Below are 68,226 nucleotides of genomic sequence, written 5' to 3' on the forward strand. Positions count from 1 at the left end.
TCGCCGAAACGCAGCGCAACCGCGGGTTTCTGAACAGGCCGAAATAAGGACGGACGTAAAGACCTAGGATGCCGGCTTAATGCTGATGTTTGCACACAAACTCCGCTCTGCAGAACCCGTATTAACAGCACACTAACACGGGAGCCTGGTCCCCGAGCAGGGAGGTCTGTAAGCCAGGACCGCGAGGCGCCTGCCCAGGAAACGAAGTGCTCTGTCATCTCAAAGACACCTGAGGACGGGGATAGCGGCTTTGCAGCCGCCGGGTGCAGGTACCTGCACTCGTGTCCTCTCGTCCAGTTCCTCCCCATAAAGCAAGCGAAAAGCCAGGGAGGAATCGTAAACCCCTCGTGGGCGCAATTTGTTCCTTCTGTACTCAGATACGAGGGGAGAATGGGAAAATCTGCTGTTTTCCCTGCCTTAGGGATCCCCTCCAGCCAGCGAGGGTCGAAGTGCGAATTCTGCTCGCTGGCCTCTAATTGAAAGCGGCTGCAAGGGCGAGAGCCCGAAAACCGGAGCGAGAGGAGCTGGCTGCAGCGGAGGGACGTTTCCAGTTTAATCGTGTAGTTGAGCTGAGTTTACTGCAAAAGCTGCTGCCGCTTTGTCTCGTTTCTCTCCGCCCTCCCCAGCTGCGGCACCCCAGGGCACCGGGCTGAGCGGCCGGGCGGGCGGCCGGGACGGCAAACGCCGAGGCCGGGTCTCCCCTCGGCGCCCCGCGGCCGGGCACGAGGCAGCGCCCGGGGCCTCGGAGCAGAGAGCCGCCGTGGCCTTGGTGTTGCACGCCTCCACCGCGGCTTTTCGGCCAGCGCCCGGGGCTGCTTCACGGCTCGGCCGGGGACCAGAGCTGGTCCCCAAAGGGACGGCCAGGACCTTCAAGCCGTCCCCTCCCCGATCCCCCGGCGGAGCCAGCGGCCGGCGGGCTCCAGACCCCGTCCTTTGCCTACGAGGGCGACGGCACTGCCAGCCCCGAGCCCCTGCCACGCACAGGGGCTTTTAGGAGAGCGCCGGGGCCGCGGGGCGCTGCGTCCCCATGCGAAATGCTCTGCTCCGAGACAGAAGGCCCCGTCCATGGTCGACGCCGAGAAAACTATCCCACCGGGATGGCAAGCAGAAGGGAGGAAGGAAGGAAAAGCCATTTTTCTATTCTGGTATTTAATTATGAAAGGTTGGGGGGGTTTCAAAGCCCCCCCCTTCAGGCTTAATGTAAAACAGGAATGTGGCAATACCACCTATTAATATCCTGAGCAGCCGGGGATGTGGCGTTAGCGCCTCGGCGGTTAATTACGCATCCTTCACAGAAATGAGTCTCCACTAACCGTGGCAGCTGGAAATTAGGCGGTGCAGAAAGACGCCGGCGTGTGCTGGCCCCCGCTGCCCCCCAGCCCGGACCTCCCGGCCGAGCGTGGCCAGGGCTCCCCATCCCATCCCATCCCATCCCGGTCCATCCCATCCCGTCCCGTCCCGTCCCGTCGCGGTGCGGCGCGGCGGGCCCTGGCCCGGGGCTGGTCGGAGCAGGCAGTGCCAAGGCGGAAGGCTGCAGCCCTGGTGCCGGGAGGCAGATCGGTGCAGAGGCACGCAGGCGTGAGGACACGCTGCCCGTGGCAGGGGGACACGAGACCCATCGCAGGGGGACACAGGACCCATCGCCGGGGACGTGGTGCCCGTTGCAGGGGCCGGCTGCAAGATGACGCAGCGAGGCCAAGCACAGAGCCGGGGGAGCAAAGGGGCTGCCCGCAGGAAGCCGGGCCCCAGGGAAGAGGTCGTTTCCAGATCCCAGGGCATTTACCTTCCGTCTCCGAGGGTCTCTCAGCTCTCCTCGTAAATCACAGGCCAGAACGGGCCGCGGGGTCCTGGGGCTGTCCGGCCCCGCAGGTCGGCAGGCTGCTCGCTGGTGCCAGGTGTGAGCGAGGATGAGTGCACACCTCGTCCTCCAAAGGGAACCAGCCTTGCTGATCCCGATCCTTCATCGCCACGTGCACGAGCATCATGAAATATTGAAAATCAATGGGACCCTGTGAGGGAAGCAGCACAGAGCACGTTGCATAAAAACAGCCTTAAGGAGCAGAGAAAAAAATATTGGCTAAAAATAAAATCAATCTCTTGCAAAGCTGTAAGATTTGCTTTTCACCCCTCCCCTTTGCACTGCAATCTTTTCTGTTATTTTCTTTAATTACAGCCGGTTTAGATTGCTGCTGTTTGGAGAAGCATAGCTGGCGTTAGCCATAAACTGGGCTTCTGGATGATACAAGAGAAAAGAATAAACCCCAAGGACTGAACATCTGTCCACGAGGAGCACGCGTAATGTTATAATTAATATCAATGACTAATACTTAATACAGAATGAAACTTTTGCTTCACAGGTCACCTAATAAGCCCAGCCCTGCTGCAAGTCTCAGGCAGCGTTGTTTTGCACCGAGTCTGCGTCCGGACCTCACAAGCCCGGTCTCCGTCTCTGCAAAGCCCTGAGCCCCAGGGAGCGCCCGGTCCTCGGGCTGCCCGGGCACCCGCCGCGCGCAGGGGAGGCCGGGGAGGGCTCCGCAGGTCCCCGCTCCTCTCCCCCTCCACTCACTTCTCCAGCTCGGCTTTCTGCCCTCCTAACACGTCGCGGCTTTTTAAACAGGTCACGTCAGGAAGGGGGCTGCAGAGGGGACACGCTGACGAGCCCACCACGCGCTCTGGCACGCGCAGATTAAAAACTTGGCTAGAAACGGACCCTGCGCAGGCCAGGGGCCCGATGCTTTCCAGGCCAGACCAGGCTGGGGGGCTCTGCTGCGCAGCCCCCGCCGGCTGCCCTCCCCGGCCACGGGCCACTCCGTCCGCCCCAGCAGCAGCCAACACCTCGGAACTATCACTCCTACAGGTCTGATTATTTTTTTCTGCCCTTGTGATTTCCTTCCTAGTGAGGAAATCACAAGGTTGTTAGTAATAGAGGGGTCTTATTTTATTATATTCTTATATCGTATTTCTTAATTTCTTAAATAATCCATTCACTTTCAATTTGACTGTAGCCATTTTTGCCCCCCCCCCCCCCCGCTATTTCTGCTGCTTTATATTTTTCATGTTTCCTTTTCTAATAGTAAAGAACCTGAAGGAAAAGAGACAGATGCTGATAATGTCACCGGCTCAGTTCCAAAAACAAACACATGCTAAAGACATATTTCATGGGTCCAAAAATAGGCCCCATTCATCACTCCCAGAGAAAGGATGCACCAGCTAATGAGAGGGCTGAAAGCCAGAGAGGCTAAATAATTGTGACATGGCTGTTTTAGAAGATACTGTCCCCAATCGCACTTGCCTGGATGCCCTGGGGGTCTTCTTGTCCTTTAACCCTCGTACTGGGGCTGGGACAACTGATTAAAGATCCAGGACAGATGAGGTTCAGAAGCTCGTGTGATAAACACGCACAAAACATACAGCACGCTCCTTTTCATGTGTCCACTCTGACATAATTTTTCACATGTTGGAAATACAGATGATTTTAGCCTGGGTCCATCTGGTTTCCCAAATAACCTGTCTGTTTGATAAATAACATAAATTAAATTAGACAAGACAAACAAATAGTTTTTTTTCTCTCCCCCTTTCAGTCTCTTGGCAAAATGGGAAAAAAAAAACGAAAAGAAAACATAATTCAGTGGCTGCCTTGAACCCCCGAGGAGCTGTGTGGTCGTGAAAGCTATGATTATAAACGTGTCTGCAATGTTAACCTTTAACACGGACCAAAGACCATCCCTTCTTCTTGCTTATGAGTTCTTTTCAAATTTCTTCGCTATAATTTAGGTTCCTGAGAGCTGGTTCTCTGAGGAAGGTAATAGTCTGTACTTAACGGCACGCCTCTCATTAAGGCTCCCATGGTGCAGTCTAGAGGCAGATCAGTGCTGAAAGACATGATCCCCTGTCCCTTCTGCAGGTAGGGGAAACTGCGGCATGGAGCCATGCAGTCATGCAGCCTGGATTACAGCTGCAGAACTAGGATTAAAAGGTTGGTTTTCTGGTGAGGCTCTGGCTCTGAGTGCTGGGCCTTGCTTCTCGTGCAAAGCCAAAAGCGAACATCACAAACCCGGACTCTGAGCTATAACTACCAGGCATATGATTAGCAGGGAAAAGCCCCAAACGAAGTGGAAGGAGCTCTTCCGTCAGGAGCGGCTCTGCCAGAAGAGCCTGTTTCTGGCAAAGGCTGAAATGCATCAGTGCCCCTTGCCCCAGGGCTGCGAGCAAGACCCTCATTCCCACCCCTTCGCCCCGCTCTGCTGTAACTACTAGTCAATCTTCTCTTGCTCGGCGGATTGGCCAGCCTGAGACAACTCCTGGCACTTCCCGCAGCAGAAGGGAGAGATTTTTCTCCCTCTTAGCACAACTGCATCATCTCAGTGCCGGGAGGGGCGAGCTGAATCAATACTTGAAAATGAGAAGTCAAAGCTGAGTTAATGTGCCAGACGGGAGGTGGGGAGGAGCCCAGCCTGCATAAGCTGGACGGAGGGAGACGGCACAGGGAGGCGGATGAGAGCAGATCACCAAGGTGGATGGGAGCATGGAGAAGGACCAGGGCCAAAACTACAACTCTTTTGTCCCTGGGGGCACCGTGGAGTCTGGCACAAGGAGCAGCAGCACCTCAGAGTATGGTTCAACCCCTCCTGAAAGTGACATTTCAGATCTTATAGGAGTTGCCCAGGGCCTCTTATTCCTGCCACCGCAAAGTGCTGCATGGAATATACTTCCCAAGCAAGGAACGTATAATGTGTAATATAGTGGCTTAACAGTAGGGTTTTGCATGCCCTGAACTCCGGGAAGGTTTTTTGGGGGGAGAGGGGGGTTGTTAAATGTTTACATGGAGCAGTAATAGCAAGAAATCTTCTCCCCCTTCCCTTTATTTCAAATTATAAGCTCTTCAGGCCTGATAGCATTTTTCTACTTAAGGCAATTAGCTCTGGAACAAGCAAAACATCTTTTTCCTGGGTAGCAGCTCTGTTCTGGGGGAAGGCAGAACAAATGCCACCTTTGTATCAGGCTACCACATCCTGCACAGAGGCCAGTAAGAGCACTACAGCAAAGACAGACCTCTAAAGGTATTCTTCCTCTACTGGACACCTCTTAAAGCTACTATCTTTGCATGCAAAAATATATGTCTAATAAGGAAGTGGCTAATTTGCATCTAATCCCTTACAATTCTGCAGAGCATGGAAAACTATAACAATTTCCCTTTGAGTCAGAGTGAATTTTAAGCTTTAATCATACTTCCTTCCCTTTTTCCTAGAGGAAGAACATTCTATTACTGCTCTCTAGTGGCAGGAGTTAACAGCAAAATTAGGAAAGGATGCTGAATTTTGCAGCTTTTGAAATTTTTTTCTTGTAAATCTGTGCTGAATTAGTATAATTTACAAATCAGTGCAAACACTTGTTTAGATAGAGAATTAACTGAAAGTAGATTACTAAATATTCAATTAAATTGCCCTTTAAGAGATTGCTGATAAAAGATTTTTCCTCCTTCATTTGCTTCCCTAAAAAAACAACAGGGAAACAAGTTTTCAAATGCCCCAAATCCAGGTATGCTAACTATTAGGCTTGCTAGAAGCAATTAAAATTAGGTTTGGATTGTCAAATCACTGTACTTTGTAAATACTCACAGGGCTGAATGCACTGTTACAGCTACTAAGTACTGATTCCACTTGTATACATCAGGATTTAGGAACTAACAAAACCAAAACTACAGAAGCAGTAAAAAGAAATGTATTCTTAGGGCCAAGAATTTTATGCAAATGTAACCCAAGTGGAAGACTTGAGCACTTGAGAATTCGCACTCCAATAAACACGGGGAGGTAGTTTTTGTTGTATTCCAATATTATTGCAGCTGATCCTACTGAAGGATTCAGTTGTTGCGACCAAAGAAAAGAAAAGAAAAACAGAAAAAAACATGGATAGATGAACATTTTGAAAAAAACACATGTACACAACTTGAGTGAAATTCTGTAAACTAATTTCAACTGCCTCCAAAATTAAAAACAGGTTTTATTGTAAAATTGCACTCCAATTTGTACCATAAGTCTTTATAAACATAATATACAGTAAAATATTTTACATGTAGCATACCAGGTGTATGCTTATGATGTTACAGAATTTACAGTTCAAGATGCTTCTCTGACAGACTGAGCAATGTAAGTATTTGAAATGAAGTCTTAGGAAGACGTTTAGTCTTACAGAACAGGCCACTGTGTTACCATAATCAAGTCTCTACTTTTACACATTCAGCATATAATCAGAGATGTTGTATATTCTAACTATGTCCTAAGTTTCTTTCACACAATCCAGAATAGTTGTGAATAATGGTTCCTTATTATCTCATTTCCTCGTTCTAGGGAAGGCCTTTCATTTCTAGCTGTTCAGAAATGGATGATTTGTCATGGAAGACTGCAGCTTGAATGAAAACAAGGGGACAGATAATTTAAGAGACTCTTCAGTTGTTCAAAACAAAACAAAAAACTCCAAAACCAAAAGCAAACAAAAGATGGGCACATCTCCTTTTCCTCTCCTACATCTGTCATTCACATTCTTCCCTCTCCACACACATTCATACACATGCCTATGAATATAAACAGTAATAAAAGCTTGGAAAGAAATCCCAATCATACTGCTTCATAAAAGACTGGGCCTTTTTCTTAAGTATATATTTCAAGTGTAAACTAGAACATCTCAAGACACCAAACTAGTAAATGCTTAATGTTAGAGAAGATAAGACATTGAAGGGAGCCATTGTTACCTCAGTAATGAAAGTGTAAACAATGTATGTCCTGCTGTATTTAACATTGCTTCTTTCTTATCCAAAATTGCAGTAATACTTCCTTCATCTGTGCTTTAAACTTATTGCAGCATCTCTGCAGGATACCTATCACACGCAGAGTATTTTCAGTAATGAACACATACTGTTGAAACATTTGAGATTGTGAGGACTGTATACAGTAGTGTAAGTTTCCTTAATGCTTGAGCAGAGACCAAGTTAGCATTTCATTCCAATCCAAGCATGGATTTTGTGCTCTCTTGTTTGCCATGGAACACTGAGAAAGACGAAGGGGAATAACCAAGACCATTGCCTGGAAATTACTGGAACTTGCTAAGTGGCAGCAGAGCAAAGAATGTATAGCAATTGTTTTCCCTCTGGATGATTGCTGATAGAGATTTGCAAACCAAACTACGACTGGCAAAGAGACAAGATATAACTTCTGGCCCTAAACAAAAATATTCAGCTCTCCAAGTACTGGAATATGCTTCGACTTTGATTCGTTTGCGCTGTGCTGTCAATCCTGGGCCGCTTGGCCAGGGATGTCATTACTGCAGTAGGGCCTCTTTTCTTCACCTATAAAACAGAAGGATACATTAGTAAATACAAAATCTCCAAACAGCTTAAATTCTGAATTATGAGAGTACATATCTGGTGTGAGAGCACATACCTGTACAACTGGACATCATTGAAAATATTTAAAATACCAATGCTGCTAACTGCTTGGCAATGCTTAACATCTGTACATTTAAATAATCCAGTAAGAACTGCACAATCAGCCAGCAGTCTACAACACAGCAGAATGTTACACAACTGACAACATATTTCCACATAAATCTTTACCTGAAGTTTTGACTTCTCCTTTGCCTCTTCATTCTTGTCTGGAGAAAGTGTGAGAAAGACAAAATTCCTTGAATTTCGAGGAGCATTTGGATTAAGTTCTGACATTGCTGCTAGTTTCTGAAGTACAGCTTTAGGTCTATTCAAGAGAGACCCATTTTTTAGCTGAAGAACAAAGAAATGCTATGTTAAGCCACATACACAACCATGACAGCTCTTTTAGTAGGCTACTCTTCACAGAAAAGACTATTTCCTATTAACATGTTACTGAGTATTTCCTCACAACCATACAAAGCACTGATGGCCAGAATCTAGGATTAGCTGACTCAGATGCGTTTTACAGATGCAGTATGGAAACAGCATTCTTCAAAACCATTACCAACCTGGACATCACTGGCAGGTCTGAATGCTTCAAATGGGTTCCTGGGCAACAATTTTGTTTCTTGCACCACTACTACAGGGCTTGCTAGCAGAGACAAAGAGGAGAATGTCAGTTCTTGAACTTCATGTGAAAGAATATAAAATTTACTTTGATAGAAAATTATATCAAACTAAAGAACTCAGAATTGACAATAGACAATAAAAGCTGCAGACAAAAATAATCCACATCAAATTATACTACTGATAGCTTAACTTTCAGTTGTTGCTACCTAGTCTCCAGTATCTTTCTCCCTCATTTGGTTGCCACTTCAACAAGAAGTAAACTTACCTTTCTTCTGTAGGGACTTAGCAGTTACTTTTTTTGCTAGTTTCATAAATTGGCTATCTTCGTCAACTTCCTCCTCCTCCTCCTCCTGCTCTTTATTTTTTTCTTTCTGTAGCAGAGAAGGTATTTTGTTAAGTTGAAAAGGCTTACATTAAGAATGAACAGTTCATTCAGTAATTCAGGTAGACCAAGCCCTTTCATTATACTGATTTATATATTCATTTTTATTTTCTTTCTATTGAAAAAGTTTATTGCAATTTGTTAGATACTTTATCATCCTCATTCTATCTATTAATGAACAACATCACATTCAGCTGACAAAACTGACCTAATGCTGAAAATTCTAGAACATGGAGTTCTGTTCCCAGTACAAGAAGCCTAGTCTAGCTTTGATAGTGACTTGTCTCAGAACATAGTTCCTTTGCCTCTCCCTTCTGAATTCTCAGTTAGTTGCTCCTTCTTTAAAATACTTGCAGAAGAGACATAAAGAGCAAAATTCATGTTGAAAACAAGGACATGTTTACGAACGGTATTTTTTCCAGAGTTTAACCTGATGACCTAACAATTTCAGATCTAGTAATGGTATTGAGAAAGATTAAGCAAGATATCTTACTGGAAACTAATCCATACCTGCTCGCGAAGCCACTGTTCTCGCTCAAATCGCTCTTTCCTCCACTTTGCCTCTGTCTCATCAAGCTCTTCATTTTCATCATCATTATCCGAATCTCTCTGAAACAAGTCAATCTGTGAAGCATCATCTAGACAAGAAGAGAAAATTATCTTTTCTAAACAATTCTGGAAAATGCATCTCAGAAGTGAATTACACACAGAATGCTTTCTCTCATATAGATGGATGACAGATGGAGCCAGAACATTTAGCAAAATAGAGACAAAAGATCCAGTGGAAATGTACCTACAGGAAGTATTGGGCAGCATCATTTGACAACATTAGAACCATTTGGCCAGCTTCAAACACAGAGAAGTACTAAGGCAGGACACTCAAGCATTCTGCAGACAGAATCTGTGTTGCTTATGTACATGTAAACCACATTCTAATTTACATATACAATGTAACTTAGTAGCCAAGAGCAAATAAGTATTAAAATTTACATTTGCCCTAGTCTACTGCTTATTCTTCACTACCATTAAAACATGGAATGTTTCTCCTCAATTTACTGGTTTCTGTGCAGAACACAAAGACAGTCTCCAGTCTGCATCATTATGAATAAGTCAGTCTTGTATCAAAGGCAGAGTCAGTGCACCAGGAATTTTCTCTAGCTCATTAAGTGTCCTCTGCCTTGTTTGGGGCAAAAAAATGACTATAGAAATAGATAGTTTCACTTATTTCCAAAGGAAACATTCAGTCCCTACGATGCAGGTTTCCACCTTTTATGCAGTGATCTTTTCCAAACTTTCACCTCCATTTACTGACTACGGATCAGAAAGGTACCTATGTTCTTCCATCTGAATCTCCTCATTCTGCCAGGGCCATCGCTGTGCAGGTCCCCATCAATGAGATACCTCTCCTGGTACAAGCGTAACTGGCGCTTGTCATCATCGAGCACTGCCTTCCTGTTAAAACAAAGGAAAGAAGTTTGGGTTAGTTCAGATTATACCTGAGAGCCATGACTTCACACATATAAACATATATCCATACTGTCACTGACATGTGTAATTTCTGGATTTGATTTTCTAATTCCACATCGGTAGGGAGTTCCTCATCAATAACCTCTTCTTCGTATTCGTTCAGGTCTTCGCCATCATATTCATCCTCACTTCCCACATCACTCCCCGACAGCTCTGCCTCATCTTCCATGAAATCCTGTAGTCTTCTATAAAAGAATGTTAAAAGAGTTCAGTTTGGCAGACCCATAATCATCACACAAATCTTCTGAATGCAAGGTCTGTATTTTGAGATAAAGTTAGCACATATAGAAGAGAAACTGATTCATCTGTGATGTTTGAAAAGCCTAACACTAGAGTTCTTGCACACTTACATACACAGCCTGCCAACGTGCAATACCCCAGATTATTGTCATCCACCAGATTTCTTGCGAGTTGTCTACCAAATGTGATGACAATAACTGTTGATTAGATGTTTCACTTACTAGACTGAAGACCTTAAGATATGAGGAATGAGAGCAACACTCCCCCACTCCCTTTTTTGGTGAAAAAAGCATTGCATTGCTTTCATCCTAGCCTTTTGCTTTCCACTTTAAGTGTTACTAGCTCCTCTATAGCCCACTAGCAACATAGTTAAACTCATGCAACCCAAAAGCACCAAAGCATAAAACCAAAAACCAGAGCCAAAACCACAGTCACATAAACAGCAGCTTGATAAGAAACAGCTGTGCTCAAGCCACTAATGCTGAGATAGGGGGAGGAATTATAGATTAAATTTCTAGTGCTATTAATATTCTATTCTTTCTGGAAATTAAGATAAAATAAACCTATTTACAGTTTTTTCTTCAAGCCCTGTCTATGTTTCAACAGTTCTTCCTCTTCATCACTAGTTTCTGCTTCTTCAGCATCACCATCCTCACTTTTTTCATCCTGTCAAAAAAAAAAAAAAATTTTTTTTCAGAAACATAGGAATTTCTCCAAGTGGATTGTTTTGTAATGTCAGCCTCCTCTGTCCTTCAGTCAATAAACATGGACTAAAATACCACAGACTTTGCAAAGGATTTGCTAAACTAAGATGTTTTGTCCAGTATATTGGAATATTAAGTAGACATTGTAAGTTATTCACACTGGTCTTAAAAATGTTTCAATAACTTGTTCTGGAAGACATGACAATTTGCGTTGATGGATGTATTAAAAAACCTGAAAAGATAAATGCATTTCTTATAGTCAGAATGCTGCAGCAATCACTTTGTTCTATCAGTTCATACCTCTTCACTATCAAAGGCATTATCATCTGTTACAAGTTGAAAATCACCAAGTTCTTCTTGCTCTTCCTCATCTTCTTCTTCCCTATGGTAAAAATTAATGAAAGAAATACATGCTTTCATTTGACCAACAATGACAGCTTTCTAACAATTCAAAGCAAGACTGCAACTGTCATGTTTGCTGGTCTCAGGCAATTATCTAAGAAAGAGTCTGAGGAGCTACGGTCTCCCAACAGCATGTAGCTTTAGATGCTTAAAATCCCTATTAGCATTAATGTTTCAAGTCCTCAGGTCCTGACTTGCAGAAACCATAGGGCAAGTACTAATTTCTGAATTTACTGCTCTCCATGATTCCCCTTGGATCCCTTCAACGTTCTCATTTGGTAAGCTTCAATATCCTTTTGTCAAGCACCAATATGCCTTTCCAGTGTAATCAGTGGAGAGAATATATTTGCTCATGGTTCTTGCAGTCTGGCAGCAGCCCAGAACCCTAAAGTCCTAACTCCTAACAGTCTTTTCCTCTGTTTGCTGAAAGTTCTTCAGCACACCTTTCACTATCGCTGAAAGACAAGGATGAATCTCCCTTCGCAGCAGCTGTTGGAATCTATATTTCCTTACGTGTCTGTCAGTATATGCTGCTGATTTAAGGAACGATTATTGAGCAATTTGCAACATTCCTCCCCTTCACCTCAAACAGACCACACTTTCTCTTGTGGCATTTTGAACTGATGTTAAACAAGAGGAAAACATATCAAGAGTGAAATGTGACAACTGCCACTATACACTCTCATAAATCTATGAAGAGTAACACTAACCTGTCTGTTGGGAAGGAGCCTGAACAAAGCGCTAGAGCTTCTGCCATTGGATCTTCTATGTCACTGTCTTTTTCAGCCTTAGAAGATGCTGAAGATGCCCATGTTGGAGAACCTGCTACAAAACGGAATAAGATGGCAACTTATTAGACAGAGATGTCTGAGCTTCTAGAACATCAGAAAGCATCTTAGAAATGACAAGTTAGCATGCGCCTATGGAGGTGACAAATTGTTAAAGCTCTCAGAACTCTCAGAAGTTCTGAATTCTGCATTAGTGCCCAGAACTAAGTATATGTTAGCATAAAGCTTATAGATCAGGTCACCAGCAAAGCCATGAACAGAATTTCAGGACATACTCTGAGATACAAATTTTCCTGAACAAAGATTGAGCAATTCTTCCATGTTCTGCTTTTTGTTGTTGTTGGTATTTGGCACGTGTTCAGTTTGACTGCTAAACTGTCCAGAACACAAATCCAATAATTCATCCATGTTGGCATCCATTGCATTCTCATCCATACTAGCCAGAGTCAGCTGATGTTTTGAGGACTGATATTTATTCCTATGTTGTCCAACATTCAAAAACCTGAAAAAAAAGTCTTTGATTAAAAAAAACCTTACAAGTATAACTTTTTGACCACTAGCAGAGCTTTTCTCCAGAAAACTTCCTATGATATGATTATTGTACAAGCAACATTATGGGGTTCTGCACTTGAATCTCATTTCAGATCCACTTTTGTCTTTTTGAATAACTGCCATTGATCTGTTTTTTTAATTAATACATCCTGAAAATGTAAGCCAGACAAACATTTAAATCACAATCTCATTCACAGTTGCTGATTTACCTGATAATGTAAATGCAAATAAGAACACTTGAAAAATATTCACGAACAAACACACATTAACAGTGACATTTTTGTTCTTTAATATTAAAAATGAGAAATAAGACTGATTAGTAAAAGAAGGTGCTCATTGACACAGTGTACTACGTAAAAGTTACAAAAGCACAGAATAACATAAGCTATTTATTCTACAACCCCTCTACATAACCTAGAAGAATTTCTCTAAACCTCAGGTGCTGATCTATATGTCAAATTTCAGTTAAAGGGCATAAAATGTCATCCTTTACACCTGTAACTTACCCATCTGCATCAAGCAGCTGGCTCTGAGTGTCATCCTCCAGAGAAAATTGAAACTGTGACTCTCCAGGCCCCGGAAATAAACTCTTGGGCTCAGGAGAGGCATTATACAGGTCCTGGGAATCTTCTATGGGAAGAGAGGGCTCAGACATCTTTCCTGAGCTCTATACAAGGGAATGTAAAAACATACAAGTTATTTGCTTTGCAACCCTAGAAATCAAAAGCAAGGATAAAACATTTAAGCTATTTTAAAGGATAAACAACACGCAGGCTTAAAAGAAGTTAAAGTATGCCCACATTGTTCTGATGTATCATTACAAGTTCACAGACATGAGATGTTGTGTAGCCCATGTGAGTATACTTTAAAAAACATACAATGAACATACTTTAGATATCAAAAGTGGGTTATAACATTTTTCTTTGAAGCTTTAGAATGTAAGCTTTTATAATGTCTTTTTTTATCCATTCCAATGTGGAGACATTTTAAACTCTAGGGAGAGCTTGCTTTTCTGAAATCTTAGTCATATAAAGGATATTATCAAGATGCCTTCTGCTATTATTTTTTTAATATATAAGACAATCAAGATTAAATATATTTATTCATTATCCACATATGACGTGAACAGGACTGAGAATCTTACCTTGGAAGCAGAGCTGATAAAGCTTGTTTTGAAAAAACCTGGGGAGGGTGACCTGAAACCTCCTGCTGCAGATAAAAAGTTCCCTCCGCGTGACATCTGTTTGTTGCAGGGCTGATATGATGGAATCATGGAGCCAATCAGCTCAAAGCTGCTGTTATGGCTATTATCTTTTGCTGGTGTTGGCAGCGAAAATGAATCATCATCTTCTAAAAAGAAAGCAAATATTTTAATATAATGCTTAACTTCTGTATTAATAGAAAGTTTTCCCAGTTTCTAAGCAAACCATAAATGAATTAAATTCTTCCTGTAATATATACAGGGGACATGAAAAACAGCTATTTGCTGTTTCTCCACAGCATCTTGTTATATTCTGGAAGACAACTATGTTCTCCCCTGGTCTCCTTTCCAGACAAAATAAATTCATTTCTTTCAAATTTACATTCTGCTCATCTACTGTGTAGTGTGTCTACATCTTACCAAAATGCAATGCCAGAACTGAAGGCAACACGTCTACTGAGACCTCTAGCACCATATCAGAGTTTTCTAGTTTGAAGTTCATATTAATGCATCCCCAAATATCTGCCTTCTTGAAAAAGCGTCATGTTCTGTCACCCAATTTCATCTGTGGTCCAGTGAAACCTTCAGATACTATTCTGCAACACCAACATCTTGCCAGAAATACATTACTTTTTGCTTATATGCTGGACTTCTTCATAAACGAGCCATATCACACTTTTCTACTGAACTTCATCTTATTGATTTCTGATTGTTCCTACATTTTTACCAATACCATTTTGAGTTTTATTCTCCCTTGCTTCTTTTAAGCCCTCCCAGTCCTTTATCAAAAAATTTATAATCATACTCTCCAACTATACAGGTGATGAAATAACAAAAATATTGAATACCAATCCCAATTAGAAACTTTTAAATGTGCCCTTTAAAAAAAAATAGTAGCCATAATAGTAGATCTACTTTACCTAACTTGGAAGGTCCTTTTTCTGTAGCTTCTTCTATTTCAAGTTTCTCATCAGGAAGAGAATATCTGCAATTTATTAAATAAAATATATTTGCCAAAATATACAAGACGAAGTTCTATTGTTTAATCAAACCTAATAGCAAAAACCACACAAAAACACATGTAGTAGATTTCAATTAAGAAACAGAAAATTCAGCTGGTAACGCCTACAGTCATTTGGTTTTCTAGCAAAATATATATGAATGCACATATAACTACTGGAACTGGACAGAAAAAATACTTATAAAAGGTACTTTAAAAGGACATGACATGCTTATATTAAAGCATGTAATACTTGCACTAAAACCAAATATCTACCATGTATATTAATTAGATTTAAAATTGCTTGGGCACCATTTCTAAAGTTTCACTCATTTACCCCATTTTGGAGGAGCTGTCTTTAAACAGCATCAATGTAGACTCCGTTGAAGGTGGTTTGGGAACAGAATCACAGTGCACAGTTTTATCCACCTTTTCTCCATCAATTGATTCTTTATCAGTTTCTTTATCACCATCTTCAATGTGTTTCTCTTCTAAATCTTCATTATCTTCCTCTGCCTCCCCAAGGAGAAATTCCACAGTCTTAAAACCAAAAAAAAAAAAATAAAAAAAAATCATATATATAGTGTTTACTGCTTTGATCTGTCTACTTCCATGCATACTTTTAAAAGAAAAGTTTTAACATATGGAGCATGAAACAGACTGACATTCCCAGTTCTCACATATGCCTATCCCACTCTGAGCAAATTGACATAGAGGTGTCACACCATTCTGATCCCTTTTAAAAAGGAAAAGCTATGGCTAACCCCATCCCAGACCAGGTAGGTGATCTCAGTTAGGTATGCACACATACCACAGAAATTGTCCCCGTCATACAATAAGCCAAGGATATATAAAGAGAGCAAGTGGCAATACAATCTTTCATATGCTTATTTTTGTTTTTAATACTATTTAGACAAAGAAAGAAAACACTAATAAATTCAGTTTTAGGTAAACAAAATCCTGAATATTCTAACTGTAACGGTTCTTCGTACTCTTCAGAACTATTTGGCGGTTTCTCCAATATTAATAACATACAAATTCTAATTTAATTATGAAAGATCAGCAGAACCAAGGAGTTGACTAGGTTATGTAAAAATGCTGCATGTAGACCTCATGATTGCTTTCTTCCTCTTCCTCAGACTCATCTGTCATCTCTTCCTCCTCCTCCTCTTCTTCCTCCTCCAACATGTCTTCATTATCTAGTTTAAACAGTGCTTGCCGCTTTTGGCGTTCCTCAGTCCTGCGGAGTTTCATGGCCTCCTGGAGTTTAGCCTTCAATGCTTGTAGCTTTTCACCTACACAGAAAAGAACAAGTTTATATATTAGATGTACTACAATGAATCCTTAAGCTTTATTGCCTTCAAACATCCAATTTAATATAACTCTGTGCACAAAAAAGGAAATAAAAAAGTACTTATTTTTAATTTTTTTTTATGAATTGATCCGGCAGCTTGAAGAACTAGAGCACCTAGCCTTGATGAGTTCCATTTAGAGAGGCAACACAATCTCATGAATTATCAAGATTCCTCATTATCCCTAAATGCCACTGGCACAGCCCTCTGAATGAGCAGGATCTGTCTTTCCATGTGTCTTTTGGGAACAACAGCTTCCAATTGCCATGGGCAGATGTGCTACAGCATATGAGATAATTAAGAGCAGCTAAAAATAATACATGCCTATAGTACCAGCCAAATAATCTGTTTCTTTTAATGTGACAGTCACACTCCACATGTATTTTGTTTGCAAATATATACACTTCTGTTAAGAACTGCAGTATAGAAATAAATAGGGATGGAGGAATTACTAAATGAGAATAGCACGCAAGGAATCTGAGAGTTACATTTAGAGGGTTGATGGACGAGAACAGTGTTTGTAAGTGTTTATATAAAATACTGGGACAGATGGAAAAGAATCCAGAGAACCAGTTGCAAAAATCTGATTTAGGGCAACCTGTTCTTCAATAGCCAGTACTATTTAAGAGGTCTCTACTTTTTTAAACAGGGAATACTCATTAAAAAAAAATATCCAAAGAAACAAATACATACTAATTCTAGACATAAAAATTCTTTCATCTGTGTTTCATGGGACAGACTGGGAGATTGGGGGGGGGGGGGGGGAACCAAAAAAAAAAAAAAAAAATCCACATGACAAAGTGTTTTCCGGTTCAACCATCATCACTTCTCTTTCCAAACCTACCTGGCTTTGTGTGGACTGTTTCATCTAGGCTTTCTGTAACTAAAACTGCTGGCACCACATCTGCTTTTAGCTCCTCTTTTCCTTCGGATGTAGTCTCCTTACGAATAATGTTCATGTTTATGGTCCGTTCAACTTTAGATTTCGATGTTTGAAGAGTGTGTTTCAAGAAACGTGCTTTCAAGGCTTCTAATTCTTTAAATGCACATTAAGTTTTAAAATGCAAATTAAACGAATTTGATAGCATTTACAAGAGCAAAAAAACTCAACAGCTTGTGTGTTAAAGTTGTAACAACAGTAGGATGAGAATACATTAAAGGAAGTTAATTAAAAAATCTAAACATTTAATATTTTAGTGTTTATAAAAGAAACAACACTATTTGATTAATAATGCAATAAGTTACTGCACTATATTTTGCTGTAACTTGCACTTAATTGATATTAGCCAGTATTAAATGGTCTTACCATTGACTGTGATTTAACCATAGTACCTCAATTCATTTACAATCTACCCTTTCAGCCACCAGGTATCTCTAAAGTTCTATCAACATATATATTTAAGACTAGACTTATAGCTGGAAAAAAAAAATCACTATTTCTTGGCAGAGATCAGTTTTCTACATACTATGAGGAAGTAGCATCCAGCCCACATATCCTCTTATATCTTCTAATACATGTAGATTTAAAAGAATTATAGAATTGCTTAATCATTTGCAATCTTTCTCTGAAAAAAGTTCAATTATTTAATATTAAAGAATAGCGCAGATGTTCAAATTCCAGTACCTAAAAGGCATTCAAAACATTCTTGCTACAGAAGTAAATTTTTGCTTGCTATCCAACCATGACTTTTAACAAAATCAGTGGTCAACACTTGGGAACACAGGCCAGTTTTGCTTCTGGATAACCACTGCATGCCCTGTTTTGGATCAGTTTGAAAAAGTACTCCTCCTGCTTTAAGTACCGATATAATTTACTACAGCAGAAATAAATTACTGATCATTAGTTACAACTGAGCATTCCTCCAAGCTTTCAAATACTATGGGGTCCAGACTTCTCTTTCAAGCATCACATGAAAGAAAATGCACATCAACATAAAGCAAAGAATCTGTACTAGTAAGAGAACACACCTGACCTGCTCTATCACCATTGCCTAAACCTTTCTCAGAGGTTTTCCAGTTAAATTCAGTTTGACTCTGCTTACTCAGGTAGATTTGAGAAGGTTACAATAATAATAATGATACCTTTATTTGAATCAGATTCATCAAGGTTTATAAAGGATTCATAGTCAGCGCAGATCCTTGGCTTGATGGACAGGTCTATCCCCAGTTCCCGAAGTTTATCCAACTTGGACTTCCTCACTTTTTCAGGCTGTGCCACCAATCCAGGTGCCACTTGTTTATCGTGTTCTTCACACGCTGCTTCTGGTGCTGTTTTGACTCTTTGCTCAAGGGCATTTCCTCCAGCTGCCAGAGGAATTTCATTCTCCTTTTGCTCACTACAGTCAGTGCTTAGGACGTTAGAATGTTGTTGTTCTTCTGACTTATTAGCAGCTGCTACAGTCCTAACTGTATGAGTATCATCATCATCCTGTCTGGGCTTTTCAGCACAGTCTTCTGTCAAGTTCTCTCCTTCATCAGAATGAAGTTTGTTCACGGTAGTATTAACATCTCTGTCAAGGCCTGTTTGTGGTTCACTAGCTGCTGATTGATCACCTTCTATCCACCCATCTTTGCAATCCATCCTTAAATTCTTTGTACCTGCAGTTTCTCCGTCTAGGGAGACCTGATACTTCGTGGACCTAACAAAGGCAGAAAGAAATATACCCTCCATTAACATGGCTATTGTGAAAGGGGAGAAGAGGTCTAGACGGAACTCAGATGGGAAGAAACCATTTTCTAATTATTGCCATTAATGCATAGGAAGAGACAAAGGACAGACGTCTGGAAAACTTTATTTTGAGGAAATATGGAAGCTAATGTGGTTTGAGTTTATATCATTTAGTTACCTTATCACAACACAGTATAAATAAATTGAGAAATTTTGTGACTACAGTAGTATTTTAGATGTGTATGCGATACTACTTCTATAGTATACCTAATGCAAAGTCTGGTTATCCTCAAAATTTATGGAAAAAAACATGGGGAAGGCTTAAGTCCTTACTTCAGCAATAACATGGCATTTCCTTGGCACACTGGTCGAGGTCTACGCTTGAAGAATTCATGAATGCTTTTGGTCTCAGGCACATGATATGGGAGAGAGAGAGATGACTCTACCAGAGAAAGGAGGTGAAAGAAAATAAGAAAAAGTAATCAAAGGCATTATATTATACATTGATTTGGTATCTGTAAAGTTCAAAGGAGCTTGAGACAAGTATTTTGGCAGCAAAGACATTTGACTAGTTACAAACAGCATAGTTTAAACTTGAATATAGCAAACACCGGTGTTTGGGAAGAGTTCCAAGAGCTACAGTCTTGAAGAACAAGTTTGCAACATGCCCAGAATTCATTAGGAAAAGAACTGCTTTGTTAGTATCAGAATGGCAGGACCAGTTTCAAATTTATTACATGCCTATCTAACTGTCTAAATATTAACTGACTTTACATAACTAGTTAAAGGCAAATTTATAGGCACAAGTGAGATACCATGCAGGATTTTTTCCTTAATTACAAAGCTACCTTTAAACAAGTCCTTGATTAAAAATACCCTGAATAATTCATGCTAGGTAAAAGCAGGATCTCGCTTCTGAGATATTTTCTTTCAATTTCTCCCCAAATATCTTAATAGTATATATTCCTCTACTTGCAAAGAATTTAAGTTTTACCTCGAATGAGTCGTTGAGTCTCACTATGTAGTTGTTTAATGGCTTCTTTACTTAACCTTGCTGCTTTCCGCTCCTTAAGAAAAGAAAAGAAAGGCCTCTGAAGTCACAGAGCAAAGTATGGGTCTACACCTATACTTTCTAAATAGTTCTTTTTTTCCCCTTTCGAATAGCAAGAAGTCAGACTAAAGCAGCCAGTTAAAAAGGAAAAGGAGAACACCAAACCAGCAGAAAATAGGACAGTTCTAAAAGGACATCACACAATAAACATTCAAGGAGAGTCACTTTAACAAACAATGAGAGCTTTAAAAAGAGGAATGCTTTAAGAATGCTTTACCTTCCTTTTTGGTTCCATTAATATGGGTTCCTCATTCTCATCATCAAATACATGTTTGTAGCCTTCACCCTCAGAAAACAGGTCTTTGTCCTACAGTGCATGAGAGCAGATTTATTTATTTCAATAGATACACAGGCACTACCAAGGGCAAACAAGTCAACAGCCAAAATAATTGCACAGAATCATCACTGGTCATCATAAACATTAAAACACAAATGCTGCACCATTTTTCTGGTAGATTTCCAAAACTTTTACTGCAGTGTTATCTTTCCAGGAAAACACGTCTTTCCTTAAGAAAGAAAAGCAGAAGACTACTTTCTCCTCTTTATTATAGCAGAAGTGCAGCATTGTCCCATCCCCCCCACCCCCAGAAGTTTGATATATGATCAGGTAAAACACTTCCCACCAATAACCTTATATTACTATTCAATGTTACCTTTTTTCTTTTAATTTTGTCTTTCACTGCTGCTCGTATTGCTTCTAGTGACTCCTCATCTTCTGGGAGGGAATAATTCTCCTCTTCCTCTTCTAAACCATTATCGAAAAGTTCTTTGTCATCAAGAAGACATCCACTGTCGTTAAAAGGATGCCTCTCACCACCATCTACCTGCTTGCCATAAGAATAAAGCATTTACATGGTTCATTTCAGAAGTTCCTCTTCAGTCTTTAAAACCAATTTAAGACTACTGGCAAAATGTCTTGATGATAAGAAGTTAAAAAAGGTTTATGCCACCTGTACTCTAGCATCTTTGTGTCCTGTAAGCTGGTCATATTCACTTCATAGCACTGCAAGTTGATGAACTAATTCACAGAGCAGTGTTTCCTACATCTATAATATGTAAGGACTTTGAAGAACTACTAAAGACCAAAACCGCTCAGATATAAAATATTTGAAGTATTAATTTATTCTAAATAGCAACAATGAACATAATTATTATCCCCCAAATTGTTTTTTGACAGTGTTTCTACTGCCACTCAATTTGAACTGATGCCATTAGTCAGCATGATCTGCTTCCATCTTGTGATGCTACAGCCTTATAATTGCACCGGGGTAAAGAGAAATCTTGATGTCATTTAACTACTGCTGATGAGCAGAATGAGAGGAAAAATCTGAAGTATAACACATCACTTTTAAGATCATAGAATTACCAGACTAACATAGACCACTATCAACTTTCCTCTCTTTAACCCCTTCTTTCTCAAGAGGACACCTATTATCATCATCCCTGCCTGACTTCACATGCACTGATGTGAAATCATCAAGTGTCAGGATCTGTACTTTCTCTGTAAATAAAACTGGTATCTTTATATAGCAGAACTATAGAACTCTGTGGACACCACGTCTGCTGTAGTAATGTAGACACAAGTGATGCTGAAACATTGTAACACAATAAGCAAGTGCGGAAATAAAATTTAACTTAGTGGGGGAAACATTTGGAATTTTCTGTCAAAAATATATACCTCTGCTCTAGGCTTCTTTTCTTTTTTTAGCTGTTTAATGGATTCAATCCTTCTTTCTTTCTCCTTTCTCCTCCTTGATTTTCCTACAGATTTTTTTGCTGTCGCTTCTTCAAAATTATGTTTATGTTTTCTGTACTTTTTCCCAGATTTTAGGGGTTTCTCCTCTCCCAATTCATTCTCAGATAAGCCAGACTTTTTGCTCATTTCAAAGTTTTCAGTTTGCAGTCGGTCACCAGTGTCACTGTCATCACTATCCAGCAGACCTTGGCGAACCCGATGAGACTTCTTGTTCCTCTGGGCAGTAATATTCTCCTTTTCCTCTCCATTTTCCATGACTTCACCCAGAGTATCATTCTTTTTAAAAGAGCCACTATCTTCTTCATCTTCACTTTCACTGTCTTGAAGTAACCTTTTGCTTTTTGCTTTTTTACTTATAAAAATCTCTTCCTCTGAATCTGACAAAATATATATATAAAAAAGGGATTAATGTTATAGAGCGGTAAACTCCATTAATAAGCAATCACTTAAACTGAAATCTACATATAAACCTGTTAAATTTCATAGATTTCAACAACTATAGCAAAACGACTTGATTTCAAGTTTTCAAAATCCATTTTTTTCCTATCATGCAATATAAAATTGACCCAAATTGATGCTATTGGTTTTTAAAATAAGACTTAAAATAAGCTAAAAATCATTCACAAATAATTAAATTCTCCAAAATAATAATAAAAACACAGTAAGTAACTAAATAAGTGCATATCATATTGCCCTTGGTAGATTAAGCAAATTATAAAAAAGAAAGAAAATAAGCAATTAAGATATTCACATCCCATTTATCTTTTTGAACCTCAGGAATTGTTCTTCTGATGTTTACAGATATCTCTCTGCCCACATCCTGAGCAACCAAAAGGGCGGTCTGCATTCATACAGGTTAACAAAACATGTGACTTTCAGAAGGTCAAAGATCACATAATCTCAACTCCCCCAAAAGTTATTTGTAAAATGAAAAATACGCTATTGAAGACAATCACCTCCAGGCACAATTTACAGAAATGTTACAGACCTCTGTCATCGAGAGATGCTATCCCCTTGCTGAAGTGACCGGGCGAGCCGGTTTCACAGCTGCCCTGTCCGCTGTCAGAATCACTATCAGGGCTTTTCTGCAAGTCTGATTTCAAATCTTCTAAGTGAAACTACAAAGCAAAATTTTTCCTTATTATGGTAAGTGGTGTTTATGCAGTAATGACTCACAGAGTTTAACTTCATTCCAAGACCTCGGCTAACGCTTACATAGGAATATATGCACACGCATTATCGTTATAAGAACTAGTTTACATTTACATGAAGGGAGATTATGCAACACCAACCTTTATTGGTATTTAAATATGTTTAATGTGAGCTTGCACAGGAAAAGGAAAAATCAATGTACTGGAAGATCTCCACTGATTATTCCAATGAAAAGATTAATGTGAAACTTTGAAATTTCATCTCCAAAGCGGCATTGTACGTAGTGCAGGTGGAGGGACCGGACATTTGTGTGTGCTCTCTAGAAAGCAGCCCTGAGACGGGGCCCAGGGGACACAGGCTGAGGGGAAAGGGCGCCGGCCCCGCACACACGGGCCCCGGGACACCTCACTCAGGGTAGTACCCCGCTCCGAGACGGCCTGGGCCCCCCGAGGCCCGCAGCCCCCGGGGTCGGCCCTCATCGGCAGCCCCCGGTGCCGCCTAGGCCGGAGCATCCCTCCCAGCGTGCCCCGCGCCAGGGACCGGTACCAGCCTTCCCGGCATGCCCGGCCCTATCCCTCCCAGAATGCACTGCGCCCGCCGCGCCGGGCACCCATCCCTCCCAGCACGCACCGCGCGCGGCAAAAGCGGAAGAAGGCGCTGCCACAGGGCACGCTAGGAAGTGTAGTCTGTCGAGGCGCGGAGTCCGGTGGAGGCGCGAAGCCGCTGGCGCGCTCCGGTAACCGAGAAGACGCTGCCGCCCCGCTCACTGGCCATCCCCGCCGGCCTCCCCGCCGCGGCCAGAGCCCCGAGCCCGCGGGAAGGCAGCGAGCCGCCGACGGCCGGCCACGCAGAGCAGCAAGGCTTACCTCAGCAGAAGCCTCCGCCATGGCTCGGCCCGCGCGACGACACCGGCACCCGCAACCCGGCGCCACACAAACGCTCCCGCCGCGCAGCCGGGTAGGAAAACTCTTCGAGTCTTCGCGCGCTGCCCAAGGCCCGCCCCGCCTCTGGCGCCAGCCAGTCGGCGCTCAGAGCTCCCCCGACAGCCCCGCCCCCTCTGCGCTTTATTGGGTGATTTCCCGGGTAGTCCCGCCCTCCCCCCGCCTCACCCAATCGTGACTCCCTTTTCAAGGCTTTGCACGCCCTATAAGCACGCCATTGGGCGGCGCCCTCCCCTGCTGTCAGAGCCGGGCGTGACTTGTCTGCCGCGGGGTGCCTAGGGGGGTGCAGTGCCGGCCGCTCTGGCTGCTGAGGCGGTGCCGGCGGCCCTCATGGCGTCGGTCGACAGCGGCTGGAGCCGCTGGGCCTAGCCGTGGGCCCGGAGCGAGGGGGCACTGGGGCGGCTGCGAGCTGGTGCCTCTCGGGCCGGCGTGGAGCTGCCCCCGCGCCTCTTGCGGGCATTTGCTAGTGGGAGTGTAAAAGCCTTCCCGCTGTCAGCCCGGTGCGTACGGATACCCGCTCACAGCTGAGTGCGTGAGTGTCTCCTGGAGCTGCACAACAGGAATTTGCTGCCTGTCCGTGAAGGCAAACGGAGGAGGTAAAAAAAAAAAAAAAAAAAAAAAAAAAAAAGTACATATTCTGCAGTATTTGGTATCGATCACAGTTCTGCGGGGGATACTGAACAGATGGACTAATCCACTATGATAGTTCCCATATCCGCAACAAATCTTAAGTAGTCCTAAATATACATACATGCGCTGAGTAATAGTGTGGAAACATTGCCGGCCATCATGGGGTTTTTGTTACAAGTCTTGTAATACTGGTGTTTCCCTTAAATATTCAACCAGTGTCAGGCAATTATGAGACTCTCAGATTTCATTTTATTTAAAAAAAAATTCTGTTGCTTCCACTTGTAGAGAAGGTCTTGAAAATATAAGCCCTGCAGGCTTAAAATGCAAACAAAATGGACTCAGCATTTATTATTTATAGAATGTTTTGACTTCTGACCTCGTGAGTCAGCTGAGAATTGTTGGCTTAGCAGAACTCAATGGTAGCAAGGGAGAAGTGGGATGTGCAAGGAAGCCATTCACTAAAATAGAAAAGCTTCTTAAAAGGCAAAGCATCGGTAACCAGTAATCAGGCTGCATGGTTAGGTGGTGCTCATGGAGCAGCTCAGCAAACAGAGCACTGACCGGACCCTTGATTTTAGTGCCCCCCATGCTGTGTCCCCTGCGACCTAAACACCTGAAATCCTGCATCGGCCAGCCCTTTCCTCTCCCAAAGCGTACCCTCAGCCTTATTTCCCTCCCGCGGCTATGCAAGACGGAGGGTGTAGTGGTTGCTTCTGCAGTGAGGGTGCTACTTCAAGGGCCTCTCCCTGGCTGTTAATTAAAAATAATAATAAAATAAAGCCTGTCAAATTTATTATCTGGGAGCCCACTCCTTTGCCAGTGCTTGTTGAAACCAGCCCATGGGATCTTCCCTGATGGGAGGGGGGAAGAGGTTGACCAAAAAAGGCACAAAAATGAGGGTACAGTGTTAGTCATAAAATGCACACCAAGAGTTTAATAACCAAACTAGCTGGTTTAATAACCAAACCAGCCAATTCCCTAGCACAGTGACTTTCCAGACAGCTTCTGAGTGACATCCCATAATTATTATTGATTTCTGTGTCAGCTCTTAGCTGCTGGGTAGACATCAATCATTAGCCCTGGCAAGCAAGCCTATCACGCTTACCAGGTCATTTTTCACTCACAAAATTTGCTAGTGGAAGCGCTGGCCCTGCTTACGGCACTGAGATGTGAACAGTGTTCAGATTTGCAGCTGTTCACGGTGACTCTTACGTATGTTGTTGTTTTTCAGGTGTTTTAAATACAACTAATTCTGTGTAGCTGGTGTAGGAAGTTACACTGGGCATAACTAAGCTAGGCAAGTTCCCGTTTCGGGGCACAGCAGAGGACTGGAGGAAGCAGGAGCGGCTGTTACCGCGGGCCGTGGGGCTGAGACAGTGTGTTTTGCAATGGAAGATACACGCAGAGTCTGAGGGATGCAGTGTCGCTATTTCCAAGTTTTAGGTGACTGGAGAGCTAATTATTAAACCTGTGAAATTCTGGAAGGCGGGGGGACTCAGGACCTGAGTAAACGCACTCTTTCGCCTTGCAGCTCAGTGCAGCCCAGAGAGGAGTTTTACTGCGTAGAGACGCCAGAAAGAAGCGGGGTTTGGGGGAGGGAGAAGGGGGCTGAGTTCCACCTGCGAGGGCGGAGCGCGGGGAAAAAAACGCTCGTTTCTCGTGGAAAAATACCCCCAAACACACGGGGTGAGGGCCTGGGGCGGCGCCGTCATGGCGGGGGCGGCGCTGCGAGGGCGGTGCTGCCATGGCGGGGGCGGCCCTGTCAGAGCGGCCCTGTCAGGGCGGGGGCGGCGCCATCATGGCGGGGGCGGCGCTGCGAGGGCGGTGCTGCCATGGCGGGGGCGGCCCTGTCAGAGCGGCGCTGTCAGGGCGGGGGCGGTGCCATCATGGCGGGGGCGGTGCCGCGAGGGCGGCGCTGCGCGGGAAGCGGCCGCCGGCGCCGCCCCTCACCTGTTGCGGCGCCGGCGCCGAAGGGGTGCGGGCGTGCGCGCCCCCGGCGGCAGGGGGCGGAGCGCGCGCGCGCGAGCCCGCGGCGCCGGGCAGCGTGGAGGTGCCTCTTCCTCCTCCTCCGGCGGCTGCTGCCCGGGCGGCGCGCGCGCACGCGGGGGAGGGGGGGGGAGGCGGCGCGTGCCGGCGGCGGCGGCGGCGCGCGCGGGCTCGGCGGCAGCGCAGCGCAGCGCAGCGGGGGGATTGTTTGCGCCGCCGCTCGGCGGAGCGCAGCGCGCAGACCGCTCCCCGCCGCCGCCGCGTCCCCGTCCCCGTCCCCCCCCCCCCCGCGCCCCGTTCCTCCTCCTCCCCCCCCGGCCCCCACCCCGGAGCCAATATTCCCGAGATCAAGCGCTACGCGGCGGCGGCGGGGCCGGCGGCGGGGCCCGGGGCGGTCGGCGGGGCCGGGGGGGACCGCAGCGAGGCCGCCGCCGCCGCCATGGAAGCGCTGGGACCCGGTGAGAGCCGCGGGCCGGGCCGGGCCGGGCCGGGCCGGGGGGAGGCGCGGGCGGGCGGCCGCGGCCTGGCGGGGCGCGGGCCCTGTCAGGCGCGGGCGGCGGGGCCGGGCCGGGCGCGGCGGAGGCCGCGGCCCGCGGGGGGCTGCCCCCCCTTCCCCCCTCCCGGCTGGCGCGGCGCCGCGGCCTGGGCGCGGAGCGGGGCCGCGCTACAGGCCGCGCCCGCGGGGCCACTGCTCGCCGGCCTCGAGGCGGCCGGGCCCGGCGCCGGCGGCTCCCGCGCCGAGGAGGAACTTCGCCGCGCGCCGAACTTGCGGCGGGTCCCGCGCGCCCCGCGGAGCGCCCGGGCGGCCGTTCGTGGGGGCTGCGGGGCGCGGGGGGTGTCGCTCCGCGGGTGCCGTCGCTCCGCGGGTGCCGCTCCTGCGCTCCGCTCGTGGAAGTCGCTTCTGGTTGGGGCAGGCAGGAGAACACGTGTGGGTTTTAACTGGGCGCAGCAGCCTGCTCGCGGCGTGTCCCTGCCGGAGCCGTGCGGCTGTCAGGGGCTGGGTTTTGACGTTAGGCTGCTGTTAAGAGTTTAAGGTTGACACTTTCTGCAAAGGTTGGGGGGTTGTTTTGTTTTCTTTTTCTTTTTAAAGTGCCCGTGGTTAAATAATGCCGTTATTCCGCATGTGGCGTTTTCCTACGTCTGCAAGATGTATTTCTCCACCAAAGTGGTCTAGTGTGTCATAACTATCGTGTCAGTGATCAGACCATTGATATAATCGAAGCACTGTTCATTTTGGTGCGATAGGAAACGTTTATTGACATGTAGATGCAATTCCAGAGGAGTATTTCAAGATAGCTAGTGGGGGGTTACTTTCAGTGTCCAGCATACGGATATGTGGTGCAGTCGGTACTGTCTGACTTCGGCTTTAGAAGTAGATCCTCTTTTAGTTTTGTAAAACTACTTCCTGTCTGAAGCAACTCAGTTGAGGGTTAATTGTACACGATCAGCACATGGTAGAAGAAATCAAGAGTAACAGCACATTTAACCCTGCCTGGGCTGATTAGGCCGCAGTCGTGATAAAATCAGTTTGACTTATAGGGAAGCCTGGCTTTTCAACTGAGAAAACGGCTTTTAGCTTGTTCTGTTTGAAGCTCTTTCTTAAACGATTCCAGGGAAGATGATGTAACTTTTATCTCCTTTCGGCAAGACTGGCCTAGGTCAGTGTTGCCATGGCCGTTTACAAAATTTGTCAATACTGAAGAAGGAAAATGGGTAAATATAGTTGTCATTTAATCTCTTGCAGGAGGTCAGTGCTCACACTACTTCAGACTAATTAGCACAGGATTAATGGATCATCTCCCTAGTATCCAAATAAGCACAGCAAACTTTGATTGCCCTTGATGATTCATGCTTGTCTGGAGAGCTGTAGTTTTTTAAAGTACTAACTGTACCCCAGAACCGGTTTAACTACGGCGTTACGAGCTTCTCATTGACTGATTGCAGTTAATTCATACGGGTGCAGAGCCAGTGGTGCGTGTCCTGTTAGACGTCTGTGGCGCAAGAGCCCCAGTGCTTGCTACAACTTAGAGAACTGGTGTGTCAAACGGGCTGCGTCTGCTTGCATGCCCTTAAAAATATTTTCGGGTTTGTATCCTCAAATCTGTAATTTTAATTGATAATGCCAGTAGCCATTGGATGGCCTGCAGAACCAATGTAGAAAAAGCTCCCTGAATTTACAGTCTTGCGTTTAGTTTAGGATCATCTTAAGTCTATTACTGCACACTGAAGTTTATCCAAACGTGAGCTTATTCCTCCTTCAGCCTGTCTCCTCTCTTCTCCTCTGATATGAGCTTTGAGCCCTTGATTTAAATGGATACTGCCAGGTTGACACAGCCTCATGATACTAAGTTTGTCCTAAATTTTATTATTGCTTTATTATTGCATTCTTATATTCTAATACTTTTTTCCTCGTCCTCTTTGCTACTCCAACAAGTGTCACTGGCAACAAGAAACTGTCTATAGCATGGAGGGGAGAAACTTTTGTTATACCAAGTACTGGCAGATATAGACAAAAAGCATGAAAGTATAGTAATTCAAATTGCTCTGTGCGCAGTGTCAGCTGAGGCTCTGATAGATTTTTTGTTTGTTTGTTAAAGGTCCGTTTAATCTCATTAACACGGTATCTCAGATCTTAACACTTTGAGGAAATTAACTAAAGATTAGAGTGACTAGCTTGCATTTGAGTACTTTCTTAAGTCTCTAATTTTTCTTTAGAACTCTTTTTCTGAAGCTGTTATTTTTGTCCAAATATATTACCTTCTCCACCTCTGTTGAGAGACTATCTACATGTCTCTATGCTTGTTCCCTTTCTATTCTTTTTAGAAGAAAGCCTAAACTTTTTCTCATTCCTTTCCTTGTGTTAGAATTTGAAATTTGCCAAAATTGTGTTCCAGTTGAAAAGTCTTTCACTGTTAATAGCAGTGATGTGTTCATGATGTAAAGGAAATGACAAAATTGTTTTTGTCTATATGGAAATGTGTTTTTAATTTAGTTTAGAATACATATATCCTTTCCTCCATTTTCAGATTATATCAATTTTCAGATAAAATTGGGGGGTTATTTCCTGAGTATGCCAAGGGTGACTGTCATTAACTTCTGAACTTTAAGTCTGTAATGAAAAAGTGCAGCTATTGGCTACTCTTACTATGGATGGTAGTAGGAATCTATATATAAATATTTATATTCCTGCTGCCACACTATATATATAAGAGGAAAAATAGTATGTAAATGGCTGTATTCCATCTCAGGGTTCTGTCAAGTTCATAAACTGCAGTCATGAATAAACATCACTGAAATTTTGAGAATGAAATTTAGGACTAACATATGCATGCCTTAGGGAATATGTTGTTGTTTTGTACCTGGAAGATTAGAGCTGTTGAAAGGCCATGAACCACTTGGAACACTTTCATTTGCAACCTCAGAAAGCTACATAAAGTTTTCCTGCCCTGTCAGAAAGCCTTTTAAACTAAAGTACACCTGAGAGGATACTGGAGTGAATGATAAATTATATCTCATGCATGTTTATCTAACTTTCATAGGGCCTCCGGCAAGCCTTTTCCAGCCGCCCCGTCGCCCTGGCCTGGGAACTGTTGGGAAACCCATCCGCCTCTTAGCCAATCATTTTCAGGTTCAGATCCCTAAGATTGATGTTTATCACTATGACGTAGATATCAAACCAGAAAAGCGCCCCCGAAGAGTGAACAGGTATGAATCGTTTAATAAAAAAATGTTTAGATTCCTCAGTTTAAGGCAGCTGTACATCCTAGAAATTTTTCATCTGCTAAAGGACAATTTATATATGTTCTGTGCTTAGGAGTTGACTAATCTTTCAGTGAGATATAATATTATCCTCCTCCTTATTTTTGTTAAGATTTTTGCAATTGGACTGCCTTATAGAAGACACTAAGAAATGTATTATAAGGAAGAAACTTGCCTTAACCAAAGCTATTTTTATTCTCTAGTCTACAAGTGAATATACCGATAATTGTTCCACAGTCTATTTATGCAAAGATGTCTATTAGCAACTGAGGGGAAGGAATTCAGCATGGAGACTGACACCAACATTTTTAGGTGTCCATACATGGATATTTTTTCAGTAGAGTCAATTTAAGCTATAGAACACTCCAGCTAACCCTGAGATAGATGCTTGTATTTGCTCCTATATTTGTACAGCTCTGCAGATTCCACTGTCTGCATTGGCTGTATCTCTGCTGACAGTAATGGGAGCTTAGACACCTGTGTGTGTGTTGAAACTTAGGTGTCTTAATCTGGAGGTGACTTTTACTCTTGGTGTCTGCTAAAAACTTGAGTATAGTCTAGTGCATTGTTGTTTCTGATACCTAGCTCCTTTAAGAAAACATGAATGTGGAATTTTAAATTGTGTAAGATCACTGCTGAATTTTCCTGTGCTCTAATCTAACTCAATAAATCCCTCTGTAGAGAGGTGGTGGATACCATGGTGAGACACTTCAAAATGCAGATATTTGGTGATCGGCAGCCTGGATACGATGGGAAAAGGAACATGTATACCGCACACCCATTACCTATTGGCCGGGATAGAGTAAGTGTTATGAGCAATTCTAAGTTTTTTATGGAAAAAAATGTTACAGCGTAGTTTGAAAAGTGTTCTTTTATTGACGTAAACCAAAGATACTGTTAAATGTATTAGTGTAGCTTTGGAAATGACAGGCAGTGTCAGTCAGGGTTTGCTAAGAAATTAGATGCTCTACTGAAGTTTCTGTGAAGTTTGTCATCTTCAGGTTTCTCATTCCCAGCTCTTTTGCCAGTGAGCTTGTCTGTGATAGTGTGAACTAATACATTGTGGTCTTTCATCTGCAAGGAAGTTTTTACACCCTGATGCAAACTTGCTTTTTCTCTGTTATAACACTTGTTCTGTTGCTAAATGATAAAGTAGTTGTAGTTGACAAATGCTGTGTTCTGGTTTGGCTGCGCTGTTGAGATATGTCCTCATGTTCCACAAGAACTTATGGCACGAGTGCTGTCAACAGCTAAATCAGCTGCGTTAGCCCTTAATGTGCTGGGCCATACTCCCCAGCATGTTCTGGCATGTTCTACCCATGTTCTGACAGACTGAAATATGTATTAAAAGGTCCTGATACAAAATGTAAATAACCCCCATTTACTCTTCTCCCCAGGGATCTGGTTATTGCTGGTACAGTGCCATGAGGAGTACATAGGATGAGTTCACATTTACCCTTTGGGTTAATGGTGTGTGAGAATAATTTCAAGTACTGTGCTAAAAATCTGAAATTTGCATTTCCCAATGATTTTTCCTTTTGACCGAAAGGAGTTTCTTGCCCTCATGTTAAGGACACAGAACGTCATCTTGCTATTAACTGGCTGACGTAAAAAAATGACTCACAGTTCTCCAGAGCTTTGATGTTACCATACTAATTACTGCTAAAAATTTACACGTAAAGGTAACTCAGTGCAGTTTCCTCAGATGAATAAATTACAAGCTTTCAAAATCCCAAGGAAACTAACCGATCGCAATATTTTAAGAGAATTATGCAAGCTAATCATCATGAATGTAGATTCAAAGGATGTCCAAGAGAAAACCATAATGTTGCTTAGTCTTGCGGTAGTCTTCAGTCCATCGCAGAGGTCTGTGCTTAATTTTATTCTGCCTGTGTAAGGTGGACATGGAGGTGACGCTTCCAGGAGAGGGGAAGGACCAGACGTTTAAAGTATCCATTCAGTGGGTGTCAGTAGTCAGCCTTCAGTTGCTGCTGGAAGCTCTGGCAGGGCATTTGAATGAAGTTCCTGAAGATTCTGTACAGGCACTTGATGTAATCACACGGCATCTTCCCTCCATGAGGTGGGTTATTTTGGTATCTTCTTTCTTGGTTTAGTCTTGTATCTGTCTTGCGTTTTCGTTAGTTATTACTTGCTGCTATTCTACTGCTTCTACTGTAGAAGGGATGAGGGATGCTGTTGTGTAACTCAATGCCTGCCTTACAAATGTGCAGTAGAGTAGGGAAACCTGATCTCAACTCAGGACTTGTATGTGCTGGTCATGTTTCCAACAGTAATTTACTATGGCCTTTCCAACTGCTCTGTCTGCAAAGCTTTTTGTATGCTTGTCATAAGTTAGCTCTAACAGTTCTAACGTGCTAGAGAAATGTGGTGTTTTAAACACTACAGGACTGAGGGTAAAAATGTGTATTAGAAAGGAATGATCAGAGTATTAATTTTTCATTTGTTCAGGTACACTCCTGTGGGTCGCTCCTTCTTCTCCCCCCCTGAAGGTTATTACCACCCTCTGGGTGGTGGCAGGGAGGTCTGGTTTGGTTTCCACCAGTCTGTCAGGCCTGCCATGTGGAACATGATGCTCAACATTGATGGTACGTAGGAACTTCTGTCTCAGGCATGTAACAGAGTTCTTGCTGCTTCCAGATTAAATGTCCTCTCTTTTATCTTAGTGTCAGCAACTGCTTTCTATCGTGCCCAGCCTATCATTGAGTTCATGTGCGAGGTCTTGGACATTCAGAACATCAATGAACAAACCAAACCTCTTACAGACTCCCAGCGTGTCAAGTTTACCAAAGAAATCAGAGGTAAAGGCCTGTTTTATAGCCCTGCAACAAACCTGTCAATATTATACTGTAGCGAAAGTTCACAGGCGTTCTGGAAGCTGGCCTGTTCCTTTTTGTTCTCATGTTTCTTGAAGGTGGCTCTTATGTCTGATTTTATTTAGGTGATTTTTGTCTTGGGTTTTCAGGTCTAAAAGTAGAGGTTACCCACTGTGGCCAGATGAAGAGAAAATACCGAGTTTGCAATGTTACTCGGCGACCAGCTAGTCATCAGACGTATGTTACAGCCCTTTTTAAACAATTTTTAAGATTGTGAGATTAGAGACTTCTTGGTATATTATTTATGCAAGAACAGTTGATTCTAGAGGTGAAGCAGCCTTGTGGCTTCAAGAGAATGCTTCATTTTAGTGAAGTAGAGGAACAGAGTGGGTTTAGACTACTGCTTTATTTCATTCAGCACAGGAAAATTAAAGCCATGTCCTGGCTTTTAAATATAGTTATCACAGGCTATAATTTTTAAGTTGTCTATGATAAATTCAGTATATTGTCTATAAAATCTTTTCATAAAGAAGAGGTCCGATAACTAAGGAAAGCAAATGTTTTAAACATTTCTGCTCTGGAATAGATTTTCCACACTTTTTCGCCTAAAAAAAAAAAATCTTGAAAAGCTTAACCAGAACAAATGTCCTTTATAGGTTTCCTCTGCAGCTGGAAAATGGGCAGGCTATGGAGTGTACAGTAGCTCAGTATTTTAAGCAGAAGTACAGTCTGCAACTAAAATATCCGCACCTTCCCTGTCTTCAAGTAGGACAGGAACAGAAACACACATACTTACCACTTGAGGTAAGAATCTAACTTTGCTGCTCTTGGGTTGTGATATGCCCCTTATTAAAGGGTATCATGACACCTCTAACTCTGTTGCTGTGTAGGTATGTAACATTGTGGCAGGCCAGAGATGTATCAAGAAGCTAACAGACAATCAGACATCGACTATGATAAAAGCAACCGCGAGATCTGCACCAGACCGACAGGAAGAAATCAGTAGACTAGTAAGTTATGGTTTGGATATATGGAAAATAGTTGAAACCTCTTCAGCCGTGTTTTTACAGAAAATCTAAGTGCTGTGTTTCTCCCCATCTAGTTAGTCTGCATTTGTCAGTTCACATGGCTCTTTTGGAAGCATTGTAGCATATGCAATGATAAGCCAAAAAACCAAGAATTGCAGAAGTTAAAAAATCTGACTTTGTTAAAATAGGAAGCCTATTCGTTATAAAAATGGTAGAGCCACCTGAAATGTTATTTTAGTTATAGAAGTACTTTCTTGTCACCAGGTGAAAAGTAACAGTATGGTTGGTGGACCTGATCCATATCTGAAGGAGTTTGGTATTGTCGTCCATAATGAAATGACGGAGTTAACGGGCAGAGTTTTACCAGCACCAATGCTGCAGTATGGAGGCAGGGTGAGTTCTTGATGTCTTGTAAAGATATGATTTAAATCCATTAAGTGCTCCATAAATCTTCTCGTAAGGCTTGCATGTGTATGAGTGCTGTTCTGCTGTAGTCAACGTGAAGCAGCATTTTATTTTTAATTTGCCTTTGATTTTTTTACCTAGAACAAGACTGTGGCTACACCAAACCAAGGTGTCTGGGACATGAGAGGGAAACAGTTCTATGCTGGCATAGAGATAAAAGTTTGGGCTGTTGCCTGTTTTGCTCCTCAAAAACAATGCAGGGAAGACTTATTAAAGTAAGTATTTTCCTATTTATTCAAGATATCTATTTCAGGGTTTATTTTCCCCCATATTTCTGAAAGGTGTTGTGCAGTATAGTGGTATAAATCATGGTTGTAATATTGTTCAGATAGGTTTGATGGATGAGTAGAAATTTATCAGAGCGTCAGTATTAGCTTGGGAACTTGCCTCAGAATTTTCAACTCAAATGTATGGAAAGTGAAACACCAGCAAAAAGACCAGGTCCAGTCTCATTTGCCAAATCCATTTATATTTCATTTACAGGAGTTTTACTGACCAGCTGCGTAAGATCTCCAAGGACGCAGGGATGCCAATCCAAGGGCAGCCCTGTTTCTGCAAATACGCCCAGGGAGCAGACAGTGTGGAGCCCATGTTCAAACACTTGAAACTGACTTACGTTGGTCTGCAGCTGATTGTGGTGATTTTGCCTGGAAAGACACCTGTGTATGGTATGGAGTGGAGATTGTAAAATGTTAAGTGGTTGTACAGCAAGTGGACATCTCGCTATGCACTTCATGAGACAGAGCAGGCACTATCTTCAGTTTAAAAGGGGTTTAAGGAGATTGGTTTGTTGTACTTGTTTGGTATACTTGTATGCAGCCAAAGAATGGGCTTTTTGTCACTCAAACTCTAAGGACAAGAGTACACCATTTAGAAAAAATAAGAAACAGCAGAGGGAACCAATGACTGTTCAGGTAATTGAACCACTATCTTATTCTTCTGTTATAGCTGAAGTAAAGCGGGTTGGTGATACTCTTCTAGGAATGGCCACTCAGTGTGTTCAGGTAAAGAATGTGGTGAAAACCTCACCACAAACACTGTCCAACCTTTGTCTGAAGATAAATGCAAAGCTTGGAGGAATCAACAACGTGCTTGTACCTCATCAAAGGTGAGATTGTATCTAAATCCCTCCTTGAAGGCAAGCAAAATGATGTTATTTTGAAGGGTATAATTTTAACTAACAAAAGAAAATAACAAGTGTGTTACCAAGAGTACACAGAATGTAGCCCCACTCTAAAGTGGGCAGATAAAAATGCTTCCTCATTCATAATCTGCCTAGTGAGCCAGGTACTGAAGAACATTTGTAGTGTTAAAGCTGTCCAGCAGTATGTATGAAAACAAGCTGACAAAGGCTTATTTTCCTTGTGTCTTTTTTATTATCCTTTCTATACTTGTGAGTTCAGTCTGTCTACCGTCTCCTTAAGCATACTGCTTTTTTTCCTCCAGTTGAAAGAAAAGAAGTGATATATGCTTGTAACTTTGTTTGCCTATGGTCCTTTCCTTTTTGCTTTTTATATTCTCTCTGGACTGTAAGAGCTTGAGGCAGAGACCTTGCTCCTTAAAGATTCTGGCATAATTTCAGTTCTCTAGAATGGTTTGGATATACATTTCTTTGTAATTTTCTTCTTTCCTCACCTCTCCTCCCCCCCTTTTTGTATTTATTATTACTTTTTAATAAACCTTAATCACATTAAACAGGCCCTCAGTGTTCCAGCAACCAGTGATCTTTTTGGGAGCAGATGTCACTCACCCTCCTGCTGGGGATGGAAAGAAGCCATCTATTGCTGCTGTAGTAGGCAGTATGGATGGCCATCCTAGCCGTTACTGCGCTACAGTGCGCGTGCAAACCTCCCGTCAGGAGACCTCCCAGGAATTGCTGTACAGTCAGGAGGTGATACAGGACCTGACTAACATGGTGCGAGAACTATTGATCCAGTTCTACAAATCCACCCGTTTCAAGCCTACAAGGATCATTTACTACAGAGGGGGAGTATCAGAAGGGCAGATGAAACAGGTATTGTCTAACCATTTCTCTTTGCTTGTGAATGGGGGTCAGCCCTTCAGAATCTATACATGGATTACGTTTCTTTAATGAGACAGCTTGCAGTTTCATAGAGCTTTCCTGGGGAAACACAGGGTACAGTTACAGTGTTTCTGATTGTGTTCTTTATGAAATGGCATTTGTTCATGAAAAGACTGAGAGTAGTATTGTATATACCAAATTCAGCATCTAATACTTAAATCTTCTGCTTCTAGGTAGCTTGGCCAGAACTCATAGCAATTCGGAAGGCCTGTATTAGTTTGGAAGAAGATTATAGACCAGGAATAACTTACATTGTTGTGCAGAAAAGGCATCACACCAGACTGTTCTGCGCTGACAAAACTGAAAGGGCAAGTAGTGTTGGGTATATATAAACAAGAAGATAATGGCAATGGGGAAGTAGATGGTTTGGTTAGCTGGGGTAGAATCCATCTCACACACTGGAACAGAATTAATCTGTGCAAATAGTAGCAATTTTGTGCAGACACAGGCTTTCTCTACAAGACCAAAATAGCGTTGACCAATTCCTCCGCCTTTTTTTTTTTTTTTTTCTTGCTCTAAATCAAGCAGTCAGAGCTGTCTGTTCCTAGCCCCTCTTGGGGTGAGCATACAATATATTCCTCTTTCTGTATCTGGATCTGTAGCCTGGGTTTTTATAGCCTGGGATTCCTGACACACACTAGTCATTCAGTTTGTTGCCTCTTTTGTCTCTAGATGCATCTGTGAGATTTGCCTGTGTCACAAATCCATAAGACAACTAAGGAACCTTTTATTAAGAAAGTTCTTGATCTCAGGTTTGCCTGAAAATGTAGATCTCTGAGGAGTGAGTGCAAAAAAAGGTGTGAAATAAATTCATTTTAGACCACTTGCATTTTCTGTTCCTGAATTACTAGTATAGGCTTTATCCCACTCTGCAATTGTAATGGTGCTGGCAAGAATTTTATCTCCCCTCTGGTTATGCACCAGCTGGATTTGGCAAAGTTTCTAAAAACGAACTCTCAGAGAACATTTTTCATCCCTCCTAGGTAAAGGACCTTAATATTTTTTCCACCTTTTTGAGCAGTAAATCCTGCAATAGCTTAAAGTAAAAGCCTACCTTAGGAGGTATTTTGGGGTCACCTCAAAAAAAAAAAAGTGGACTAATTATAAACTTATCTCAAATAGGTGGGTAAAAGTGGCAATGTACCAGCGGGCACTACTGTGGACAGCACGATAACACATCCTTCTGAATTTGACTTTTACCTCTGTAGTCACGCAGGAATTCAGGTAACGTTTCAGCTCTGCTGTACTCAGGCTTGGGAGCGAATCCTTACAGTTGTCCTTATGAGTAATGCTGCTTCTATTTATAGTTTGGCAGACTAAAAATTGCATCAGTTTCATGCCGGTTTGGCACTGTACTCTTCAATACACTGAGAGAAGACTTAACCTTTAGATACTACCGCTCTGTTTCTGTTGATGCGATCCAGCTGAACACTCCTCTGTTCTCCGCAGGGAACCAGCCGGCCCTCCCACTATCAGGTCTTGTGGGATGACAACTGTTTTACTGCAGATGAACTACAGCTGTTGACGTATCAGCTGTGTCACACGTATGTCCGGTGTACACGATCAGTCTCTATTCCAGCTCCTGCATACTATGCCAGGCTGGTAGCATTTAGGGCCAGATACCATCTCGTGGACAAGGATCATGACAGGTGAGGAACTGTAACTTGCTGTTGTTTTGGCAGCTAGATAACAGACTTCAGTTAAATGCTGCTTGGCCCAGTTGTTCATGGTTCTCTGTACGTGTCTTCCTTTTTGCAGTGCTGAAGGCAGCCATGTGTCAGGACAGAGCAACGGCCGTGATCCTCAGGCTCTGGCTAAGGCAGTACAGATCCACCATGATACTCAACATACGATGTATTTTGCTTGAGAGCATCTGGGAAGATGAGGCAAAACCAACAACCCATGCAGTCCTGAAATGTTTCGAATGCCTACTGCTATAGTTAGGGCCCAGTTTATTTCAGACTGCCCACTACCAGCAGCTCTGAACAGTCGCACTGAATCTGTACTTCACAGCAATGTCTGATGCACCAACACAATTGAGCCATTTGTTTCATTATTTTATGTAACAGAAATTCATAGACTGTCTTTTCTGATGCATTGGACTGAATTTTTACCTCAAAGCGCAAAAGGCTGATCATCCTGAAATTTTTAAAGGACTTGGCACGAAAGGTTTCTATTGAATATTTTGCTAGCTATGGTTTTTAAGTTATCTTCTCATCCCATTAGTTTATCATGATGACTGATTCCCTGTCTTCATGCACTGCTTAGTGAGTATGCATATTATGGCAAAATGTTTTACTCCAGTTAAATGTAATTGTTCTATTGTGTGGGGCCATAGATTTTTTAATGGAGATTTTAGACTTCACTACTGTAAATGCCTTTTAACAAACATAACTTTCACAGGTATTGCAGTTTTTTGTCAGTTTTACTAATTATCTTTTTAATCTCTGCAGACTTCGGCTGCAAAGCAATTGCACTATACTGCGAGTTCAACTAGGTGGTTCTTGTTCTGTGAATGTGTGACATAACCAGATAGTGATGCCTGTCAGTAAGTTTTAATTATAATGGTTACAAATAATACTGCCATGGTATCGTAACAAGTACTGAACCATCATTTTCCCCCTCTAAAAATGATTTAAAAAAAAATTAGCTTTTAGATATTTTGCAAACTTTTACAAAAAGTGCCCACTTTATGCTGCTGTGTGGTTTGATAAATCGAAGTGATTTTAAAACTTTTTTCTCATAGAAGGTTTAACTTTGGCAATAAATATTTGTTTTTTAAGCCCCCCCAACAGTGTAATTTTCTAGCTGAGGATTGTGCATGAGTTTAACCAACATTCTCGTGTCGTTTTCTGAACACACAATTTGGCAGTTTCTGAAACTAATTAGAAAAGACGCACTTCCATGCTTTTTTAAGAATTATTTTTAACTGTTTTATATTCACTGTTGGTGTCCTGTCTACAACTTTTTTTATAAGCTTGGAAACTGGGTGTTATATGTAGGAAAGGCTTGCCAATCTGTACAGTCTAAATGTATTGTGTGAAAGGCAACCTAAAGACTTGTACCAGCATTTTAAACTTTTTTCCCTGGGAATCTAGGTTGCACACACAACTACATTCAACAGCATGTTTAACCAGTGTAAGTCTAATATACTGATTCTGTCCCAGCCTAGAAATTAGTGGATTTTTTTTTTGTTTTTCCTAATCTGCTTGGCTTTTTTCAGCTGCAACGTGTAATAAGAGGGGCTTGGTTTCACTGAATACTTTTGGAATCCACAAACACAGTACATTACAACTAGATTCCTTTTAGTGTTAATATGAGTTAACACAGATTGAAAGCTTATTCCTAAACTGAGTATAGCTAACACCATTACTTTGATAACAAAAGTTTGAGAAGTCCAACGATTGCACTGTGGTCTCTGATACTAGTGTGGAGTTTGCTGCTAAGTTGTCTGCTGTTCCAAAGCTTAGGAACCAGCCCCCTCCAAATTTCAGCAATATGAAATGCTGTTTCCTTCAGTCTTTAAGCTTGTAAATAAATTAAAGTTTACATTTCTAAATGCTGTTTTTCAGTTGTACCAGAGTACACTGAACTTAGTCTTCAAACAGTTTTATAACCTTCTTTCAAGTAGTATGTCTCATTAAATTAAGCTTAAACTTTTTCTTTCTTTTCTGTTGAAAATGGGACTGAAGCAAGCTTTGTTCCTGGCACGTATTGTGGACAGGTTTAGATTGAAAAAAAATTCTTTTTAATTTTCTTAATTTTTTTTTAAAGAATACCTCACTTGTGTAATAAAATCAGGACATGTGGGTGGGAGACTGACCGCTGCTTCAGCTAGATGGCTGCTTTTCTCAGTACTCATTCAGGGAGAATACAAAAAACCCCCTTTTTAGAATGAACTCTGACTGACCCAACATATATGGAGAACTTTGGCACCTTTAAGAGAAATAGAGCACCCTTTTTAGATTATAGGATCAAAGATCGTTGTTTGGGTTTGTGCACTAGACAAGAATGTAACTGGTTTAATCAAGGGTGCATAAGAAATATTTAATTTTATCACCAGTTAGTTGTCCAGTGCCAAGCACTCCTAGTTCAGATTGAGTGAAGTGAGAGCCTCTCCTTTGTTTGCCTGTGATTGGACTGAATAATTTAACCTCAGACTATTCGGATTGTTAGACCTCAGCTAGCCCCGGGAAGCATGGCGAGAAATTTAACTCAATCTTGTGTTAAACATCGTTATAATGAAATACTGGTGAGGGTGCAGTGCTGTCACTTTGAGAGGAGAAGAGCATTTAAGTTTAGGACTGTCGCTTGGTGGTAACTAAGATCAAAGTTTCGGCAATACTGTTGTACGCAGGTCTGAAAGCTGAGTCTAGAGGTTGAGCTTGACGATCTGAATTAACCCCTTGGGACTGACTGAATCGTTATGCATGTGTCAATCAATGGGAAGATGTGCATTCTGTAGATGTAGTTCTTAGGGTGTTTTGTTTTTTATAAATAAAGCCTGTTGGCCACTGTTTAGCTATGTGGTGTGAAAGACTTTAAATGTAGCAACGTTTAAAGAGTTGGGGAGGGCGTGGTTGACATTTCAAAACCAGCAAAAAATAGCAGAAACCCCATTTTCAAACCAGTTCTGCTTGCTTTGTGAACAGCTGAATTCTGAACAAGCTCTGGAAATCACTAGTTAGCCTGTTCAAATGTTTGGACAGCCTGGCTTATTTATTCTTATTGTAAGTACCACAATTTAGTGTAATGCCTATAGCAGCATCCAAAGGGCATAAAAGGTTGTGATATACAGGCAAACATGCTTCATGCAGTACGTCATCTTGTTCCAGACACAAGTGTCAGAGCTTACTTATCTATATCGAAAGCTTTGCTCTTCAAATGGGTAAAGGCAGCTTTTGTTCAGATACAGTGTTTAACAAAATCCACCCCCCCAAACTACCTTTGTGGATGTGCTGTAGGAGTTTTCTTGCTCAATAGCAAGGGAGTAACTCTGCTTTCATTTTAAGAAAGCAGAGTTTGGAGGGCATTGTATCAATACTGTTTCAACTACAAGGTTTTTTCCTTGTGAATTTGAGGAAAGATCTTGTAATATCACTTACAGATTTTCTTATACCTTGCTATTGACATTTTCATATTTCTATGTCTAGAGGCTGAAACTTCAATGTAAAATGTTTGCATTTGTTCATTTTGACTTATGATGTAATTTTTGTTTCTATATTGTTAGACTTGTAATGTTTAAAATTGTATTTTATTAAATTTGGACTGGATGTACGTCTATAGCAATACGAGGTACTCTTTCTAAACTGTTATGGGTGGGTTAGCAGCCCCATGTTGCGATAAGATGCTGGTCGTGTACAATTTGCAATGTATTTTTTTTTTAGCCTGCAGGGATATTTTGTGTTCATGTGTCCAAAAATAAAAAAAAAATTGGCATTCTTGTGCCAAATGTTCTGTTTTTCCTTGTTGATGTCTAATAAATGCAATGTACAGAGTGAGCAACTGATACTGTTGCCTGTAAACAAATGTCTTTCTTAAATTATTTAACTTTTAATTAAAACTTGTACACAATGTATAACCTGTGGACCTCATTGCCACAAGATACTTATTTCTGATATGCTAGGACTTAGAAAGCAATAGAAATATACCTGAATAACATCTTTAGTGATACTCAAAGAAGGACTTAAAACTACCTATTTTCAGAGCCTGTACTAACCACATAGATGTTCATAGTGGGCTTATTTTTTTTGTAACATTTCCAGAAATTATACAGCAATGCCTTGAGAAAATATGGTGTCAGTAGACTCTAACTACCTGGAGCAGTGATTCTGTATTAGAGAGTCAGAAATTAATAAATGAACGAGCTATTTGTTTATTCATCCTCTGAATTTCAGGTGAGGGTTTGTTTTCTCTTTGTACTATCACTAAAAATATAGGGTAAGGACAAAAAAAGCTTTTGGACGAGGACAAAACATGCAAGCTATAAATGAGCTCAGGACACATGATTGCTTAAAATAACCTGCATCTTTAGCAAACCAGTACTTCCAGGTTTTAATATTTTTTGCAGTAGAAATCCTGTGGGTTTGGGAATTGAGATTATTCAGCTTCAGGCAAGCTTAAGTAGTTCAGAAGCAAAAGATAACTTTGATGCCAGTCCCTTTCCAAAATGATTCAAAGGGAAAGATCACTTGGATCAAACGAAAGAACCCTGGGGCTGCTGATGCTTTGGAGCTCCAAAAAACTTTACAGTAAATATATGCCTTAACCTGGAAGGAAACACATCAGGGAATTGTCTAACAGACTAGAAAATGGATAATTAAAAGGCTGAGGGGCATTTGGTAGGAGAGCTGCATGCTCAACAGGGTAAAGGGCTCCTGAGAGGCAACTCCTGTGTTTAGAGAGGCATAACTGAAAGCAGTAATGTGGGAGGAAGGAGAAAAGAGGGATGAGGAACTTGTTCCATGATTTGTCAGGTATTTAAAGAAACTTGACTGACAACTAACTTATCTGGTCAGCAAGATCTTAACTAATGGTGATTTGATTTATAGTGTATCTGGATCTATGTTCTGCTTCAGGACAGCAATTCTGCTCTCATATTCTATAAATCTCCTAGTGTGAAGTGTGTATGAGCTCCACGTTGTGTTCTGCTCCACCACAGGATCCGTGGATTCCACTATTTGGTGTGAGTAAGTCTCAAATACCTGGTTAAAAATGGGTTGCTTCTGGCCCAGGCTTTTCGCTCTCCTGTTTTGCTTGGTTTTAGGTGCAAGAATACCACGAGAGGGGGCTCCAAACACAGCACTCGCGGGGTTGACCCAGCAGCGAGACAACCAGGCACCCAACCCTGGTCATTTGCCAGCAAGGCTCAGAACAGAGAGCCCTTAAAAGTAAAGTAAATAAAAACTGAACACATCCCCTGCTGTTTTCTTCCCAATCTGGCAAGAAAAAAATATAAGTCTCAAAGAAACAAAACCAAAAAAGCTCAGCTGTAAAAGGTATCTCATCATAAACCCACAAGGAAACCAACTATCTCGGCTCCTGTGAGCTGACAACACTGTGGGACATCACTTACTAAAGCGTTCATTTTTTTAATAGGTGGCTTTATAAATAAAGACTGCCTGAGGAAGGCTCTTTGAGGCATCCTGCTTCCAGTCCGGCTGCTGTTGTCCCCTCCTGGGGACAATACGAAGCTCCTCTGTGTGCCTGGGGCCTCGAGGCTTCGCTGACGCCCACCTGCCCTACTTTCTGCCTTACACGCTGTGCTTTGTGAGTGCTTGGTTCCCAATGAATAATATGTTTTTAGGATGGGGAGAGAGAGGGGAAAGGAGGTGGGAAGCCTTGGGCCTTTCTCCTTGCCAAGCTAAAGAGCAGTCGGTGAGCACGCAGGGGGTATTTTGTGGTGTTCCCGATGGGCGGTAATGAGGCAGGAGCTGTAAAGCCTCGTGCTCCCATACAGTCCTTTGTCCCTGACCCTGTCCCTGGCTGCAGGGAGGGCCCACTTTGCCAATGTCATGAGATACTGGAAAGGAATTCAGGAAATGCATTCTAATTGTTGGCTTCGAATTGCTTGTTTAAAGCTGCTGCTGGAACTTTAAGATTTTGGAAAGAGGCTGGCCGACACACGGCCAAAATCGTGATGCAGGCTGGCGGCATCGCTCCACCTCGGTATTTCGGCCCGAGGCGGGCTCCCCACCGCTCCCCACCACGTTTCCGCGCTGCTCACACAGGCGCAAGCCGGCCCCCTCCACCCCCGGGCTCCCCCCGGCTCCCTCCAACCCCGGGAGCCCCTCAGCGGCCGGCGGCCGCCGCGGCCCCCTTCCCGCCTCGCGGCGGGCCCAAGATGGCGGCGCTGTGGCGGGCGGGAGCGCGCCGCGCCGTGCGACGCCGCGCCGCCAGGGGCCGCCAGGCGCGCCGCCTTTGTTGGGCGCGGGGCGGTGCGGCGCATGCGCGCTGGGGCGCAGGCGTGGAGGCGGCTGCGGCGGGCGGCGGTGCAGCACCGGCCCCGGCCCCGGCCCGGCCCCGGCCCCGGCCCGCGCCCTGCCCGGCCCTGCCCGCGGCCCCCCGGCGCGGAGCGGAGCGGCGCCCGCGTGGATGGGATGGAAGCGGGACCCTCGGGAGCAGGTAGCGCTGGGGGCGAAACGGGGGCTCTGCAATGGGGGGGCCGTGCGGCGGGGGCGAGAGTGGTGGCAGCGTGCGGCGGGGGGTCTGCAAAGCGGGGCGAGAGGTGTGCAGCGGGGCGAGGGGTCTGCAGTGGGGGGTGTAAGAGGGGCTGAGGGGTGTGCAGTGGGGGGTCTGCAATGGGGAGCAAGGGGTGTGCAGTGGGGGGTCTGCAGTGGGGAGCAAGGGGCGTGCAATGGGGGTGTGTGCAATGGGGGGTCTGCAGTGGGGCGTGAGGGGTGTGCAATGGGGAGCGAGGGGTGTGCAATGGGGGGTTTGCAGTGGGGCACGAGGGGTGTGCAATGGGGGTGTGTGCAATGGGGGGTCTGCAGTGGGGAGCAAGGAGTGTGCAATGGGGGGTTTGCAGTGGGGCACGAGGGGTGTGCAATGGCAGGTCTGCAATGGGGAGCGAGGGGTGTGCAATGGGGTGTGTGCAATGGGGAGCGAGGGGTGTGCAATGGGGGGTCTGCAGTGGGGGGTCTGCTGCAGGGAGCAAGGGGTGTGCAACGGGGGGTCTGCAGTGGGGCACGAGGGGTGTGCAATGGGGGTGTGTGCAATGGGGAGCAAGGGGTGTGCAATGGGTCTGCAATGGGGAGCAAGGAGTGTGCAATGGGGAGTTTGCAGTGGGGCACGAGGGGTGTGCAATGGGGGGTGTGCAATGGGGAGCGAGGGGTGTGCAATGGGTCTGCAATGGGGAGCAAGGGGTGTGCAATGGGGAGTTTGCAGTGGGGCACGAGGGGTGTGCAATGGGGGGTCCGCAATGGGGAGGTCCGCAATGGGGAGTGATGGGTGTGCAATGGAGATGTGCAATGGGGCTGCAGTGGTGCGGTGAGAGATGCCCCGTGGGGGCCTGTATTGGGGCAAGAGGGGGGCACTGTGGGGCTGTGCAATGGGGGGGTGAGGAGCGTGCAATGAGGAGCCCTGCAGTGGGGTCAGGGCCCCCCCAGTAATGGGGAGCTGTGCAATGGGGGGTGCGATGGGGGGATCGGGGCTGTGCAACGGGGGCGAGGAGGCTGCAGCGAGGGGCGGTGGGGGCTGTGCCATGGGGTTACGCAGAGGGAATTGCCCCACGGCGGGGGTGCAGCAGGCTGGGGAGAGGGTGGGGGGGCACCGAGCAGGGTCCCAGAGGATGGGGGAGCCGGGGTCCCCCAGGAGAGGGGGGCCAGGGGCACCCGCCAAGCCCAGCTGGAGCCCTCAGCTCGGGGAGCCGCCACGCTGCTGCTCTTCCTAGGAGGAGCAGCATCCTCGTCCCTCCTCCTCCTCCTCCTCCTCCCTTTCCCTGGGGACGTGGGGACACAGGGATGCCACGGCCAGAGAGGGACAGCGAAGGCTCCCGCTGGGGCTCGTCCCCTGCCTCCGCGTGCCCGGTGAAGCCCGGGAGCTGCTGACGATGCTCTGAGCATCGGCCGTGGCGGGCACGCAGGGTCTGCGGGAGCCGTTCCTTGAAACCGGGCCGGCGTGGCGGCCGTGCCGGCGGACACTTGCTGGCGTGAGGTTTGCAAACTTCTCGTGTAGTCTGCAGAAGGATTTTGCTGTCTGAGATGGGGCCGGGCGCCGGGGAGAGGGCGCGAGTGCCTGGCCTGCTGCGGCGTCGCGGGGAGGAGGTCGGCGCCCGCTGCGCTACGGCGGTGCCGTGGCTTTGATGTAAAACAGCTGCACGTTTAAACCCAAACTTTGGTCCTTCCTCAGTGTGATTCATTTGAAGCGTAGCGGAGATGTGTCTGTGTCTGCGCAAACCGCTGGCAGCTGGAAGGTGATGTTTGAAGGTGATTTATTGGCCTTTGGCAAGCGGTGATTTAGAGATGAGCGCGGGAACGGGAGCCAGGGCTTTGCCAGCGGCTGGCTGCGCATCCACGGCCGAGATACGGCTGCTTTGTGCCGCCAACTGTCTGGAAAAGGCAGATAATGCCGCTTACGCCCCTCGTATGGTGGTTTTGCGAGGCTTAAGTAATTCCATGAAGGTGCTTTAAAAATATTTCGGGTGGTGCCGCTGTCTTATTTAAGCTGGGGGTGCGTCTGGCGGGGCCCGGGTTGTGCTGGGAGCGTCGGTGATGCTCTGCTTGAGAGCTGCTTTTTTCCTCTGCAATATCTTACTTGAAGTGCAGTTCCCAAGGCTGGTCCTGGTGCGAAGACATTGCCTCCCCGCGGGACGGGACCGCCTGGGTCACCGTGCATGTACAGAAACCCAAAAATTGCCACCGCCGCTGAAACAGAGCGGCAGCAGCAACCCCGTCTGGTCTGTCCGAACCAGGAGCGCGTCTTCCGCCGCCGGAGGTGGTTTCGGGTGGCCTCAGCTGCCCCCCGAGCCTGGAGCTCCTCGTCCCCGAGTGCCGATGCCGGAGGCTGCGGTGCCGCTCGGGGGAGCAGCGCGGCCCGAGGCAGCGGGTTCGTCCGCCCCAGAAGCCGCTCCGCAACGCGCTTTGCTGCCCGCCGAGTCCCCGCGCCGGCGGCGTTAACGCGGTGCCTCCCGCCCGCGCGGCGCTTGCGTCCCTTCCCCTCGCCGCCACCTCCTCGGTGAGAGCATCGCCCCGTGCGCCTGCTTTAGCGATGCCGCGGCTGCGACCCCTCGGGCCGACGAGGCACGTGGAGACCCTGCGCGGGGACCTGCGGAGCGTGCGAACGCCTGGACGGGCGGCGGGGGGATTTGGGGGCTGCAGGCAGTTGCTGGGGGAGGAATATGTATCTCTGGTGGCTTTGAAAGCTAAACCCGGTTTCTCCCCGACTTGTAGTTTTCTTTATCCCTTGCAAGATTCCGAAGTGCTGCTAATCTTAACCGCCGTCTTCCTGTGCTAAACCCTGCAAAAAGCCCGAAGCCGTTCTTTCTGCGGGATCTCTTTATCTTCAGGAAACATGAAATCGCGTGTGCGTGTTTCTAGGACGGGATTATTTCAAGAAACAGAGCCAGGAGAAGCACCTTGCCTCGAGACGGAGCGTGTGTGATTTATCTCTGAACGCTTTCTGTTGTCTATCTCTAAACCCAGGAAAGAACAAAACGGAGACAAATGATTAAAATGGCAGATGTTTAAAGAAATCGGGAAGCCAAACCAGACCGAAAAGCACTGCTTTTTCTGCGGTGTGTTTTCCGATCTCACGCAGTGCCGCGTGCGGTGTTCAGTCGCTTTGGGGCTGCAGATGTGGAGTCTGTGGGGCTGCCGCGTGGGGAGGATGCCCCGTCCGTGGGGCACGGTGAAGCCTGGCGGGGGGTAGCTGCCTTCACACCGTCCTGTCTCTTTTTCGGGAACCGGAGGCCGCTTTGTCTGCTCTTCTTGCCTCTGCACTTTCTTAGCTTGTCCTTGGAGAGTCCCAGCGCGAGTGTGTGAAAACCCTCCTGGAAGCAGCTGGAGCACTGTTATCTTTTGCCCTTTCCGGGTGCTGTCAGCAGAGCGGGGACTCGCGCTCCGCGGCTGTAAATCCGGAGGAGCAGCCCGCGCGGAGCAGAGCCTGGAGCCCCGCGACGAGAGGGGCAGACCCGCCCCTAGCAGAGCCTGGAGCCCCGCGACGAGATGGAGAAGCGCTCGGCCAGCTCGTGCCTGGAGCGGCGGCTCGGCTAGCTGCTGGGGGGTCACTTTGCACCCCAAGGGCAGGAGCCGACGTCCTGGGCTGGGAAGCACGGGAAGGAGCAGCCGGGGCGGCTGACGGAGGTGCAGGTGCTGTGCTGCTTCCCCAGGATCCGTCGCAGCGGCAGCCGTTCGCTTCCCGAGCTGGCCGGCGCCTGAACAAACCTCTCCGTGTCCCGGGAGCCCGGGGTTTCGTGAGCGCCTTGCCCACGGGCTCCGTGACGTGCTGCTCCGTGCGGAGCGCGCACAGCTGCACCGCTTTCAGAAGTAAATACGGAGTAAAGCAGACTGGAGCCCATTTGGGCGCATTTCTTGGACACGGCACCCAAAGCCCAGGCCAGAAGCGATACCGGCGGCTGGGCAGGTCGGCTCCAAGACTGGCTTGGTGCACGGTGGCAGGTTTTATGCTGTGAATCGACGTTTTCGGCCGAATCCCGCTGCCTGCCGTGCGCTCGTATTCTCATTATCCTCCCTTTAGCGCTGAGCCAAGAAGCAGCTCCGGCGGCATTAACCTAGTTGTGCCTGCAGAAACTTGTGCGGCGGAGAATTAGCAGGCGGCGAGCGCGAGCGTCTGGACTGGCGGAGATTAGATAAAGTGCCTCTTTGCAGGCCGTGCTCTGCTGATCCGGGCTTTGTGGGACAGCGTCTTGCACGGCTTACGCAGAGCTGGTTGTTTTAAAGATGTGAAGCTTGGAGATGGGCAGAGCACGTGTGTGTCGAAGGTGGCTAGGTAGAACTGGGGCAAAAAGCCTTTCTTTTGGTGAAAGACCACTGCTAATGCTGGAACAGCAGGGAAACTTCTGTCCTTTTTTCTTTTAAAAAAGGAAGAAAAACCTGAGGCAGCTAGAAATCACTCTTCATTTGTGTAGTGTTTTAAGAAATAGAAAAGGCTGGTTTATAACTGACTATTTAGGAGGAGCAGGTTATAAATTTTATTATTTTGGAGCCCGTTCTGCTGCGCTGGGGGGAAAAAACCCAGGACAATCGAGAAAACAGGTGCTGGCGGCGGCGGGCGCTGCGTTGCGGTGGCGGCCCCGGAGCGAACGTGCGGGGAGTGCAGATGGGGCCGGGCAGCCCCCGCCGCCCGCCGGGGCTGCCGTGGGGGAGACGCCGCGAAACGCCGTGCCCGGGTGTTTACCGGGTGTTTTGCTCCGGTCTGCGCCCTCCGGCAAACCCGGCTGTTGCCCGCCCGGCGTGAGCTGTTCTCGGGCTGAAAAACAGATTTTTTGGTGCCGGCGCTGCCCCTCGCTTTGCCTCCGTGCCGCGGGAAGCTCTCGACTGTCTCCGGCTCATTCGGCTGGGAAGCGGCTCCGGATGTCGAACCGGAGCGCGGGGTGATGCCGGCGGGCGGGCGGCTGGCCGTGCCCCCCCGCGTCCCCCCGGTCGCCGTCTGCGTCTCGGAGGGGCCGGGCGCGCGGGGAGGGGGCCCCGCGCATCCTCCGCCGCGAGGAAACTTCCTTTTGTCTGCGGCGGCTCCCGGCGGCCCCTCTCCTGAATGCGGCGCGGCCGGAGGGCTGCAATGACATGGTAATTTCATGCCTCCCCGCCGGCGGCTCTGCCCGGGCAGCTGTTGGGCAGCGGGTCGCGTTCGCCAGCTGTTACGATAAATAACAGCAGCAAAGCGGATTCCCGGGCCGCTTTCCCCAGCGGGCTTCCACCTCGCCCGCCGCCGGCCCGTTCGCGGTCTCCCCGTGCCGGGCCCAGCTCTTGCGTGCCCGAGCCGCGGTTGCTCCGCGTGGACGGCGGCGGCGGCGGCGGGCGCATTTCAGATTTCGGATTTCGCCCTGCTCGCCGCCCGCATTGTGCCGGCAGCGGCGCGGGCGCCCGCATTTGCATGACAAAGTGGGAGTTTGTGCAGCTTTGCCATGGAGAGTCGAGGTATGCGGAGAAAACCCCTCTGTCTGCCGGCAGCTCGGGGCACTGCTGAACAAGGCTGCGGCTTCCAAAGGGAAACCCGTGCGTGGTGCTGCCGGCTGCATCCCGGCCGGGCGCCTCTCACGCGCGAGCCCCAGTGCCGGCGTCCGCACCGTGGCGTGGGGATGGCGACGGCAGGGCAAAGCCAGGCCCTTCCCCGGCACCTCTCTCCGCAGCTTGGCAGAGCGCGGTTTGGGGAAAATGAAGCCGTTTGGGGGCTTTGCAGCGAGGCAGGGGTGCGGCGCAGGGAAGGGCTGGCTGCAGCCGTGCAGCGCGTGCTCGCCGTTGGGTTTTGGGGACGGCGTCCCCGGCGTGCTCGTGGGCCTGAGCGGGTGAGCGTCGGCGAGGAGTGCCGAATACACCGTCTGCCTTTGGCTGCTGCGCCTCGGTCCCCGGCGTGCCTCGACTGGCACGATACTGCTTTTTACAGGTGCTGGGAGATGGTGGCTTTCTTCTGATCCGTAGATCTGGAAGCAATTTGGAAAGAGAAGGAAGCCGCGCACGATGCCGCGGTGCAGGGCACTGCCCGCGTCCCTGCAGAGCCGTTCCCTGGTGCCTCCGGGTGCCCGTGTCCCTGCCGCGCTGCCCCGTTAAACCGTGCTGCGTTTGCAGTATTTCGTGGCTTGCTCTTGGCTCTTGAGCCTTAAGCAACGCAGGCGTTGGCCGACTGCTCAGCGTGTGATTCATGAGCTTAATGGCAAGGGTTTGCGTTCGCAGCGCACCTGGGGATCCTCGGACGGGCAGGTTCGTAAGGCGCAGCGTTATTCGCGGCCTGGCCCGGCAGCTCGCTCCTCGCGGCAGGCTCTTTCCGCGCCGGGCTGCAGCGTTCGACAGAGGCGAAGGAGGATGCTGAGCATCCCAGGCCGGCCCCGGCCCGTGCATCCTCGTCCTTCTTGTCCGAGCACATCGAAAGACTCGTAGCGGGGAAGCCCAGCCGAGGAGCTGCTCCCCTGCCGGCAGCCTTTGCAAGGAGACCGAGTGGTTTCCCAGCGAAAACGCGGAGCGGGGACATGGAGGCTCCGGCAGCACTGGCAAATACCGATTTGATTGCTAAGCATGATTTTAAAATGCATCAGCTTGCAGCCAGGGAGCTGGCGATTGCCAAGAAACGTTAGTCATGTGGAGACATGAATTATACTGCGAGTCGCTCATCGTAAAATCAGCTTCTCACAACGATGGGGCTCTCGGGAGCTTTGCTCGCAGGGCGGTGCCGCGGCCGGGCCGGCATGCGCCACGTGGCCGTGCCCGCCCCGACGGACGCGGAGCCGCCGGGGAAGGAGCTGTTCGCGGCTCTCGGCCGTGCCGCCGTCACGGCAGACACCCAAAAAGCGGTGTTTTAATGTCCCCCGCGTCCCAGCTGCCGGGGTGGAGCAGCACTGGCGCGGAGGGCTCGCGTTCGTCTGTGCAAGCGTGGCGGCCGCTGCTGCCGCTTCCTTAGCGGCGGCTGTTTTGCAGAGATCAGCTGCGGTGCAAAACTGAGCAGCAAACCTGAAATGTAGGTTGCTCCTGCAATTTTTTTCTGCTTCTAACATTTCTCAACTCGGGACTGAGATTTGGATTTAAAAAGCAGCAGAACGGGAGCGAGGGGTGCTAAGAGCAGCATGTGTCGAGGATCCTAAATTGGAGTGGGGAGGCTGCTTGGGGGCTGGCCCGACAGTTGGCCATCCAGATGGAGCGCTCTGAATCCCTCATACGCGGCGTTCCCCGCACCCGGCCCAGCTGGCCAGGGCCTCGCTGGGCTGGGAGAAGCGAATAAAAGATGTGCACACGCTGAGAGAGGGGTTTTCGGGGGAGATTAGCGAAGTGGGGAAGGAGCGCGAAGGGGAAATGGTGCTTGGAAGAGCAGAAGTCTTGGCTGTTTTTTGACAATATTTTAAGGTATCTTTGAGCCAAGGGTGTTGCTGGTTTAGAAAGGTACTTCAGTCGTGTGGTCTTGCTTTGCTGCCCATCACTTTATTGTCTTTTTTTTTGTAGCTACCTCTCATAATCCCTAGGAGCTTTTCATCACACCGTTTTTAATTTTCTCCCTATTTTTAGCAGCAAGATCCATGGAGTTCGCCTTTCCCACTGACGGATGCTTTTTTCTGGAAAGCAGTTGAGAGCTGCGTATTGGGGAGGGGAGTGAAGATAAAAGGAAAGTTCATGTTCTGCAACTTGAGTTACCCGGCGACCTGGACTCTTGGGCAATTCAAAACATGATCATTAATAACTGATATAAAAACAGCGATCTGTTACCCTGCAAAACCTGGCAGTTAAATAATCCTGCAGCACAGAGGCGATAAAATATTTCCTGTTCGTTTTTGTGGTATCCTCCCTCCAGCAGCGAGCCTGAATTTGCTGGAGGGCGCAGGGCAAAACCCGCGCGTCTTCGGTCCCCGTTGGCGGAGCAGCCCGGTTGCCGCGTCCCCTCGGCGGGAGCAGGAGCGGGGCTGCCGGGGCCCAGGAGGGCCATGCGTCCCCCCGGGCCGGCGCGATCCCCCTGCCCGCTCCCGGCAGGCGCCGCGTCCCCTTTGTGCTGGCTCCGCTTGTAAATCAGCCGGGCGCGGGGCTCGCCGCGCTCCTCGCCCGCGGACAAAGGCCGGCTGTGCTCGGGCGAGCCGCGACCCTGCGCTCGGCTCGGGGAAGGAGAGTGGCTGAAAACCTGCCCCCGAGACAGCGTCGAGGAGCGGGAGAGCAGCGCGTTTGGCGGAAGGTGGCCAGCGGATGGGGCAGGTTGAGGCTGCGGTTTGCAAACGCGCCGTGCCGCCAAGAGCACCGCGCAGTGCAGGGCTGCTTCTTGCTGCACCGGTGCCGTGGGGCCGGGCTCAGCCGTCCCCCCTGGGGGGGGAAGGCCCCTCAGCCTGGTGCCCCTGCATCCTTGTCCCTTGCTGCTTGATTATTTCGCTCCGAGTCATTTCCAGGGCTTGCTATGAGCAGTTACTCCGGCTAGGAGGTGGTGCACGCTCTTGGGCACTGGCGGGGGCTCCCGTTTGTCCCTCTGCAAACCCCCGTCCCCGTCCCAGTGCCGTGCAAACCCCCGGCCCCATCCCAGGGCCGTGCAAACCCCCGGCCCCGCCGCCCTCCCCCGGGGGCAGCAGCCCTGCAGAGAGGAGGGGGCCCCGCCGGCCCGGTCCCTGTGTCTCGCCGCTGCGCAGCCGTGCCGAAACAGGGTCGAGCCTCCGCTGCAGTGTTCCTGGAGGGCTCTGAGCATGGACACGAGGTTGCGCTTGCTTCTCAGACCAAGGGCTGGAGAGTTTCTTGCTGTTCTGCTGAGTGTTTGCATACACGACATTTCTGGTGTGAAAGAAGCTGAACCGCAGCTTGGAGGCAGCGTGCTGGTGCTTTCGGAGCCCTGTTAACGTGGAATTAGGTACAAGCTGTCCTCTGGCGTCGGGAGAACTGAGTGTAGCCTGCTGTCCCTGGCACCTGGTCCGGGAATTGAGTTACGTGTGCGGCCCTGTCCGCCGGTGTCGGAGGTGTGCTTGTGCCTCCCGAGGTCTGCGCTGGTGTCGCGTGTGGCCCTGGGCGAGTTATTTCCCCGAAAGCAGCAGAGAGATTATTGATGTGCTGGTGGATAGCTGGACATCAGTGCAGCTGGCGAAGGGCACGGCCGAAGCGGAGCGCCTGGCACTGCCGTTCGGCAGCTCGACCAGTTGTGGCACTTGCAGGAAAGGCGCCCGGGGAAGCTCCTTCCCTCTCCAGCTGTGCCGGCCCTAAATCTGCGATCGCAGCTTCACGCCAGGCGTGCGAGCGGGAAGCCGCTCGGTTCGTGTGACGTGGTACTGGGAGGCGCTGGGGCCTCCGCGATGCCGCCGTGGCCGCTGAGCTGCTCCCGGGCCTCCTGACCCTCCCGCCTTCTCCCCCGCAGCTGCAGGCGCATACCTGCCCCCCCTGCAGCAGGTGTTTCAAGCGCCGCGTCGGCCCGGGATAGGAACCGTTGGGAAGCCCATCAAGCTCCTAGCCAACTACTTTGAAGTGGACATTCCCAAGATTGATGTGTATCACTATGAAGTGGATATCAAGCCCGACAAATGTCCACGCAGAGTCAACAGGTAAGGCAAGTATTAGAGGTTTTGGCACTCTCTCCCTGCTCCCAGCTTCCTCGTGGAGATGCAATAAGTGCCTTTCTCCCTCTTCACTGGTGGAAACCGTTGGGATGAGAGTGTCTCGGGTTGCCCTTGCCCTCTCCATGCTGGGGCTGCAAAGCAGCGCTCAGAGGTTTCGCCTCTGCCCGGGATCCGTCTGCAAAACCCCGCCGTGACCAGTGGCTTTCCCGAAGCCCCTCGGGAGCATCACTCGGATGTGGGCACCTTCCCCTTTCTGGGGCAAAGTGATCTGAGCCGCTGCACCAGCAGCAGGCAAAAACCTCCCCGCGAGATGCAGGAGCCGTGTCTCCCTGCCCTCCGTGCCGTCGGTGTTTGAGGCGGTGCTGGTGCCCTGCTGGGGAGGCCGTCTGGCTGCCCGGCCTCGCTCGCGCCTGCCGCGCACCTGAGACGTGCCAGGTGCAGCCAGCGCTTTCCCAGCGCCGCGTGCTCGAGCCGCTCTGTGCCGGGGTTGTGGCACTTCCCAGCCTCCGCAGATGGCTGAGCCTCGTAAGCTGTGTTTGTGCAGCAGCATTTGTTCCTGTCCCCGATAGCTTAGGAGATCCTGAACCTTAGCACAGTCCCCTGCTTCTTCAAAGCAGCTGTGCTATTTTGGCCGCATTCCCGCATTTAAAAATAGCACGTCCCAGGCCTCAGGCCGGTGCGAGCTTTTCTATTTTTTGTTTGCCTTTTTGACGCCCCGCTCGCTCGCCGTCCCCTGCTGCCCCCGTGGCCTGGGGCGCTCGGAGCCTCGAGGGCCCGCGAGCAGATGCCGGAGCCGCCGCTTGCGATGCTCTCGGCGGCCGGCGTCGGCGGAGAGGCGAGTCGCTCCTTCGCAGCCAGCCCCGGAGCGTGCGAGCACGCGTTCCTGCGTACTGTGCGAGCTCGTCCCGCCGAAGCTGCTCTAGCAAGCTGTGGGGCGAGGCGTGTGGCTGTCCACGTGCCCACGGCACTGCCGCGAGCCCAGCGGTGCCCGGGGTTGAGGAGCCGGCGGGCCGCGAGAGGGATCAGTAAAGAAACTGGCCAAACAAACTCTGCTTTTCTCTCCCCTGTCCGCCCTCGTGCGCATAGGGAAGTCGTGGAGTACATGGTGCAGCACTTCAAACCGCAGATCTTCGGCGACCGGAAGCCGGTCTACGATGGGAAGAAGAACATCTACACTGTCACGGCCTTGCCCATTGGGAACGAGCGGGTGAGAGCGGGGCGGGAGGCCCCGGGCGGGCTGCCGGTGCCCCGCTGCCTCCCAGCAGCAGCCCGCGTGGGAAGGGCAGGTGAAAAATGTCCTGCCTCGCCTCGTTCAAGTCCTTCAGAGCTGCCGTGGTGATTTCCCCTTCCCTTCTGCCCCCAGGTCGACTTTGAGGTGACGATCCCAGGGGAAGGCAAGGACAGGATATTTAAGGTCTCCATCAAGTGGATGGCGATCGTGAGCTGGCGCATGCTCCACGAGGCCTTGGTGAGCGGGCAGATCCCCGTCCCCTTGGAGTCTGTCCAGGCGCTGGACGTCGCCATGAGGCACCTGGCTTCCATGAGGTACCTGCGCGAAGGGGGAGCCCGGCGGGTGGGCGCTGGGGGTGGGCAGGGGCAGCGCCGCGTCCGCCGTGAGCGCGGAGCGTGCCGAGACGGGCCGTGCCGAGACGGGGCCCCTTGTCCTGGGCCAGGCTCTCGCGGTGTCTTTGGTGCCGACCGCTGTCGTCTAGCGTCTCGGTACCCTGCCTGGCACGAGGAGCTGGTGCGAGCGTCGTAGACGCTCCCACCGTACAGATAAACGCGGTGCCTGCGGGGTGGCCGGGTCGCGGGGCTGCCGGGGCAGCGACGGCTCCCGGGGGCTGGGGTGCTCCGGGGTCCCAGCCCCATGCCCGTGCTTTGACGTGCTGTCTGCTCTGGGTTGCAGGTACACTCCCGTGGGTCGCTCCTTCTTCTCCCCCCCGGAAGGTTATTACCACCCCCTGGGAGGCGGCAGGGAGGTCTGGTTCGGTTTCCACCAGTCGGTCAGGCCTGCCATGTGGAAGATGATGCTCAACATCGACGGTGAGTTGTTTTTTGTGCTGGCAGGAACGCTTTGCTCTCCGGCATACCCATGTCGCTGGGCATTGTGATCCTGACACCCAGTACTGATTACGGTGACGGGGGGGTCTCGGCCCTAAGGAAGGATTTTCAGGTGTTGTAGATCTTGCTGCCAAATTAAGGGATGTTTCTCTATCGGCTTCAACGGAGGCCGGGGCAGGGCTGTGCCGAAGCCGCTCGGGGTGCCAGGCTGCGGCCGGCTGCTGCTCCGGGATCGGCGGAGCTTTGCCGAGCTGCCCGCATCCTGGGCAGCGACGGCGAGGTGCCCGTCTTGAGCCAGCGCAAGCTGGGGGTTTGCAGGGCTGGGTGCGTTTGGGGAGGCTGGATCCGGCCTGCTCTGGGGCCAGGTCTCCTGCCCGTTCGAGGAGAGCAGAGACGCATCTTGGCGTCTGTCCCGCAGTGTCGGCCACGGCCTTCTACAAAGCACAGCCCGTCATCGAGTTCATGTGCGAGGTGCTGGATATCCGGAACATAGACGAGCAGCCGAAGCCGCTGACGGACTCGCAGAGAGTGCGCTTCACCAAGGAGATCAAAGGTACGGCCTCGGCGGACGGGCCCGCGGCGCGATGGCGGGGAGAGCTGCGGCGTGGCGCCCCGCAAAGTAAAACTGCCCTTCACAGGGCGTTTTTAAATATGCCTGCTCCGCAAATGGTTAATTATTTAAGGAAAGGGTTTGCAGTGTCGCAGGGAAGCTCAGGGCAGCTCTGGTGCTCACCTGTGACTCTGCTGTGTCTCTCTCTCTCTCTCGCACCAGGTTTGAAAGTCGAGGTTACCCACTGCGGGCAGATGAAGAGGAAATACCGCGTGTGCAACGTTACCAGGCGACCGGCCAGCCACCAGACGTAAGGCGGGTGGGAAGATGCCCTTGGAAAAATCCGAGCTGTTCTCCTTTCCAGCAGCTGCCGTTGGCGTTAGCGAGGGCTGGAGGGGAAACGCTGGCCCGTGGCAGCGAAGGGGACGCGGTGCCCGTGCCGTGCGCTGTGCCGGCTGCGCGGGAGGCAGGGGAGGGAGAGGATGCTTTGTCTGGCGGGCTGCGGAGGGCGGGAGTTAACGTGCCAGGAATTGTCCTAGTTTTTACCTCTGAGTTCGGTTTTCTTCTTGCTTAAAATAGACGCTGCCAAAGCAGAAGCTTTGTCAAGGGATAAAGTAATCCCCTCGCCTTTAAATTATTTGCATGTGCCCGTGAGCAGGCTGGGCCTGGCAGCCCCCACGCCATGGAGCAAGGAGGCAGGGCAGCGCGCGGGGCGCCCGGCGGGCAGGAGGGAATAATCCCTGCTCCCAGTCCTTCCCCAAAACCAAACGACTCCGCAGGTACCGCGGTGCTGTCAGGCTGCCTGGCCCCCTCCCCGGGGGCCCCCACGCTTCCCCCTCGCTTTAGCATCCGTTGTTGCTGCCCCTTGGGCTTGGGAAGCGCAGAGGAACGTGACGCCTCACCAGGGTATTCGGGGGTGGCTTGCCTTGCTAATTTAGGCTCCACAAAGAATATCAGGTCAATTCTTGGTGTTCACAGGGCTCTTTATGGAGCCGGGGAACAGCTGGTGCCGGGTGAGCTTGGGTATCACGCGCTCCTGCTGTTGCCCGCGCAGCACCGTTCAGCCCTGCCCCTGGGAAATTTGGCTTTTTTTCCGTGCTTTGGAAGTGTGAGATGCACCTCCTCCTCCCCCCGGTGCTCTCCCGACCCTGGCTCTTTTAAATGCTCAGTAGCCACTGCCCTATCGCAGGAGGAGGCTGGTTAATCTCGCCTTGAGCTCAGCTTGGCTCGCAAAGAGGGGCCCCGAGCACAGAGGTCCTGAGCGCCAGGGTGGCTGTAGCCGTGTACCTGGCAGTGGCATGCGTGGCACGTCCTGTGATAAACATTTGCCCTGATTAACTGGATTAGTGAGGGAGAGCTTTATTTAGGGACCTCAGTCCCACACAGGGATCAGAGTATTTCTGGTTTGATTTCTGAAAATACCACTGTTCTGCTTTTATTTTCTCCTCGGGTAGCTGAGAGTGGGAGCCCGCCGGTGCCCTCTGTTCCCAGCCAGAGTAAGTGGTGCTTCGGTGTGGAGGTGCCTGTTCTGAGGAGGTGCATCCTTCGTGTCTTGCCTCTGCCAGGTTTCCCCTGCAGCTGGAGAGCGGGCAGACGGTGGAGTGTACAGTGGCCCAGTACTTTAAGCAGAAATACAACCTGCAGCTGAAATACCCTCACCTACCCTGTCTCCAGGTTGGCCAGGAGCAGAAGCACACGTACCTGCCCTTGGAGGTGAGTGCCAGCTCCGCGCCGCTGGGGCCCAGCTCGCGGGCGCTGCGACGAGCGCAGGCAGCGGTCTCCGGCCTTTGCTGGCAGCTGCATGGCAATGTCCTGCAGCCGACGTGTCGTGGCACCAGCTGCCTCCGTTGACCTGGAGAGCACCGTTTCTCAGAAGCGAGGGACGTGCCATAAACAAGCCATTTTCCTAGTTCCTACGGGAAGAGCTTCCAATGTGAAGCAGACGTGAATGTTAAACCCAGGGTCTGTGGCTGAGTGCTGAGCTGAACAGCCCATCTCTATCAGCCAGCGCAGCTGCAGGCTCGTCCCCTCTGCGTGGGGGCTAGCTGCAGGGGCCGCGTGCCACGGTCCTCCGTGCCCAGCGCCTTCCTGACGTGCTGCTGCTTGCTTTCTGCTGCTGTGCAGGTGTGTAACATCGTGGCAGGCCAGCGGTGCATCAAGAAGCTCACAGACAATCAGACGTCAACCATGATAAAAGCAACGGCCAGGTCTGCCCCAGACAGGCAGGAGGAGATCAGTCGCCTGGTACGTGGCCCACGTCCTTGCGGCAGGAGGGACGGCGTGGGGCTGACGCGGGTCCGGTGGGGGCTCTGGCAGCCTGGTGGCAGGCCACAGCCTGGTGTCCAGTGGCCCGGCAGGAGCAGGTTAATGGTCTGGTTGCTGTCTAGACCGATGCCTCTGGGCTTTGGAAGCTGGGGACATTTGATATTCCCTCTGGGACTCTTCGTAACAATCTCTTGCTGGTTTGAACCTTTCCAGTGAAACCTTAAATCTTAGGAGCAGGCTCTGCTCTTGGTTGCCTTGGTCAGTTCAAAGATCAGTTCTCCCACGGGTCAGTTTGGAGGACAGAGTTTGGCCTGTTGTTAGATCGCTGGCCCTCCCCTTTGCAAAGGCACTTCACATCCGTGGAGTACCTGACTTCAGGTGCCCGTGCTTGCTGGGCAGCTGGGCGCTGCGTAGGGTGAAGCGGCTGCTCCTTCCCTCCCAACGGCCCGTCCTTCCCTCTCCAGATGAAGAATGCCAGCTACAACCTGGATCCATACATTCAGGAGTTTGGCATCAAGGTGAAAGATGACATGACGGAGGTGACGGGGAGGGTCCTGCCAGCACCCATCCTGCAGTATGGAGGCAGGGTAAGCAGGACTACACCGCTGGGGTGTTTGCTTTTTGCAGAGATGCTTTCATGCTGGAAAATACCGGTTTTGGCCCAAACTTGTGCTACCTTCAGGTTTGTAGGTTAGAGCTGGAATTTTTTTCAGCGAGCCTTGAGTGCTTTTGCAGTATGACTCTTCTGAAAGTCATAGCCAGAAGTCTTCCGGTGATGAGTGAAGCAGGCTCAAGGACATTCAGGGTAAGGCTGTGGTTCTCCCATGGCCTTCCTCCTGCATGCCCTTGCCCTGCTCTCGTCAGGGCCCCGTGGCCAGGAGGACCCTTGCTGAGTGCCGCGAGAGGTCCTGGAAGAGCTGGGAACGGACTTGGCGAGCACAGATGCCGAGGGAGAGCAGTGTAGCAGTGGGATGGGGAGTACAGATGCTGTGCAGCCCTCCCCGAGGGGTTGGCGGTGTGGGGCCGGAGCCGGTCCCATCGCCTTCCCAGCGGGATGCGGCTGCTTGGCGGCAGCGCTCTGACCGTCTGTTTGCCTTGCAGAACCGGGCCATTGCAACTCCCAACCAAGGCGTGTGGGACATGCGAGGGAAGCAGTTCTACAACGGCATTGAGATCAAAGTCTGGGCGATTGCTTGCTTTGCCCCGCAGAAGCAGTGTCGAGAAGAGGTGCTGAAGTAAGGAAAGGGGCAGCCCGTGCGGGTGGGCCGAGTGCGCAGGGAGACGTGTCCGTGCTGGCGTGCCGTGCAGCCGCCCGGCTCTTCGCAGCCTGAGGCTGTGCTTCCCCTGTCACTGGTGCTACGTCTATTGCTCAGCAGTACAAATTTGATCCGGATCCGGACTGGCTGTTCAGTCCCGTTTCTGTTTATCCGGAGTGCTTGACTGTTTATCCTGGCTGCAGACAACCCCTGAGCTGTCCCAGGGCCTGCCAGGCTGAGTTAGCACGTCGGCATCGTAACGCACGTGCGCTGACAGCAAGCCTCTCCCACATCCACCCTTTGCATCAGGTAGCTGCAGGGCTTCGATCTGATACTGCGAGCCCTAAAGCCAGACACGTTGTGTTGGACTCTCTAGTCTGATCTTCCTCAAGCAGAAGTCGGATGAGGTTGTGAGGGATATTTCATAAAAAATTTCCCCTATACCTTGACAGCTCAGACTGACCTTGGAATGGTTTTCTTTGGGCTCCAGCATTGCTGGGTCTCTTGATCCTCGGAGTGCCCTTTGCTGTCTGTCCACCCACAGGGTTAATCGGTATTTGCCTGTGGGATGAGATGTCTCTGACTTCTTCTGGTGGGAGAAGTGCGCTTCAGCTGCCAAAATGAGAACGTGCCTGCTGCTCTTAAGGACATTCAGCCCCTTCTGAATTAGTGTGACTTGTGTAGGAAGCATGCTAACTCTCCACAGGTTTTTATTACAAACTAAGATTAGGCTTTCTGAAAAGCTTTGGTAGCTCAGAGGCCCTCTGCCTTGGTAGGCAAGTGGCACTGATTGGGGATAGTTTATTTGATTTAGGAAAACAGTCACCTTGGGTTTGGATTCTGCTGGGGACCCAGGTTCTCACGACCTTCCCCTGCAGTTAGAGAGTATCTGGAGGCAAACATTTCGTGTGCCTTCTGTGGCCGTGTTTGGTGCTGTTATCCGATGGGACGGTTCGGAACAGCTCAACAAGTCACTAAATCTGCAGTAACTGGGTGCAGGTGGAAGTGCTGGGAGCGCCGCTGGGCAGACTGGGAGCCCCGGGCTCCTTGTGGCTGTTCCTGCATCAAACTTGTCTTTGGCAAACCAAAAATCTGGAGTGCGTCTGACCATGCGCACAGGCAGAGCGCGCTCTGGTTTGGTGAGTGAAGGCTTGCATCAGCTTTGCGAATCACCTGGAAATCGGCTGTGCCAGGCAGCAGGTCTGCTCCCCCTTCTCTTGCTTTCAAAGTGAGAAAAGCTTGCAACTCACTCAGTCTTCCGAAAAAACTTCTGACTCTGGGTAAGAGGCCTTCCGCGGGCACGGCCAGGCTGGGCCGTTCAGCTCCAGCACGGGTTGATCATTCTGTGCTGTGATCTCCGCGCCGCATGGTGCAGGACAGGCAGTGATTTCCCTTTCCTGTCTCTCTCGGGGATTGCTGGATGCTGGAAAACCGCAGGCGTGGTAACGTGCCGGGCCCTCGTCCGTTCTGTGCCGTAGCCCCTGGGCCCTCGGCCTCGCTCGGCGGCCAGGGGCTGCGGTGCAGCAGGGCTGACTTCTCTCTCCTTCTGGGCACAGGAACTTTACAGACCAGCTGCGCAAGATCTCCAAGGACGCAGGGATGCCGATCCAAGGGCAGCCCTGTTTCTGTAAATATGCCCAAGGTGCGGACAGTGTGGAGCCCATGTTTCGGCACCTCAAGAACACCTATTCAGGGCTTCAGCTCATCATTGTCATCCTGCCAGGCAAAACGCCGGTGTACGGTGCGTCTGGGGCAAGGGCGAGCGGGAAGAGGAGAAGGGTTTTGCTCTGGGGGGCTCAGGGCTGGCTCTGGCCCTCCCGTAGTGCCTCCTCTCCCTGTTTTTGAGGGCAATTGCTGGGACCTGTACTTTGCCGATTGCCTCTGTGTTCACGTGCTCCCTCTGCCCGCAGCCGAGGTGAAGCGCGTTGGCGATACCCTCTTGGGAATGGCCACGCAGTGCGTCCAGGTCAAGAACGTGGTGAAAACCTCCCCGCAGACCCTTTCCAACCTCTGCCTCAAGATCAACGTCAAGCTCGGCGGGATCAACAACATCCTTGTGCCTCACCAGCGGTTCGTTTGGCTGCTGCGGCTCGCGGCTCGCGGGCTTGTTTCGGAAGCCGCCCGTGGCCTCCCTCCCCTTGGGCAAGCCGGGGTTTCAGCCAGCGTTGCGGCACTGCCGGCCTTGGGGACAAGGGGCACGTGGGCTGCTGCGTGAAGCAGCTCGCTGAAACGTGGGTTCGCAGCCTGTCTCGCCTTGCAGCGAGCTCTTGCTGCGCCTGCGCCCAAAGCCTGGAGGGTGGGAGATGTCCCTACGCGGTCTGCTCCGCTGCGTGGGCTGCGCGTCACCCCCGCTATCCGAACGCCCCTGAGATGGCCCCGAAAGGCTGACCGCTGCTCTCTCCTCTCTCCCACCAGTTCTGCCGTCTTTCAGCAGCCGGTGATCTTCCTCGGGGCTGATGTCACTCACCCACCAGCAGGAGATGGGAAGAAGCCCTCCATAACGGCCGTAAGTTCCCCTGCCGGGGCTGGGCTCGGCGCCCGATGTCCCTGCAGGGACGTTGGAGCTCGCACCAGCTCCCGCCAGAGCCCTGTGGCCCCGTGAAGGGGCCGTATCGCCTCGGCGTGCCGGTGACACTCCTCAGGGTGGCCCCGTGGCTTGGAGGGTGGCTTGATCCAGCTGCTGGGGAGGTGGGAAACACGTGGAGGTGCCGCTTAAACACCGCAGCGGGGAGGTGGGGACGGCTGGGGGTCGCGCTGCCTGGCTGCAGCGGGCGACGGTGCCGGGAGGGTTGGGCGGCGATCACGGCGTCCAGCCGCTCCGCTCGGGGCCGGCGCTCCCAGGGCTCCGGCTGCTCCCGGGGCCTGCCGGGTCCCCAGCGCCCTGCCACCTCCCCGCAGAGGGGCCGCGGTTGCGGGGCCGTGGCGGGAGAGCGGCAGCCGCCAGCAGATGGGGCTCGCGATGTGCCGGACCCCGCGCGCGCCGCGGGACGGGCCGTGCAGAGAGCTCGGGGCGACCGCTGGGCGCAGCAGCCACGGGCAGCACGCGGAGCCGAGCCGGCCGTCCCGGCTGCAGGGCAGCACCTCCCCCGGCCGCGAGCAGCAGGGGCTTTCAGAGATGGGGGAATCGGGGTGACCGGGCGACTTCTGAGCTGTTTGGGGTGCAGGGTTTGCCTTCCGCACTGAGCATCCACGAGATGATCCAGTGCTCGCGTGCGGACGTGGCCGGGTGGCAACTCACAGGCTTCCTAAGGCCGTGAGATGTTGCTGAGCGTCTGTCGCAGCGAGGGAGAGTGTCAGGTTGTCATAGCGCCTGGTTTAATTAAGCACGTCAGCATTTTCCTATGAAGTTCTTAGCTTTCCAAGAGTCATAGCTCAGGTTTTCCTTGGCATGCAAATGCATCTTTGGAGGAGTGTTTTTTTCTTAATTAAAAGGGGTTGGGAAATGCTTTTGGCTGTTTGCTCATAGGTGTGGGTGGGACAGAACAGTCTGTCTCCTGGCGGCAGCGCTTCCCCTCCGAAAACATTTTCAGAGAGCTTTTTTCTACAGGACCACTGCGGCTCTTTCTTTCCCCCCCCTAATTTTTATAAAAGCTTTTTTGAAACTGCAGGTGGGGAAGAGGGGAAAGCCTTCAAATGGCCTCGACCCTCTCTGTAGCCTATTCATAAGACAAGCGGACGGCGTCCACCACCGCATCTGATGCCGGAGGAAGCATTTTTACCGAGCACATCAGCTCTGGCGGCGCAGCCCGAAGCCTAGAGCTGCGCTTGCTAAACAAAAGCGAAACCAGCCTTGAGTGGGGCAGCGGGGTCTGATGCCACCGGGGCACGGGGCTCTGCGGGCTTCCCCTGCTCTGGCCAGCGGGACGCCGACCGCGCGGCGAAATCCCCGCCGGCCTCGTGGCGCTTCGCCTGCCCGCGTGGGCCCCGAGCCGCTTCAGTGCCCGTGGCTCGGGCTGTGCCCCCAGCCCCCCGTCACAGCCCCCCTGACGTCTCTGAGGTCTCCTTTCCCAGCCGCCGCAGCCGCAGCGGGAACTCCCTGCCCGACGGCTGAGTCAGCCCCGTGACGTGCCCGGGCGCCGCGGGGGCAGCCCTCGCGGCTCTGCGCCGGGCAGAGGCGATGCCAGCAGACGCTCTTTGGAAATGCTCCCCTGGGTGGGCAGAGGCCCCTCTGCGGCCGCCGGGAGCTGCGGTGTTGCAGCGGTCGGGGAAGGACCTGCCGAGAGCAGAGCTCCCTGGTGTTGGCTTAATAAGGATCTAAACAGCTTTTATAGTGGTGGCACTGCAATTGCAGGCGGGGTTTTGTACCAGGGATATCCATTACCATAATGAAACTGTAGGCAAGGTTCAGGATAACAGTGTCCTTTATGGAAGCCAGAAGCTCTCAAGAGAGGGACAGAGGGAGAAGAGCATCGGCAAGTGGAAAGGGCAGCCCTGTTCCCCCCGGCTTTTGGGCAGGAGGAGTGAAGCAGGGGCAGAGCAGTTAAATCCCCAGTTCACGCGTAGCGGCTGCGTGGCTCGGTGGTGCCAGCCCGCCGTCTCGCTGGAAACTCCAGCAAGGACCACGCAGAGCGTGAAACCAAGACGTGGCCACCACCACCCACGTCCTCTTTGGTCTTTGCTCTCTCATTTCGCTGTCTGGGAGCTCGGGGGTGGCTCGGGCCCACTGTCAGCTGTGGGTGTTCAAAGGCCAGGAATGTCCCATGTCCCCTCCGTCCTCCCCGTTGTAACGCATGGGCCCGGCCTGCCTCTGTCGCTGCAGGTCGTGGGCAGCATGGACGCCCACCCCAGCCGGTACTGTGCCACAGTGCGGGTGCAGCGTCCTCGCCAGGAAATCATCGAGGACTTGTCCTACATGGTGAGGGAGCTCCTCATCCAGTTCTACAAATCCACCCGCTTCAAACCCACCAGGATCATCTTCTACCGCGACGGCGTTCCCGAAGGACAGCTCCCGCAGGTGAGGAACCCCCGGCACCGTGCTCGGCCCGCAGAGCTGGCACTCGCCGCTCCGTGGTGGAGCAGACCTGCCTGCGGCCAGAGGCAAAGGGCTTTAAGGTCTGGGTTCACCTCTCTAGTGTTGGTGCTGCTTGAGGTTGTTGGGTTTGCTGAAGGGCTTTGTGCACACTGGAGGTGTTGGGCTAGTTCTGCTGGCGGGAGCTGGGCCAAAGGTTGGCGTGCCGGGGTGCTGGGCGTCCAGGAGCCCACTCGACGTGCAGGGCAGCCCGTGGCCACCAAGCAGCTTGGGATGACGGGTGCTTTGCTCTCCTCTTTTTCCACTTGTCTTTGGGGATATCCTGTGCTGAGGCAGCTTTTCCAGGAGAGCTCAGTGGGAGGGGATTAGGTCTCTTGGTCGTGCCACTGCCGCTGCCTAAACCTGCATCGGCTCCCGCGGGCGCGTGGGAGCAGCTGGGTGCGGGAGCCAGCCCGTGCGTTGCCCCACTGCGTGCGGTTGTGTCCCTAGATCCTTCACTACGAGCTTCTGGCAATCCGAGACGCCTGCATCAAACTGGAAAAGGATTACCAGCCTGGCATCACTTACATCGTCGTCCAGAAAAGGCATCACACCCGCCTCTTCTGTGCGGACAAGAACGAGCGGGTGAGCGCTGCGGAGCGCCGGGCTGGCGGCGTCTGATTCATCGCTGGCCGTTAGGCAGCCAGCCCTGAGCTGCGCGGGGTGGAAAGCGCCCTGCTGGCAGGGAAACGGGCTGCTGGGCTGACTCTTGCATCCGTGCCGATTAGGCTGCTTCAAGAAATCCAGGCAGCTGTTCGCTGTTATTATGAGTTACTGGGTGCAGATGATCCTGGTGACTCTCTTGAAATAGCCTCTGTCAGCTTGAAAACATCTGTTGTTTTGGTGATAGCTGTAGCCACTGACGTTAGGGCAGGAAGAATAACCCCTTGCTCGCTCACAGCTTGTTCACGTGTGCTGTGCAAGCAGCAGTGCAAAAAACGGGACGTGCAATGGGCTCTTCTGCCTGGCAGGGGTATATGCTGTTGAGGGTGTGAATCGAACAATTGTGAGTTTGGGAGGAGAATGCTACTTGTGCAACAAAAGCACCAAGTAACTCACTGATTGCTTTAACTTTTTCTAGATTTGGTCTAAATTTAGTGTTTCAGTCTAATCTAAACAGACTCTGGCTCTACCTGATCATGAGGATTTAATTTTGGGACTGAGAACAGTTTTTGATCTTGGCATAAGAGCCCTGGTATCTCATGGCAGCGGCTCTAGAGTAAAGTCTCTGCAGAGATCCCTGGAGTTTTTGCCACTTAATCCTCGTTTCTGCAGCAGAATGGGCCAGTGCCTGGCCTTCCCCCGCCTGCTTCCCATGAGCTGTAGTTTGCTCTGTGTCATGCCTGGTGCTGATGCTCGCAGGAAATGCCAGCAAGCCTGTTTGGGCAGAGAGCAGAGCAGGGAGAGGTGCTTCTGCTCCACGCTGAGCAGACACTTGTGGAGCTGCTCTGCATGGTGCTCCCAAACTGGAAATAACCCAGCACTGCAGTACTTTGATCTCTCTTTCTATTCCCTGCAGATTGGGAAGAGCGGGAACATCCCAGCGGGAACAACAGTGGATACAAATATCACCCACCCCTTTGAGTTCGACTTCTACCTGTGCAGTCATGCAGGCATTCAGGTACCGTGCTCCAAGCTGGCTGTTGTGATGCTGCTGCTTTTCCTCCGTTGTGGTTGCAAACCACATTCTCGCGCATGTGCCTGGGCCCTTCCTGCCGCCTCCCTTGGGAAGGCGAAGGCTGGCCCTGGAGACGCGGGCAGCTCCATCCGAGCGGCCGTTGCGGTGTCTGGGGGAGCAGGCGCCGGGGTGGCACAGCTGCTGCGTTACGTGGCACATACTTGCTTTCTCTCCTGGAGCCAAGGAGCTCTTCTTGGAGAATTTCCTCCTTTGGAGAGGCCAAATCAGCAGCTTGTCAGCTGGCGTCTCGTGCTGGGCTCGCGGTGCTCCTGGTCGTCAGACAGGACCCGTTGTCTGGCCGCGGGCGGAGAGCGGGGGCCGGCCGGCTGGAGCAGGTGGTTTGCTTTGCAGCTGCCTTTCTTCAGGCAGCCAAGATTAGTCAGAAGCTGCTCTGAAAAAACTTGCCCTCGTTTGATTTACAGCTGCTTCCACAGGGGAGGCTTTTTGGCTCCCTCTCTCCCTGCGAGGACAGCGGGGGCTGGCCGGGTCCGGGGGGAGCTGCAGGAGCCTGGGCCGGTGCAGCGCGGAGGCGGCGTGCCGCGAGGGTCAGCAGCCCGCTGCTGCCCGGGAAGGGGGTGCCTGGGAAGGGGGCAGCTGCTCTAGCGCTGGTTTGCACTGGTGCAAAGTGCGTTTTCCTGTCCTGCGGTGCCCGTGTGCGTGTGGTGCTCGGCTTAGGGAAGCGCAGGACGGAGCGAGGAAACGGAAGGCAGATGGAGGGGGTAACCGACCTCACCCTGGGAGGGGTGATGTCTCCTGCGGGCCCCCTCCCGCGCGGCGCTTGCGGCCACCTCGTGCCTGGGCACGGGCAGCACCTCCCATGCCTCCCCCTCCTCCCCAGGGTACGAGCCGGCCGTCCCACTACTACGTCCTCTGGGATGACAACCGGTTCACCGCGGATGAGCTGCAGATCCTCACCTACCAGCTGTGCCATACCTACGTGCGCTGCACTCGCTCGGTCTCCATCCCGGCCCCGGCCTACTACGCCCGGCTGGTGGCGTTCAGGGCCCGCTACCACCTCGTGGACAAGGAGCACGACAGGTGAGCGGCCGCGTCCTCCTCGGGCTCAGCCTGGCAGGAGCAGGGGAGAGGGAGGTCGCACCCACCCACCCTGGGCGGGCCC

The 68,226-nt window shown here is 49.4% G+C and overlaps 3 protein-coding genes across 10 annotated transcripts in view; 2 read left to right on the forward strand and 1 right to left on the reverse strand.

Annotated features, from left to right (window-relative positions):
- Positions 1-5,982: 5,982 nt before the first annotated feature.
- Positions 5,983-23,909, reverse strand: CLSPN (claspin). Of its 5 annotated transcripts, none has more exons than XM_026104627.2 (25): positions 23,752-23,909; positions 22,722-22,851; positions 21,656-22,110; positions 20,631-20,801; positions 20,195-20,284; positions 19,861-19,933; positions 19,200-19,308; positions 18,281-18,837; positions 17,043-17,234; positions 15,957-16,141; positions 15,184-15,386; positions 14,767-14,831; positions 13,790-13,995; positions 13,152-13,312; positions 12,369-12,595; positions 12,016-12,130; positions 11,204-11,285; positions 10,771-10,865; positions 9,980-10,144; positions 9,763-9,884; positions 8,943-9,070; positions 8,316-8,421; positions 7,990-8,072; positions 7,610-7,771; positions 5,983-7,342 (listed from the first exon to the last, which is right to left on the reverse strand). In XM_026104627.2, exons 1-25 carry the CDS (start codon positions 23,770-23,772, stop codon positions 7,229-7,231), a joined length of 4,017 nt encoding a protein of 1,338 aa, XP_025960412.2. In that variant the 5' UTR covers positions 23,773-23,909; the 3' UTR covers positions 5,983-7,228. The 5 variants fall into 5 exon arrangements, with proteins under 5 accessions (XP_025960412.2, XP_025960413.2, XP_025960414.2 ...); XM_026104628.2 differs by having other exon boundaries at positions 13,790-13,992; positions 20,631-20,804; XM_026104629.2 differs by having other exon boundaries at positions 12,016-12,127; positions 20,631-20,804.
- Positions 23,910-24,403: 494 nt separating this feature from the next.
- Positions 24,404-42,120, forward strand: AGO4 (argonaute RISC component 4). Of its 3 annotated transcripts, none has more exons than XM_064525240.1 (18): positions 24,404-24,422; positions 29,982-30,147; positions 30,883-31,003; positions 32,100-32,281; positions 32,671-32,807; positions 32,886-33,020; positions 33,185-33,272; positions 33,692-33,839; positions 33,926-34,045; positions 34,328-34,456; positions 34,610-34,743; positions 35,012-35,196; positions 35,477-35,636; positions 36,227-36,542; positions 36,785-36,919; positions 37,734-37,835; positions 38,061-38,260; positions 38,370-42,120. In XM_064525240.1, the coding sequence occupies exons 3-18, from the start codon at positions 30,899-30,901 to the stop codon at positions 38,476-38,478; spliced, it is 2,385 nt and encodes a 794-aa protein (XP_064381310.1). In that variant the 5' UTR covers positions 24,404-24,422; positions 29,982-30,147; positions 30,883-30,898; the 3' UTR covers positions 38,479-42,120. The 3 variants fall into 3 exon arrangements, with proteins under 3 accessions (XP_064381310.1, XP_064381309.1, XP_064381311.1); XM_064525239.1 differs by lacking the exon at positions 24,404-24,422 and adding an exon at positions 26,588-26,900; XM_064525241.1 differs by lacking the exons at positions 24,404-24,422; positions 29,982-30,147 and adding an exon at positions 31,599-31,671 and having other exon boundaries at positions 30,884-31,003.
- Positions 42,121-44,533: 2,413 nt separating this feature from the next.
- AGO1 (argonaute RISC component 1) overlaps positions 44,534-68,226 on the forward strand; it is a 28,321-nt gene continuing 4,628 nt past the window's right edge. The window contains exons 1-18 of one of the 2 annotated variants that reach the window (XM_064525237.1): positions 44,534-44,735; positions 54,090-54,273; positions 55,375-55,495; positions 55,652-55,833; positions 56,195-56,331; positions 56,768-56,902; positions 57,122-57,209; positions 58,465-58,612; positions 59,024-59,143; positions 59,629-59,751; positions 60,266-60,399; positions 61,977-62,161; positions 62,331-62,490; positions 62,836-62,926; positions 65,180-65,374; positions 65,879-66,013; positions 66,948-67,049; positions 67,945-68,144. In XM_064525237.1, the coding sequence (XP_064381307.1) occupies positions 44,558-44,735; positions 54,090-54,273; positions 55,375-55,495; positions 55,652-55,833; positions 56,195-56,331; positions 56,768-56,902; positions 57,122-57,209; positions 58,465-58,612; positions 59,024-59,143; positions 59,629-59,751; positions 60,266-60,399; positions 61,977-62,161; positions 62,331-62,490; positions 62,836-62,926; positions 65,180-65,374; positions 65,879-66,013; positions 66,948-67,049; positions 67,945-68,144 (2,618 nt within the window). In that variant the 5' untranslated portion in view covers positions 44,534-44,557. Of the gene's footprint in view, positions 44,736-54,089; positions 54,279-55,374; positions 55,496-55,651; positions 55,834-56,194; positions 56,332-56,767; positions 56,903-57,121; positions 57,210-58,464; positions 58,613-59,023; positions 59,144-59,628; positions 59,752-60,265; positions 60,400-61,976; positions 62,162-62,330; positions 62,491-62,835; positions 62,927-65,179; positions 65,375-65,878; positions 66,014-66,947; positions 67,050-67,944; positions 68,145-68,226 lie in introns of those variants that run through there. The other variant, XM_064525238.1, reaches the window with a different exon arrangement.

The sequence above is a fragment of the Dromaius novaehollandiae genome, chromosome 23 (assembly GCF_036370855.1).
Source record: "Dromaius novaehollandiae isolate bDroNov1 chromosome 23, bDroNov1.hap1, whole genome shotgun sequence".
Lineage (NCBI taxonomy): Eukaryota > Metazoa > Chordata > Aves > Casuariiformes > Dromaiidae > Dromaius > Dromaius novaehollandiae.

Excerpts from the sequence above, each read along its gene's own strand:
- AGO4 (XM_064525239.1), top strand. Across the intron at positions 33,273-33,691 it reads CGACCAGCTAGTCATCAGAC|GTTTCCTCTGCAGCTGGAAA; the intron begins GTATGTTACAGC and ends TGTCCTTTATAG. Across the intron at positions 34,744-35,011 it reads TGCAGGGAAGACTTATTAAA|GAGTTTTACTGACCAGCTGC; the intron begins GTAAGTATTTTC and ends TTTCATTTACAG.
- CLSPN (XM_026104626.2), bottom strand. The coding sequence starts at position 23,772 with ATGGCGGAGGCTTCTGCTGAG. Across the intron at positions 22,852-23,751 it reads TGGCGGAGGCTTCTGCTGAG|TTTCACTTAGAAGATTTGAA; the intron begins GTAAGCCTTGCT and ends TTTGCTTTGTAG. Across the intron at positions 9,885-9,979 it reads CAAATCCAGAAATTACACAT|GAAGGCAGTGCTCGATGATG; the intron begins GTCAGTGACAGT and ends TTGTTTTAACAG.